This window comes from Tinamus guttatus, unplaced genomic scaffold, assembly GCF_059628265.1.
Source record: "Tinamus guttatus ecotype Peru unplaced genomic scaffold, ASM5962826v1 Tinamus_guttatus_pri_ptg000241l, whole genome shotgun sequence".
NCBI lineage: Eukaryota > Metazoa > Chordata > Aves > Tinamiformes > Tinamidae > Tinamus > Tinamus guttatus.
This window is the reverse complement of record NW_028288775.1, coordinates 331,158-402,447: the sequence shown is the minus strand read 5'-3', so window position 1 is coordinate 402,447 and position 71,290 is coordinate 331,158. Positions and strand designations below refer to the sequence as shown.

The window sequence follows — 71,290 nt, the reverse complement described above, 5'->3', positions numbered from 1 at the left end:
TGCTGCACTGCATCTAAAGCTTTCACTGTGACTGTTTTCACCTAGCACAAACTGCTTTGATATGAGAAAGGAAAAACACTTTCTGTCCTTCTCGCAGAAGCCTTACAGGAACTTCTGTACTGATAGAAAACAAGCAAGCAAACAAACAAACAAAAAAAAAACAAAAGAAAAGCCTCTGAATTTGAGGGGAATCATATGAATTCTGGAGAAATAGAAGTAATAAGGTATCCTGTTACGCTCTGTGAAGTTCCATTTAAAAGCAGGTAGTAGGAACAAAAATCCCCATTTTAATGCATTGGATATAGAATTTATTAAAGACTGAAAAAGATTTCAAGCTTGAAATCTCCTTCAGTGTCTTGATTCAGAAGCCTGGTTCAAATATGTGGTTCTTAAAAGCATATTGAAAATGGGTGACGTGGTTAATGCTTTGACAGGTAAGTCGTAGAGCAGAGCTGCAAACACCATCTCTCAACATGGCAGGCCTCAAAGGAGAAACCTTTCACAACAGAGACACCACACAACTTGATGCTGTCCAGAAGCAACCTATTAATCATAACTAAACTAGACCTGTGTTTCATTAAACTTAGTGTATTATCACAAAATCAATGGTGTGTACAAAAAGATGGTGTGATACCTTTTAAAAATAACAGGTGCTCACAGAGGAGGAAAACTGAAAGCCTGCATTCATGCTGCTTCGTGGAAATGCTTAGGAAAGCTTAAGGAATAAGTTTTGTTGCTATTTTAATCTGGGGTGGTTTTGACATGAAGATAATACTCATTTTGAGTTATGTTCGTAAGGTGAGCGCTTCAACTCAGAACGGTGGCGAGTGATAAAACATACCTGTGTTAATATTGTAAAACCTGTTAGAGTATATTTTCAGAAACGTTAGTTCCTTTTGTATGGTGGTGTAAATTAGATCTTCCGGGATTAAGTGCTGGTCCAGATCAATGACTTAATGGTGAAATTATCCTAACTTTGTCCATCACGAACTTTCAGAAGGACAGAGGAACTATATCTGAAGTAAATATGAAACACCAATGAGCCTTGAAGGAGTTGTTTGCTGTCAATACGAGTCCAGCCTCAGACTCATTAGGTTACAAACATGGTTTCTTAAATAAAAATAAACCATCTCAGCTTCTCCTTTATCTTAATCCAGGAGTTTTCAATGGTAGGCACTTACCTGGCATTGCCCTTGCGCCAACTGCAGACTGAACCAGAGAGACTGAGTGGCAGAGGCGCTCGAGAAATTTAAGAGGTGTGTTGCTTAACTGCCATGTATGTTTCTGAAAATGGCTCATTAGAGTAGAAGGATCTGAAAAGAAAGGGCAGCTTTGGCCAAAGGGATGCATACTTTATTAATACTGAACCTCTCCGAAAGGAAACAGAATGGCTTGGAAATGGGAGGCTGTAACACAGCAGCTCTGTCCTTTATATTAACTTCAAATTATTCTGATATTCACTGTCTATCTTTCCTCTTTATTGCTATTCCATGTAATAATACTAATGTAAGTGGTTTAATGGGTAGTCGTGCTTGGCGTTAGGATTCTTGGACAGGCTTTGTTATCCCTTACAGTAAAAAGCAATTCTCAAAATAAAAATGCTTAAATGTTTGTAATGAAAACTGACTTCTAGCCTTGTCGTGAATAAAAGGATTTAATAAACCTGAGCAGGCACCACAGAACATGTAACACTGGTTCTATTGCTCAGTGTTGTGCAATGTTTAGATTACAAAGATCTTTACTGCGAAGAGAACACCAAAAACAGGAACCGCAGCCAGCTGTAAATTTTGATTTAACAGAATCATTTCATGAGTGACAATGTGATTCTTACTCCCAAGACTCCATTCCAAAGGAGTATAGTGCACACTATCGTTCCTTTGAAATAAGAAATGCCTGCCAGTCTATTAGGGTAGACTCAGAAGCTTTACATTCTGGAACAAATATCTGACATTGTTTCCCTTTCTGTGAGATGAGAAGATTTTATTTATCTTTTCATCTCCCCTGTTTCTAAAGTATGATGGATGGTTACCACACTATGAAATCTTTTATCTGTCTATCAGAGAAATCCTGCAAACACGAGTCTTTGGTGCCCTGCATCTCCCACCTACCTTCAGCCTGTGCTGTCTTTGCCATGGTAAAATACTTGGTAGACCTATTCGCCTCAGAATAATTAGTTGAATTATTATTATCTCATATTTTTATCAACTGTTAGAAAAAAAAAGCAATAATAAATTTGTATTTACAATGATTTGTATGTGGTATATTGTAAACAAGTTTCTAAATACCACTTGACTTTTTAAAGTTCTCCTCACTTGTATGTAGAAACAACTTACTGTTTTATTATTTACTGCATAGGTAAAATGCAGTATCCTGCAAATCCTAAGAACTGGAATTGTTTATTCTAATTTCAGTTTACATAAATGCTCTGTAATGGCTTGCCTTCACTTGGGAACTTGTGAAAATTATTCTGGATCCTTAAACGGATGATGTGATGCCCACACAGCAGCTGGCTCCAGGGAAACTGTTTTGGTACAACTCAAAGCAAAGCACAAACAAATGTTAAGTTGGGAAAACCTCCAGTTAATGTTGCCAGAAAAAAAAGCTTTTGTTCTCCAGGTTCTGAACAGTGGCTCCCAAGATAATTGGGTCTTAACACTTGAACATAAGCCAGAATTGCTGGACTCTTTAAAATCTTATTGCAAAAAACACTGATTTAGCGTTGCTTTGCCTTGTTTGGTTTGAAAGCATTTTATTTCTTGTAGGAATTCCAGTTTCCTTCCAGTTTTTGTAGGAATTCCAGTTTCATTCCTATCTCTGTACATATTAAGGCCGTAAACTTTAAACATAACTGATCTGATATTATAGTAAGTGTTGCTAATTATATTAAAATATTAAAATTACTGCCTAAGCCCAAGCTGTGATAGATATTAAACAGTTCATTTTTATATTTATTCTCTCAGAAAACTTTGGGTTCACAGTGAGACCAAACTCCTCACTGGGTTATTTGTAATTTGAGAACATTCCATCAAAGTTCTAATTTGCTTTTCTAATGTCCATATTCATTCTAGTCCTTTGAAAAGACTTACAAATACTCTGTACAGACAAGGGAGTGAGGATTAAAAAAACAACAGTTTATTTTTAAAAATTTGAAAAATATGCTGTTCTTGAACATGTTTTCTCTACTTTTGTTGTTCTCTTCAATTGTTGACTAGGTTTATGCAGCCAAGGGACAGGCCACATTCCCTGCTGCTTTTACTGCTGCCAAGAAATACCTTGTGGCTTGTTTCAAACTGGTGATATTGCATCTGACCTCAGTACAGAAGTGAAGTGTTCACATCTTTACGCTCTCCCATTGCTCAGAAACAAAACTGTTGAGGAAAGAGCCATTAAAATGCCATAGAAACAGTAGGGAAGAGTTGTGGATGTCTGTGAAACTGTTCTTTTACCAGTGAACAGGAAAGCTAGTGTTATACTTTATTTACATTTATTTTACATTTGATTAACTGATTCAAGTGTTTACTGTTTTCTGGCTCATTTTCAATGGAAGTAGTGTGGGAAGTTTAGACAGAGGTAAGAGCGTTCCATTTGTGTGTTCGAGCTTACTGTCTGTTTGGTGTGGAAGCCAAGCGAAGTTCCCAGCTCAGAGTTTCTCTGCTTTGTGCACTCCCCTTCCCACCATGGTGTCTGATGTCGGCTGAACTGGTTAAAAGCTTCATATGTTTAAAGATTCTGCTGCCTAAGGGTTTAGGGAATTTTCTTAGAAAAATAGCACTGGAGAGGGACTCAGGATATCAGCTTGGCTCCAGTGCCTGTGGACCATAACAGGGCAAGTTTAATCCAAGTGTGCATCAATGACCATGAGGGAGTGCATTTTAAAATGTGGCTGGCAGCAGATGCCAGAAGGGTTCTCTAAGGGCCTGCTTCCTCCCTGGTTTCTCTGGGCAGACACCAAGCAATATTGTTCTGGGCTGGAATAAAAATATATGTATTTTTGTAGCTTATCTCTACATACCACCAGTGACTAGTGGATGTTTGAGTGACATAAAATTATGTGTCCCCTGCCATCCTACAGTTTGACTATTTGAGATTAAAGTCATTCAACTGCTCTCCATATAACTGATTTTGAAGCTGAAAAGACAGTAAAATAGTATTTTTGGAGACTATATTTGAGGTGTAACACCTATTTCTTTATACTTCAGCCACATTATTATTTTCATAGAATACAGCAATAGATAACTCACTAATAACATCTTGCTCACATAGTGCACATTGCTCTAAGAATCTGGAGTACTTCAAACATGCATCAATATCTAATGAACATGCAACACCAGAGCAGTGCTGGCTTGTCTTGCAGTAGGAGTCAGTCAAGCAAACAGCAGGATCCCTGCAGATCACTCCAGCAGCTACTTTAAATTATCTGTTATCCTTGTTTTATAGCTGGAGATCCTGGGAGACAGAGACATGGAGCTCAAACAGACTAAACTTCAGAATAAGTCCCTACACATTTTAATGCCTATTTTAATTCTGCCTTACTGAGTAGATGTTTACTGCCCATTTGTGGACTATGGGGACTTGGGATTCAGGTCATTCGTCCCGTTAAGTGATGACATTTAACATTCTTTGGATTGAGCATCAGGTAATGGAGGCAGTAAGCGAAGTTATCACTTGACCATAAAGTCTTTTTTGATAGTTAATGATTTGAAAGGCATTTGTAGTGGTCAAAGCAATTTTTTTAAAGGAGAAAAAACATTTTAAACCATCCTCTCTGAGAGACTTTAAGAGCAATAGAACATTTTGATAAAATGCGGCTTGTCACATAGTTAACTACTTGCTGTTACAGTAAAGTTATTTTTAATGTAGATTTGTGGTCATAAAGGACATGTTTTTTCTTCCTTTTTTTTTTCATCACTTACTGCCCTGTCATTATTAAGCTCTATGTTGCCATGGAGTTTAATCCACATCTCTCAAATAGTAAGAACACTTGAGGCAACAAATCAATGCTGTGATCAATGCACACAGTGAATACTATTGCAGATGCTGCACTTCATATTCCAGATTGAGTGATGACACTTTCAGGAAGAGGATGGAAAAGAAATCCTTTTAAATGCTGCAAGAACATGACAGCTTTATTATAGTGTAAATCAAATCAAAGGAAGTATGTTCAAAAAAGTTAAGAATTAGGTTTTTTATTATTAATTAGGAAATATTTATTAGGAAATATGCACCACAAAATAAATTTATTTTTGGTTTCTGATCTGTTGACTGCATATTTCAATGCAGCTCTGCTGGTTCTGTAAATGAGATCTGTAGAGAGAGTAACAGTTGTGTGAAAGGGAGACTGGATAGAAACTCCTTGTTCCCGATAGAAACTCCTTGTTCCAAGTGCTTCTGTGGATGGCCCATCTGTACACAAACTAATACCGCTGCAACAGGCTAATGCTTGTTTCTTGACATGCAAAATTACACAGGAAGGACATATGAGTACTGCCTGGCAAGGAGGTACCAGGAGCTGCTGTTCTGGTTGCTAATTGCCACAATCCCTGAGTATATCCCATAAGTATTTGTTTGGTCTTCTTGTCATCTCTCTGAATGGGAAAGAGAGTTGATGATAGAGGTAGAAATTCAGGGCCTGTGCTCTATGATTAGAAGGAAGTAAAAGTGCTGAGAGCAGCATGCTCTTAAAATATCAAAATGGAAGGAATTTCAGTACTGAGGCAAAGTGAGGGAGGACTAATTTCACATTGACCCAGGCCTGTCCTAGCTTTGAGCTACCCGGAGCATTTCCTTTTGGCTCTCCAGGTACGTGGTCTGAATATCACTTGTGGGACCGCCCCATGCGTACAGCGCTGCTGCCTGTAGTGGTCGCGCACACGAGCGAGTTGTTCTGCAGCACAACAGCACTGGCTCCTTGTGCTCCGAACACAGAGAACAGTCAGCCTGGATTCATTTTCAGAGCATTAGGATGACACACAGCATGTCTGTGTATTCCCACCCTGTTTGACGTAGCGCATACGTGAAGGTGAACAGCAGAGAGAGGCGGCGCATGAAGGACAGAGCGACTTGATGTGACAAAGCTTTCCTCTTGCTGGCTGCTAGGAAATGAATGCTGCAAATGTCTCAATGTGCCTGTGCAGGCCTGGCAGGAAAGCAGTGACTTCATTGCATGTGACGAAACAGTCTGTCCTCTGAATTGGCTTGGAAGCGCAGCAGCCTAGGCAGGACGTCCCAGTTGCTTTGCACACAGGTGCTGCCGAGGTACTTCAGCATTAAAGTTGTGCGAGTTGGCAATTCTTATTTAGACCAGCAAATCTGGAATCGTGCTCAGCAGTGCAGGATTCAGTTTATTTTAGAAGTGCCCAGTGTAATTACTAAGATGACCCAGACATGATGTATCAAAAAAAAAAAAAATCAGCAAGGAAAATTAAGTTTAGAAATCTGTTTCTCTGAAATGAGAAATGATGAGAGAAGTGGGACCCTGGTCACGTTGTCACAATCAATTCCAGGGGCTTTCCAGCAAAACTGGTCTGTCATTCATTCCTGGAAGTGGCAAGATGACTTCTTGCTATTTAACATCCCTTTCTTTGTCTGCCATATCGTTTCAAATGATGAAGCCCTTTAAATCTCTAACTAGTAGTGACAATATATGCAACATTTCTACAGCAAAATAACTACATTCCAGTGAAACTTCTATAGGAAGCCTCAACCACAGTTCCTGCATGTTGTCTATACATGCATATACTTCCCACTAGAGATCTTCATCCTGACGAGCTAGGGTGGGAACAGGAGGAAGCCCCTGCTGCTGTCTGTGTGCACAAGCACTTCTGCCTGGGGTAGCTTGTGTGGCGGGCTGTGTGCAGCCAGTGTGTGAGAGACTATTTGCATGAGAGAAGGCCGGTTTTTGGTATCTCCTGGCTGCCTTAAGGTGAGCTCTCCTTTACCTCATGTACACTGACCAGTGGGATGAGGGGAAGCAGTGCTGAGGCAAGTAGATAAATAAAAAAACTAAGCTGGGCTGCAATTAGACCATCTCAAGACTCCCATAAACACAGTTATTTTGGAGGAGTACATGGAGGGCTTTATGATCGACTCGAGTTTATTCCTGGAACTCTAGTTTCATACCAGCTGAATGATAGTGCTTTTACACAGGAACTTCTGCAGAGATGTAGGTTCTTCTGGGCATGAGGGTTGGGTTGGTGTGTTTGAGGAAATGGTGCTTAGCATCTCTATATACTGTTCGGTTCTCTTACAGTACAGTAGGAATCTGCCTTGTATATGGACCAAGCAGTGCACACTGCAGCTTTCTGATTCATGCTTACAAAACAGCCAATATCATCTAAAAAAAAATGAGCAAAGGAAAGCTTAAGTTGATGGTAATGACAGTGCTTTCTATATTGTCCTTTGTGGAGAGTAGTAAGATATGCAGGGAATCCATGTGCAGAGGTAATTACATGATAGCTCATTTTAGGGACAGCTTGGTGACAAAGGGCAAATCACATTTAGGACGTGGAACAGGCTGATATTCATCTGTTCGGTGGCATCCTGGAATGTGATCAGAGCCATTTGCTTAGATGTAAGTGCAGACATACACCATAAAGCAGGAAACCTTGGGAACATCTTATAGGGAAATTAGTTTTTGAAATCATACATGAATGATATCCTTAAATGTGCTGTCAGAGAGGAACCCCCACTGCAGACCATGGCCTGGAGCACGTTAGGGTGGGTGCTCATGGCATGAAGAGACACCTAGGGAAAGGGAGAGGGGTCAGTCTAGGAATTAAACTTGAGACCACCTCTGATTGTTAGATAACAAAATACCATCTTTGTGACTGTTGATTTTTTAGGAAATAAAATCATGAACTCCTTCAGTCTGTCAGATTTCTGATCAAGAATGATTTGTGGAGTTTATTTTGTTGACAGTTTCATCCCTATGAACATAAACTTTAGTAAGACCTTAGGAATATGCCTGGTTCAAACACAAACGTACTTTTAAACATGTGTTCATTCTGCTCAGTTGGAATTTGCTTCTATTTTTGAAAATATGTAGAGTAGGCTGGGCACGGGCAGAGACGCTTGTATTAGCACAATTATTTCATGTACCAAATGGTCAGTGGTTCTCTTCACTGCTTTGCTGACCTCAAGACTCAAGCTGCTTTCTATTCATTTCTGAATAGATGCTAACAACATGCGTGTCTCTGCATTTAAGTTTTCATGTTAAAAGATGCGAGCTGTGCTCAGAAGACAATGGTATCTAATGGTCTTCTAGTGACTGTTGAAGTTTGATGATGCCTTAATCTGACGGAAGTTAACGGAAGTACAACACTGGCCTCGGACTTTTTTTTTCCAAGTACAAAATGCTCTGCTTACCAAGTGTGCATATATGTGATTCTCAGAGGAATTTCATTTTGGTAATTTTGGCTCAGTTTGGATGGGTAGCTTGTAGAAGTTTATGTGACATTTTCAGATAAATCTCTGTAGTGAGATAGTTTCTTTCCTTAGGGAATTCAAATCACTTTATTGGAGTTGCATGTACAGCTATATCAGTTTATTTTCACTGGATGCACAATAGAAAAAAATCTTTCTTTAGGTAATCCATTATGTTACTATAATACAGCATTATCATTGTTCTTGTAAATACCAAACAACCTAGTTTTCCATTAGATTATTCCCTTTTCCTGCAGATGGTCTCCTTCAGCACCAGGAATGTTTTCACAGTGTTGCGAATACACAGTTTACTGAACGAATATAAAAATTATTCATGATGCCACTTTTAGGCTTGAATTTCTAGTCCAGAGGTATAAGAACACTCACGGGCATGAATAATCAGTGCTATATATCTTTGTCAGCCTAATATTTTTTCAGCATTCTTGTAATAGAAATGAGAGAAAACTCTGTGTATGCATTTGTGTTTATGTATTAATAGATGACATTTTTAATTAGTATTTAATACTTCTAAATAAGGCACAAGGCATTTACTCATCTGATTGCCCAAATCCTTTGTCGGTGTTCCATCTAGTTTATTAATAACTTGTAATGACAGATGGTAGAGGGCATTTTCTGACAGTTAATGGCTAACTGGAGGAGTTGAAGGCTATATGCAAACATCTATATGACCACCAATAGGAGCAACATTCAGCAATAATGCTGAATTCTCAAAACAAAATCTTTGGCAAACAATGTATTCAATTTCTCCTTTTTAACAATTATATTCTTCATTGGTTTGTTCTTTCAGTAACTCTTGGAGTTTTATGGAATGAAAGCTGTTTACATTAGTAGTTAGTCAGCCATATTTTCTGCTTTTAAAATTTTTCCCAGAGGGAATAATGTTAACCATTGTAAAATGTGGATTAGCTTAACATATAGTGGAGAAAATGATTTCTCCGAAAAAATTCAGTTGCATGGATCACATGTGTTCCTTAAAATTGAAGAGCAGAAGCTGTACCAGGCACCTAGCTGCCTATTTGTTGTGCATATTGTTTTCCTCCTTCCTGGATTTATCAAAAATTAAAGCATAAGACTTACCAGCTGAGTCTAAAACCATTAGCTTGAGTTAGTAGAATACTGTGAGAGCTGTGCTTTTTGAAAAAGTTAAAATTAATCTTTCTCTTTTTTAATACTGTTTGGAGAGTCGTCTTTATTTTTTTCCAGACTTGTCCTGCAGAACTTTAGATATTCAGCTGAATCTGCAGAGCAGGCACATATTGGTGCTTGTACCTTTGGTGAAGAAGACACAACAAATCCTGCAGAAGGCAAGGTCATCAGGAGCCCTGTCAGTTTATTTTAAAAGAATTAGAGTTTCTGCATTTAAAACTTAGGGCAAAATGTCAGCTCTCATAAGGTGAAAATTTTAATATGAGGATAAGTGACATTTGTTTGAAAATTGTAAGGGCTTTTTTTTTTTTTTTGGAAGAGTTGCTGCAGTAAATGATAATTGTTGCCATACCTCTTTATAATGTTTAGGCTGGGTTCCAGCTCCCGGCAGGAGATGGACGGTCTGCTGAGCTGACCATAAGGTGGACAATTACAGCCAACTCCAATAGCCTTTCCCATGCTGTTCATACTTGCCAGCTGAAAGAAACCATAAATCAGTTTCACACTGAAATCAGTAAAATATGACTACAGCATTAATAAAATAATATTGTTTCATTCATACAGACAAGAGCGCAGAGTAATTTGATAGGGGCAGTAATGATCTTTTATCAGAAGCAGACTGATTTGCAATTGTCATGCAGGCTGTTTATGCTCTTTTAAACTTGTTGTACATTATGATCTACAACACATTATTACTTTTTTTGTATCATATCTTTACTTTGGTTTTACATTTTAAATATATTATCCTTTTTTTTTTTTTTTACCTTTTTTGTTCCTCTTGAAATTCATGTGCTTTCTCAGCATGAAGTCTAAATAAATATTAATTGTGAGATCTGGCTACACAATGATCCCTGAAAAAATATTGCTGTGGTATCAGGGAATGCTAGTGGTGGTATTTACGAAGTCAGAATTCTAGTACAAAAAAAGGTAAGTTCACCTGGATGAAGAGGGTGTTCAGGCTTTGTACAGGTTCTCAGGCTGGTTCCTGGAATGCATCTTAAAGTGAAGGACACTCTCAGATAATTTGGTCGCCAGTGAAGAAAGAGTAGTAGCTGCTGGGAAAAGTAAGGTTATTCCACATGTGGATTCTTCAGTGGTGAATTCACCTTTCCCTCTTACCCCTTTCTCTCTCCTTACTGTTTTTTATGAAGTGCAATATTTGCATCATGGTTTATAAATGTATAGGTCTATACTTCAATTAATTATAATCTGTTGTCCACACAATTATTCTCAGAAGTCAGTCTTTTGAATTATTCAGTGTTTGGAGCACAGTCCTCACTTTTGGAGAGGTTGCATTTTGCATGCAAGAGCTTTTAGAAAAGTCCCAACGTCCCGGTTTGCTGTAACTGCTCTATAGCCTGTGGCCACTGACACCTTTGAAAGGTGTTATTAATTCTTGAGATGCTGAAACAAGATATTGCACAAAAATATATTTTAAAAGCATCTGTAAAACGAGAATGTGATTTGCTGAATCACATGCCTTAGCCTATGTATCCTGAGATGTACGGTGTACTACAGGTTACTCACTCACTCTTGATAATGTCTCACTCACTTTTGATAATGTATGCAAAGTAGCACATGGTTAATATGAATGATTAGATGTGTAAAATAGGTAGTATTCAATGTACACTTCTATTGACACTAAAGTTGACATCAGCTGTTTAAAGGTCTGATAAAACACGCTGAAAATGTTTAACTGAAGTCAATGCCAGGGACAAAGTAAGGAAAGGAATTCATTTGGGAATCCACTGAGCTCATGAATTGAAATGTATTACAGTTTTATGCAACCTCCTATTCTACAAGTATGGATAGGCCCATTTTTAGGCAGCACATTTTGCTTTTGAAGATGAGGCTTGCTTCGAAGATAAATAGAGGGAGTTATGCAGGAAAGGGACACACTCAATTGTGGCCAGCAGGGCCTCAGAGGCTGCAGGGAAACACTCTTTTCCAGCAGCTTTTGCTGAAAATCAATGTACACTCTGCCTTGCCCTGTTCCATATGCTGATGTTGTTACATTGGCTTTTGAGGAGCATGAGCTGGGCCAAGAACCTGAACCCAATTCCTGCTCTCTGCCAACGTGGAACGCAAAGCCAGAGGATTTTTCAAACTCCCCAACAAAGGGTACCCAGCTGCACCAGTGAGCTTTGCAAGAGCAGCTCAAGCAGCTCAATGAATGTTTTGTGGGCGCAAACACTTCTTACTGAAAAGCTGCTATGCTGGCAGGAAGGATAGCTGGCGCTGATCCTGTTGCTGTTTGGGTGTTGTCATTCCTCACATAACTTCCAGGTTACTCTAGACAACTCTAGGGAGCCTGGGGTAGTCCTCAGTCCTTTGCACACAACAGGACATTGACAGTCGCCCTCTAATGGGGATCACTTCAGCAGTGCTTGCAGCATTTTTCTGCCCTTCCTGATGTGTTGACTGGTCTCATGTTTTGGTACTTGCCACTGACTGCTCTGAGAGGCTCTCATGTGCACACGTCCTCCCACAGAAGACAACTTACAACTTCATGTCAGCCGTAAGATATTTATTTCAGATGGAAACAAGGCCTATTGTTAAGGCCATTTGTTATGAAGTGTCTGGAAAGGTCAAAAATCTTATTCGTTTTATTTGCAAGGAAAAACACACATACTAACCTTCCTGGGAATCTCATGCACAAATGATAGAAAAAGATAGTAGTATTAAAATGGATTAATTTGTTATGGACTAGGTAGTAGTATAACTTATTCTGAAGGTTTCTTATAACAACAGATTGTGAGCCTCTGTGCTGGTTAATAATTTAAGTACCTTTTTACTTCTTGGGTAAAATTTTCCGTGCTGTATGTCTTCCTCAGACTTCTGGGAAAATCTATCCTAAAACAGCCTAGCTGCTTTTTAAGAACAAGTCTAGGTATGTTGTCTTTTTCTCTTGATAAAAGTTCTGTGCCTCTGCCCTCTGCATCATTTTGCTATCACCAGCTGTGGGAATAGGGACTTGAAATCCGACATGGGGACCCAGGTTGACCCACACCACTAAGTTTATTTCATAGCTTCTGTCAAACTGGGCATAGAAATAAAAAATGCCAGTGATGTGGAACTCAAAGATATGACTGAGAGATGACTCGTAGCAAGTTTAATGTAGGATTGCATTGATGTAGGAATTGCCAATAATTTAATAGAACTCAGCTCAATAGAAGAATCACAGAATATGTGAGCAACTTGCATCAGCTTACATTTTATATAGTTAAATTGGTGTAATCTGTCTGTGAGAATATTCTTGGTTCAATTTAAATATTTGTTTAGATAAATCAGCTACAACTTTTTTATGCAGCATGACTAAATTACAAATGTTCCTCTTTTAAATAGATCGCCTTTTTAATTTTTGCTGTGAATTATATTACATACTAGCTGGGCCATAATCATTTAGGGAGTTGTGAAAGATTGTTAACAGAGTCATCTTCCAGCTTAGACAATTAAATACTTCTCATAATGTTTCTGCTTAATTGTTTACATAAAAAAGAGAAATACTATTAACTTTTTCATTATGACTTAATATAATATTTTGCTTCCTTTTTATGTGCCCTTGTCTCTGCAGCTCAGGGACTGAGAACTGGAGAGTGATTCCTGGCTTTCCCTGGTATCTTGTCTTTGGTATCTTCTCCAACATTCTAAATTAAATTCTAATTTAACTAAGGCATATCAGTGTTATAGTTTAAATCTCTGACTTGACTAAAATTGCCTAAGTTCAGACAGTACTAACATTGACTGGGCACCTTCATTTTTTTTTTCTCTTCAGAGAAAACTTTTCTAATAAACTTGAGCTTTGTATCCCAGAAAGATCCAGGAAAGTATGATTTCTGTTTTTACAAGCTCTTAATCTGTTATCATGTGTTACTTATTATTTAAACCTTGGTGTGAGTTGTGGATCACTGTGTACTCTCATTTGTTTGCCAGCTCCTGTATGATTAACATCTGGTTCTTCTCTCTCAAGGCCAATTTAAGGTGGGACCTACAAGGAATCCATTACAAGGGTTCCTTTGCATGACTGCAATACAAATAACTCAGTGAAAATCTGTAGTTTTTAGGTAGAATATATTTCTAACTAGCGTGTTCTGGTATTTTCAATTACACCCTGTGATTGCACTATTATTTTTTTTAAGATATTATGTGAATTTATGGATTAGATGGAGTGGCCTGAGTGCCCTTGGATGCGTATTATTATGTTTTATGGTCCAAATTGTTTTAGAAGCACTTGTTCATATCCTTAACATAGTACACTGCTTGCTTTAGCAAACTGAATTATGTCAGTGTGTGTTCATTTTAATTTGTTTTATTTCATTAGGAGCTTATTATCCTCAAACCAGCACTGCAGTAATGCTATTTATCTCAGTACAAAGGAGACCCAAAATTTCCATGCAAACAGAAACTATCCATAAACCTACAAAATACTGTGTAAATAATCAAATGTGACAAAAAACAGGTAAACACTTTAAATAAATTCCAAAGCCACACAGAATATTTCTGGTTTCAAGCATTAAACAGATTCATGTAATTATTTCAGCCAGCAAACATAATCTGAACTGCTTCTCAAATTAACTACTAGATTAACAGTAGCACTTGGAAAAGATTTTTTGCTTGTTTCTGTTGCATTCAAAGGGAACATTTGTGCTTGCAGCCATATAGAATGGGACATAATGACTAAACTTGTCCTAGTGTAATAGGCTAGGACAAGTTCATGGCAATATGGCAAGTCAAGAGTTCTTTGCAGCTGTTCTTTTTAAATCCTTCATAAAAATACGAATATCAATAAACAGAAAAATCTGCAGATATAAATTAAGTCATACATATTAATAGCTGGGGGAAAAAATGCCATCATTCTGATTTTATATACTCTTGTAACTGTTCAAAATTAACTTAAGGTCACTTCAGTGGGGGCTTTGCATGTAAATCTCCTGGCCGTAAGTGGGAAAACAGACAAGTCTCCTGCCAGTGTGTAATTATTTTTGTATCTTATGAAATTCTGTTTCCTCAATATGACACTTGTTATTGAGTCAGACCATATTCATATTAATGTCTTTCAAAATTTCATATTTTATTTGGGTGCAAGTATTTCAGACTAACAAATCAAGGATTAGTCACCCTTTAAATCTTTAGGAAAGCCACACATGGTCAAATCAAGTGTGGATTAATTGCTTCTGGGCATACTTATTTTCCTTTAGGTTTCCAAAAGAATCTGGCAGTTTAGATAAGCTATCCTTAAATTTCTCAAACACTGTTCTTTTAATTATGAAACAATGATTAAAGAAGTGCAAGTTGAGGATATAACCTATATATACCGGGGGCTTGAGAGATTTTAAGCAGAATGATTTCAAGATATTAGGTAAAAAAAAAAATTAAAAAAAAAGTCTTAAGTAGCTCTGTCGTTTAAAAAAATCCACTTTGGTGAGGATGTGGTAGCCTGTTATTATCTTACCGTTTTGCTTTACCTGAGTCTCCTCGAGCTCCCCATAGCCTCTGAGAAGCTCGAGGCTTTACTGGAGTTGCAGGCAGCTCTGGCAGCGTCCATGGCACGCACTCAACAGTGCCACCAAGCAAACTATTGCAAGCTGTAAATATAAATAAGGTATTTGCAAGCTAGGGGCAACGGCTCAAGCAGCAGCGTGAGCAACGGTCGCCGTGGGGCCGTTGCCCGTGTGGGGGCGGGGCAGGGCGTGGCCATTGGCGGTAACGGCCACCTCCGCGGCGCCACACGGTGAGGGGCGCCAGGGACGCGGCGGTTACCGGCGCGGGAAGGACGGGGCACCACGGCGGATCCTGAAGCTCTGCTGCCCCGGCGTGAGAGGCAGGGTTTGCCGAGCCTTCCCCGGAGAGCAAAGCAGCAAAGCTTCCCTGAAAAGTTTAGCTTTTGTGGTGTTGTGAACAATGAGATGATTTACTGGGAGAATAAATACCCCGCGTGGGTTACTGTAGTGCCTGTGTGAATGGGTGTCTCGGATCTAGTTGGGCATTGAAGAATTTGCTGCTCGCGTCTGCTTGCAGCTGCCTCAATACAGATTCTTGTGCACAGTGCTTCTCTGCCAAAACTACTTAGTTTATAAAATAATACTACAGAAAGGGTAGTACCCTTGTTGGATAAAGGTAGTAGAGCTGTGACTTCTAGCCCCTGAATGAATTTGTGTTTTAAAAAAAGTTTTGTTTTCAGATATTCATAGAGTGAACTTCCATGTTTTTGTGATGTAATCAGGATCCGGATTTAGCAAACAACTTGCTTGTGCACTGTTGAAATTTAAGTTACTTTCATGCTTTTTACTATCTTGCACTTGGTCTTTGATCCAGTGAGCACAGTAACCTCATGCCATTGTGGATATGACTAAAGAAGATGGTGTAGTTTCCAGAAGAGATTTCAGCCAGAGGCGTGCGACAAGCCTCCTTCCTTCCATTTCCTAATTTTAAGATGTCCTGCGTGGATGGCTGACTGTGGATCCTACAGTCACAAGAGAAGAAACCTGAGCCCCAAGGGATCTGTGGGTGAGTTGCCTTACCCGCTGCTCGGCCTGGCAAGGCTGCCACATTCTGTCAGAATCCAGACACTGTAGCCAGTGTTTAAGCATCTTACAAGGCACAATCTTTGCTAGTTCATGTTTTATCTGCTTCACACTATGTATAATAGTAACTAAAATGGCAAAGAGTTTTTATTCTTCTGTGTGCTCTGTTTAAATCACTGAAAATGCAGTATGCACACTACTATTGTAGTGCTTCTTGAATTTGTATTTGAATTTGAATTCTTGTATTTGGGCTAAGTAATTCATAAGATCTATAATGGAGTGTAAATAGCATCTTTTCTAGATAGCAGACATTGGGACATGGCTTTCCCCTTTGGTGGCAAGTGAGAGTTTTTAATTCTGTAAGATACATGCTGTAAATTAGTAACATCTGAAAAAAAGGTGATGCAGGATTCGTGTGTCCTGTCAGGCTGCATTTCCCTATTATGTGTTTTTTAAGAAAGCCAATTCAATGGAGGAGGAAACTGCTTTTAATTGGCTCTTCTAAATAGTTTTTGGTGCAGAGTAGTGACATCTACAGGCGGTGAATACAGAACAGACTGACTTTATGCAGCCAGCTAGTATAGGTTGAGTCAGTTCATAGACACTGATCTAGAGTAACCCATTTTGATTTCAATTTGATAGATATTTGCAGTTGGTAATTAATTTTTTGTTGCAAAGTACAACTGTGGGAGGTAGAGACTCCAGCTACAGCCAAGGATACTGAACAGTTCACCAAGTTGAACAGTGTCATTTCTGTGCTTTTATAGTGCTGTCCCCCTCCTATGAGGGAATGGGGAGAGGAACTGGGTTAGTATGTTATTCAAGTTAGACATGCAAGCCAAGAATGAAGACTTGTACTATGTCCTCATTTTAAATGCTTGTTTATTATCTAATAATATCTTTGAGTTAAAAAATCACAATTCTCTTTAAATTGGGTTAATTAGGTGGATTTTTTGAGTGGTTTTAGGATTTTTTTAAAAAAAGTCTTTTCATATATTTTTCAGACTTTGAGTATGTACTATGCATAGTATGTAATTCTTAAAAATGTTTTTAACTTTTAATAGTAAAAATGTACTTTGTTCTATCTAAATTACAATTAATGCGGTAAGTGCATGTTTGTCTTTAGAGTTCTGTTTTACTCACTTGTCAAAGCAAGTATAATTGCAATTTGCTACATTGAGTGTACAGTTAACTGCCTTTAATTTGCAAACTGTGTGAACTTTTGGCTTCAGCACAGCAGAAGCACATATCCCAACACAACCTGATTGCCAAAATGACATGCAGATTTCAGCAAGCGTTAAGCATGGAGAGACAGTTGTCATTGCAAATGTTGTTCTATGATTGTGTTCATGTGATTAGAATGAAAGATCTCTACCCAAGATGGACACGCAAAACAAAATGCTGAGAGAAAAATTATTGTCTCGTCTCTGGCTTGACCCAGAGAGGACAGAAGCTCCACACATGGTGAATACTGTGTGCGAACCGGCTGACGGCAGTGAGAAAGACGGCAGTAAACTGGTGAGAATGTGCATGTAAGGCCAGAATTAGTGCTAAAGTTTTAATTGCTTTTGATATCCTCCTAGCTATGGTTCTCTTGTACTAAAAATCTGACTTCATTATTACAGTTGTATGGTATCTTTAACTAGAGTTAAATGTGAAAGTATGTATGTGCCTAATTCTTTTCTAAATCTACAATAGTGCTCCACTATTGGCTTAACTATCCTGAAAAACACAATTTGTTGTTCTAAATTTAGATTTTTTTTCTGAAGGTTTGTAACTATTTCAGCCCTGGGTTGATGGATACAGGAGAACAGAATTTTGTACTCCATATGCAAATACTAGACATTAATCATTGTGTTTCGAGCACAGTTGTTTTTAAATCATTTGTCAGGATGCTTTTTACAAGCAAAATTTCATACATATAAAATAACCAAGAAAAATGCTACAATGAAAGCTGAGCTAAGCTATCAGTTGGTGTTTTTGAAAACATTTTCCATAGTTCTCAAATTTCTTCATTGATTTCAGAATATAATATATGATCACCCACTCAGTAGTTATTAAAATTAATGTATTTCTGTGCTCTTTGTCCTCAGTCACCCTCGTTAGAGAAGAAATACTCTATTCTCCGCACAGCAGTTTACAGAGGAAGTACAGAGAGGAAACACAAAGCAGCAAAAAAAGAGTAAGGGATGTGTTTTGGATGTCAATATGTAAAGTCTTTCTTTGTAATATCTTTTTGTTTCACTTCTCATTGCAACTTAAAATTGGAAACAGCTTGACTGCTTCTCTGTGAAGGCTGCATTAACACTCCAGGATGAACTTTATAATTTTGGCCCATGGCAATAGAGTCTCATCTTGTTTGTGTCACTGAAAACCCAGAGAAGTGCTAGTGAAGTCATTGTGAAAGGAGTAGAATTTAGTGAAATCATACTTCTGATTCAAACAAGTTTGGGCAAAACCCTTTTAATACCTGGCATGTGAGTTCCACACAATTTCAGCCACTGATTGTTCTTTGATGCCCTTGCCACATTAGTGTAATCTTGAGCAGACTTGAATTAGCCTTTTAAGTTTCAATTAAATGGCCTGAGTATTTTGCAGCATATTCCCAATTAAGTTGGACCAGGAGTATAGGTATGTATGAACTCCATATGTATGGAGTCTAGCATAGGTATCTTACATGGGTATCTTAATTCTTTTTGTCACCATTGTTTTTTGTTATTGTTGGTGTGTGTGGGTGTGTGTGTGTGGGTGTGTGTGTGTTATTTTCACTGTGACTGAAGATACGACTAATTAAATGAAAGCAATTTTTTAATGGAATCATTATTTCCTTTATGTTTTTTTTTTTTCATTTAATCTTGAAAAATGAAAATAGCTGAAGCTTCACAGATGAAAACATACCTGAACTGTGCACGCTTTAGTGCATGCAGAGGCTAAGTCAGCCCCAGGATATGTGAGAATCTGGTCTTGGTGTAGGAGATAGAAGCTGACTATCCTATCTCCTGTTTTTGTATGTTAACTACTCACAGTTATTTTCCTTATGTTTTCATAAAGGCTGATATAAAGCAGACTTGGGGGGTGGGCTGTCCAACTTAACCTTGAATTATTTCACATTCATATTGTACTAATTTAATTTGGAGGTAGTTTTCATATTAGTTTACAAATCTAACAATGGACTTGAAAAACCTAATGTAATACAAAGTAGAAATGAAGTCAATTAAAATCAGTTTTAGTTATTATTTTCGGTAAGTGCATATGATGCATTCAGATTGAAAGGATTTCTAGGATTCTTTATTTTCTAGGAAAAAAGAAATTTCTAAAATGCAATTTACACTTTCATTTCTGCTCTTACAGTAAAAACAATGTTCTTGACATTAATGAGAAAAAAATGATAGTGCAGTTTTTTGCAATTTTTTTCTTCGGTTTCTTTCCCACAGTTAAAATTTATAGTTTAATCTTAAAGCTCTCTTACCTTTGAGAAAAATTAAAGTAATGATTGGGTTTTATGTAATAGTGCTTTTTTAATACTCATAGTGTTCAAGTTGAAGGAGTAGGACTTTAATTTTATTTTGATCTCAATCTCCTTCCTCACCCCACTGTGTATTTTATTCATAGTGAATAATTTTTTCATTCCATGCCAGCTGTATCTTAATCATAAATGCAAACCATGATACAAATCACAGATGATTTTTCTATTTTGCTGGTCTGACTGAATCTTCAATTGTTTTTCCTAAAAGAACACATTGTTAATTACAGACTCTCAAGAAAGCATGAAGAGGGAAAGGAAGAATCTCTTCGTCAGCCTGCTAGAGTGTCAGAGCATGAGACAACAAATCTAAATAGGAACTTAACACAAGTGGTATCTGTAATGTCACAGAATGAGGATTGGAAAACAGCACTTTCTGCAACATCTGCTAGCAAAGGAGCTCAGAATTCTTGTGACACGTCACTACCTTCTACTGTATATGGTAAAGTACATAAAATGACAGAAAGGGGAGTAATAATAAATAAGTATGACTTTATTTGCTCATCATTGTAAGGATTCTTAATAAGAATTATATGTGGGCTTCCTTCCCTCCTTTGCTCCATGTCCTCTAGGACATTCCAAAGAAAGAATACCACGAAGTCACAAACATTCCAGTTTTTAACTTCAAATGTGGTCTAATTGTTTACTTCAGGTTTGTTTGGTTGCTATTGAAAATAACACTGCCTAGGTAGGCTTCTAAAAGTAGGTGAGATGTATAATTTTATAGTGGGCAGAGGTAGCATGAGCATCAATTCTGTCCAGCTCTGTAAAAGAAGAGCTGTTCCTTGTGCATCACAAGGAGCATGAATGCTACTATTTGCAGGTGGTGTGTGTGCAAAAAGAATCCTAAAGGACTTCACATCTGCAGGAAAAAAAAAAAAAAAAAAGGAATAGTGGAGATGTAACCAAAAGTCAACTATCAGGAGTCTGAAAAGAATTTTAAAACACTGCTTTCTTGAGTGGATCCAAAGATTTCCTAGTACCTAAAAAAACTCTAAAACTTCTCCCTAAAGCAAGGACTAAAAATGAAGGTGAATGCTTTCTTCCCTACCTCCCAGGATACACTGGAAACAAGTATAACATTTCTTATTGAGGTTCTGTCAGTATATGATCTGAATATAAGTTTTAACGTATTATCAACAAAAAAAGGAAAAAGAGGATTCTCTTTCCCCACATCATCATCTCTCTCAATCAGAATACATTTTGAGATCCAGAAGTTGCAGAAATGCTGTTAACTTGTATGTTTATATTAGAACATGATTGGGCGTACTGGTCTATTTATATATATGTATATTAATGCATCTATTTCAGATACTATTAGGACTGAAATTCAAACAGCTGTTTTGGAACCAAGTTGCCGTAAAAAGATTCGTGAGCAACCAAAAGTTGAGAGATTATCTAATAAGTCTGTGAGGAAAAGAGCTCCCTCCTACGACAGGACAGGTTTGTGAGTCTTACTATCGGAGAGCCAGACTATGCCCTTAGTTATACCATAAAGCCAATGTATTTACTTCAACTTTACCTTGATACAGTGGGAATACACACAACTGCTGCTCTCTGTCCTCATGCTGTCTCCCCTTAGGGTAACTGTAGAGAGAAAAATAATTGTGATACAGTTCTAAATTAGAGCGTGCTGTCACTTTAAACCTATTTTGAAGACAAACTTGTTCCTCTATGTCTAGCTTTGGCTCTTTTTTTTTTTTTTTTTTAATAACCAATACTAGACCAGAGCTTAATACACTTTCATATAGCACTTGAATTTGTATTTTAAGGCTGTCTATGACTAATTACAGTATTTTTTTTTTAATAAGAGAGATGATTCTTAAAGAACAATTACATTTTCCCACTTTTATTCTGGAGTGAGTGTGGGGAAATGCTCACCATTTCTCCATTAAAAATATCTGTCATTCATTGAATTTGAAAACTTGGAGGGACTGATGCTGCAAGTGTGTTCAAATCTCTTTTTGTAACAAGCCTTTTACCTTATCCATGTTTTAATAGAGATTAGATTGTGGAAACACTTGTGGAAACAATTGGTTTATGCTTTCTAGAAAGTCTCTATTTTTTTTCCATAACTTTGTGGAGACTTTTATTAAACCAAAGTGCTTTTTTTCCTACACAGGACTGTTTAAATTGGTCTGATTTCTTAATGGGCAGTATGTTTCCATATACAAAGGAATTTTGTTTGTATTAGAGAGAAAAAAAAAAAAAAAAAGATTTCTGGTCTCTTTTCAACTTCTCTTTGCTTAGCTGAAATCTCTCCTTCCCTTCAGAGGCTTTTTTTTTTTTTTTTTTTTTTTTTTGGGGGGGCGGGGGGCAAAAGCCTATAGCCAGAAGTTATGTGTGTTTTTTTTGTTTTTTTTTTTTTCCTCCAGTGAGTGTTTTCAACTTTGCTTTGTAAAATACACAAAGGTCTAAATCACTGGCAGTTGAATTCAGTATGATTCAGCTGAACTCCTGTTCCCTATTTGCTCAAAAATATATTTGGAATACTTGAAAGCCTGGCATTTTTTAGAATGAACATTTAAATCATCTTCTCAATTTCTTCCATCGGGATACTAGTCACACCAATTCTCCATACCCATTTGGTGTGTCTTCTGCAATGAATCTAAAGACTGTATGTTTGTGAGAAAAAAAAAGAAAAAAAAATCTCTCTCTTTGGTATGCTAGAACCGATTGATGATGATGTTATAAAGCATATTTTGAGACTTCGAGGCAAACTTGGTTGGGAAACAAAGTTACCGTCATGTGACTATTTAGCTGGAGAGGCTGATGTGACCAGGCATGAGAAGTTTGCATTTATGGTAATTTTCACCTTCCATTTTCTACTTTTGGTACAATTATACTCCAGGAGTAGTGTTGATAATAAATCTAAAATATTTATTTATTGAATATTTTTGCTTCTGCAAATGATAATTATGTCCTTGAACCAACAAGGCATTTACCAAGAATAGACTGTTAACAGAATTTAATTCTAAACCTTAAAAATAGGAAATAGAAGCTGAATTACATTTTGCAATGGGCAGAGTTATGCTATAATGCTGGAAAGAGATGAACATAATAGTGGTGCCAAGAATTATTTATTCTATATCTGGATGCAGAGAAGTCGCTTAAACTGTAGCTAGTATTCTGCATAACTCAGCTATTTGAGTACTACCCAAGGTATAGAAGAGCCTCTAGGATAACTATGATGATGGCTGTCCTGAGCAGACATGCTAAGTATGGCACTGATTTTTGTCATTTTGGTCTGCTCCTGATGCAGCCAAAATAGACTGCTATGGAAGTGTACAGGAGTAGGGAGCCTCCTGTGCTCAATTACTAGTTTGGTGCACTAAGAGACAGGCAGACACATAAATATATTGATTATATTGAATATTATCATCCACAAATGTTGTGCGTACATCATGAACAAGCGAAATAGCTGGTAGAGCAAAGATACTTTGTCTTGTTTTGTCAAATAAGAAATAGTAATGTTTAGCTTCTTGCTGGTAGAGCAGATGAATAATTATTTAGAGTGGAGTTGACAGAAAAACTTTATGATAACTTTCCAATCAATTCAGTATTGTTATTTGCTGAGCTTGTTATTAGAAAATTTTGGTACTTGGTTATTTTTCTTCTCATAGTGAAATATATAGATATATAATTTGCAATAATGAAAAATGAATTACATATCTACATATAAATCACTTCCTCTTTTGATAGAAACCTTTACTGCTAAAAGATAGTGGAGAATATATATACTGTCTTCGAAGAGACAGGAACAACTTGAAAGCTGCCTATAACCCATATGATTTGCAGGCTGTCTCTGTGAATACAGCTAGACAAAGCAAAGAATATTGGACTGTTACAGCATCATTTGTGTCTAAGGTAGTAGTATATTGTTTAAAACACAGATAACATGAACCCAAAGATTTACACAGAAAGAACCTTTTTTATTTTTTCACGTACATGTCACACCTGTTATAATTATGTGACCTTATTTGTTTAAGTGCTTACAGGTCCTGTAAGACAAATGTTTTTTGGTTTTGAGCTTAATATAGCTGATAGTTTGTTCAGGCTTGTATTTAGGTCTTGGATCAGCTTGAATTGGCAGGAACATCAGAAGAGGTCTAGCTTGGTTGCTAACTAGCACCCTGCTAATCCATTATCTACATTTTTGGGCATGTTGATGCACATAATTCTGAGTGTTTGAATTTCACACAAGGGCATCTTTGCTGATGATTGTACATAGAATTTGTAATGTTTGTGCCTTATCTTTCTTTTTTTCTTTTTTTCTTTTTTTCTTTACCTTGTAAGTAGGTAAGTCCTTAGAAGTTGATCGAAATGATTAATCTTTGTTTAGTCTTGAGCAGCATTTCATTTTTTAAAAGTTTATTCTTTACCTCAGAATGAGGTTTCATGATTGCTCTTACGGCTGTGTAAGGCTGCTGAGTGGCCGGCTCCGAGCGGCACTTTCCATTTTGTTGTCACTGGTGATTCTGTTGCTGGTGTGTTAGATCATCTCATTAATTGAGCTGAAAGTGAATAAAAATATTTTGTATGTGTATTTATTTGCTTGCCAAGTTAATTTTCAGTCAGATTGGAGAGCTAATCCAGCTCACTAAGAGCACAGAGTATTGATATGCCTAAAAGGACTAAAAATAATGCCTCTTAAGAATCTAACTCTATATTGCATGATGTTTCAGCAGTTCTTAAATGTCTTTGTGAAAACTGGATTTCTGCTTCATCCTTGAATCCTTTATTCTCTTTGACATCAGTAACATTGATGCAGTAGTATAGCACGAGCCTTGCATGGAAAAAGTGAAAACGGCTTCGTTTGCATAATTTACATAATTGGATTGTTGCTGGATGCTGAAGTTAAACTTTTCATTGCATATATGAAATACACAACAATATCAGAAAATTACGAACATTGCTTAGATACTCATGCTATTACTTGCATTAAGATTGCAAAGATTTATTTGCTACTAGTGGAGGTATTAAGATTTTATAAAACCAGACTCCTTTGCCTTGAAAGTGCTTGCTACAGTGCATAAATTCAAAGTACAGTCTTCAAATACAAAGAGATTTGTTCCAAAATGTCTCATAAGATCTTCCATTTGCTTTGGCTAAAACACAGAGTGATTAATTCAAAACAATTACTTAGTACTTAGCAGCAGATCTGCTATCTCTTATACTCCTGTGAAAGGTAGGGACTGATATGTCAGTAACATCTGTCCATTTCCAATTTGCTGTTTCCTGGCCAGTTAGATCCAGCCTGATGTTTGAAAAGAGATTACATTAATATACAAATCTCATTTTTGTAGTCTTTCACACAGAAATGAGCATTCCCCTGGGAGACTGGAAGTTCACTTTCCTAATATGTTACTGATTTGTTTGTAAGATGCTGTTTTCCTGCCTGAAAGATACAGCAGAAATTTAAGAAAAGTGGTTTTTTTTTTTTTTTTTTTTTTTTTTTGAGATAGCTGCTGAAAGCTTTAAGGTGACTACTTTAGGTGGATATAGCTGCCCAGGCTGTACTGGAAATCTTTCCAAGTACTAATTCTCTTTTCCTCTTGTTCGGTGCTGCATCTTGCAGTAACAAAAATAAATTGATATTCCATAGTTTCTCTTGCTAACAGTAAATATTTACATTCAGATTTATCCTTTTTATATACTTTGTCCAAGGTAAGTATTTTTATGCAGGAAAGATATTGAATGGGCCTAAATGAACGTGATTTTTAAAATGTGCTAAAGGGGTTTCCTGATAAGGACGGAATTGAACATCCGGCTAAATACTTTCCTAAATAGTGTCTGTGTGCATTTCATATATTTTAAATGATAGAAACATCTTCCTATTTGCAATGATAAAACTATTCAGTAACTAAAGACTTATTCAAATTTAAATGCAAGCTGCATGGATAGATAAGATAAAATGTTGTGAATGGTGCAACCACAGATGTCATCTGATTTCGTATGTTTTGTTTCCGTGATGATGAAGATTCCATAACACTTGTCAAATTTATTTAATAAGGAGTAATATAATGTGTTTTTTTTTAATTTAAATTAGTTTTCTGCAGAGCATAAATTGGGAGAAATAGAAATGATACCTGTATCACAGTGGTTGCGTGAAAGACAACTGTATTATAAATTACTCAATTTTAATGTATTCACCAATTTCAGGTAAGAAATTAAGAGAAAATTAAAATTAACCAATTACAGTAATAGCTTTCTAATATCTTTGTATCCTAAAATACCAAATTGTTCCTTAATACTGTGTTATGTCTTGTACCGGTGTTTTTAAGAATTACAGTATTTAAAGATTACTCTTTTTTTTTTCTCCTGATACCTAACACATTAAAGGAACAAGAAATCCTTCTCTCTGCTTTGTTATTGTTTCTTCTAGCTTTTTTAGCTGTAGAAAAAAAAGTAACATTATCTCTAGTAATATCTTCATAGGCACTAGATTCTGAGAACTTAGTTTATTCTTTTGTTCTCTTTCGTGTTGCAGAGAATGTGTGACATAGCTAGTACAGTTGACCTCAGAGAGAATGCACCTGAGCAAGTTTTATAGTGTGAAGTAGAAGAAAGTATTTACTGATGAAATCGCCACACTCTTTTAGTAGATTGTTATGGAAACATCAGTAAAAACATAACCTCTTGCTTAAACATCCATCTCTTGCCCACTGGCTTCCAAATTTTACCATTACTACTTTTTATTATTTATTTCCAATTTCTATTTGGAAGTTCACCTGGGGAATATTTCTGAATGTCACTCAGTTTTGAGATTTGATCTCATGTGTCTCCTGTTCCTTTTGTACATGCATGTTTTTTGTCCATGCATCAAGCATGACACAGGAATCACAAAAATTCCCATGTTTGGAACTGCATTTTTTATAGGCCACATCTCACATTTGAAAATTATTTAAAATAATCATGGCCTTATTTTCTAACATTGTCCACAGAATTCTGCTGATGTTAGTAAGTGAGTAGATTTGTATGTGCCAGGGAGTTAAAGATCGCTGTGATGGGAGTGTTTAAAAGACTGAAAAATCAAGCTGGTTTTAGGCTTTTAAACAAAACATTACTAGTCTAGCATTCTTTCACCACATGCTTCATGCTGATATCTAGTTCTTCCTTATTATCAGATGTTGTCACTACATATTCATGCAGTTGGTTGTTTGCAAGCTTCAGAGGTGAGCACACAGTGTGACAGAGCTGATGCACGTGGTGCCAGAGCACAGACACTGCTGCCCTGAGTCACTGAGGCTGAAGTGACAGGACTCAATACCTCGTTACCAAGCGAACCTGAAACCGTAGTGAACATCTGCTGTCCTCCCTGCACCAAACTGGGGGGTTTACTGTCTGACGGGCTATATGGAGTTTCTAGATAATTGGTCTCTCCCACTGGACCAGGTGCTACAAGAGCTTAGTGGGTGCTTTATTAGGCACCATCAAGTGGTTATTGAGTGCTTGACTGCTTTTCTTAAGACCAAAGCCCAGCTGCTCAGGTGGTGCTTTATTAGTAATTGGCCAGTGCTGAGTTATTTATGCCTCTGGGGTTCTGCTTTCAATCTGTGCCCATTTTTTCAAGTTCCAAGCTTAAATTACATCACAACAAGAGACACCTGCTACCAACCTCTGCTTTACCCAGAAGCCCTGATAAGCAAGCCTAAGGGGGCTAGGTCTTGTTCTGTGGCTGGCTTGCTAGTAACCATGCAGTAGCTGAAGAATGTTTTTACTGGCCTGTTGTGCTCAGAAATATTTAAGCAATTATGGAATATCAGAGTGTTCACATTTTAGAAGATAATTTTAAAGTCTCCTTAATGTACCTTTTCTTTCATAGGTACAGCTGATGCCTCTGCTTTAGCTATACACTTCATTCACCTGTCAAGGTGAATATTTGGCAATATTCGGGGAATCTTTTTAGAAACCAGAGATTGACTAGATAGATCTCAGCATCTGTCTCCAGATTCAATGTGATATCTGTTAACGAGCTGTTGTGACAGCTGGTATGACAGTCTGTAAACTTTATGTGCATAAATAATTATTTCTTTTGTTTCTAGGACGAAGAAATATTTTTTTGTCTGGAAAATCAATGCTAAAAGAAGCAAGGCAAATAAGAGCGAGTCAATCTGAATGTAGGTTTTTCATACGAAAATTTATGCATTTATCTTGTAAAAAAGCCTGAAACCTTAATCTGGACAAACCTGAGCTTTAATTTGGTATTTGTCTAGTGCCTAGTACGGTAGGATTCTGCTCTATGACTAGAGATGTTCAGATATAAATAGGATAAAAATAATAATTAATATAGTGTATTCTATTGTAAAGTCAGAGTGATCATACCAAACCCAGGTAAACAAATCCCGATCTTGTAAACAAAGGTGGTGAAAGAGAGTCCCATCCCTCTGGACTCTACAGATGTGTTTTGCTGAGTTCTTGTTTCTGTTGTTATTCCTCAATATATTGCCACTCACATGAAGGTGGTGGACCTTCCTGATGGTAGCTGAGAGGATGTTTCTTCAAAAAGAAATCACAGAAGGACTTCTATTAGTGTTGACACCTCAGCTTGTTTGTGCAGCTGATTGTTCCTACCCTGGCTTACATCCGTGCGTGTTACAAAATGCCCTTCAAAGAGCATTTCTTATTGTACTGGATTGTGCTCAGAGTCTTTACACTTCTTCATTGTGCAACTCCCACATACCTGGGATGTTGATATAAAACACTTTTATGTTCGCTCCTGTAATATGCATGATTTGCTATGCTGTTTGTTATTTAAAAGCCAGTAAAAAGGATCTGTTGAACATAGACAATGGAACACGAACACACTTGAACTGTACGTTCACCACTTAAATGAGAGTGGGAATTATTTTTTAGTTTTGAGTGTTAATTGCAAATGTGATTGTGTTATGACACACTGATAAAATCCAGTATGTTAAGGCATCAAGTCATTTATATTAATGATCAATATATCTGCTTGTGAGTGGTCAAGTGTTTTTGTTAGGTTTGTTGGGTTTTTGGTTTCGGTTTTTTGTTTTTGTTTTTTTGGGGGGTTTTTTTTGATCGTATATATTCCTTTTTTTATTGAATACAGCTCCTGCTTTTCCCTTCAGCTCCTTAGGTGGTTCTACATATATTTCATTTTTCTTTCATCTCAAATGTCTGTGTCTTTGGATTATTCTCTTTAGCCTTTTTTTTTTTTTTAATGTGGAGACTTGATTCTGCATCAAGTGCGATATAGAAATTACTTTCTGTTGTCAATAATTATGTAGTGGAAAGACAGAACTGGGAGGTTAAAGTTATTTTTTAACTATTCATGGTTATTTTTTCTCATTTATATATTGATTTTAGGTAAAACGGTCCTGTTCATTGGATGAGTTTTGTGAAGAAGGTCTACGAAATAAGCAAGCACATATTCAAATAGAAGCTTTCCAAGACAAATGATTGTAGTCACTGAAAATACTGTCTTAAGAGTAATTATTAAAGTTAATTTGCAACTTTCATTTTTTTCCTATATCCTTTATTTTAATTCTCTTATGGTATAAAATTATTATTGGTGATATGAATAGAAGTCACTAATTCATACCATGTAGATTTTCACATTTACATACTTTAAAACTGTGTTTTATACTTTCCTGTGTTAGCTGATGTTTTTAAAGTAAATTATGAATATATACTAACAAATATTTTTAAAAGTAAGGAGATATCATCTATGCTGAATAGCCTGAATACAGGGATAAAAAAATGCTTGCTGTTAATAACTGTGAGTGTGCCATCCTGAACAATAAGATGTGCAGACATCGGGCTTTTAGCTAGCATTTATAATTCAAAATAAAATATTGTGAAATTAAATTGCTTGTAATCTGCAAAAATACTTTTAGAGTAATGGAATGAAGTTTCTTGTTCTTGTTAACCAGTTCCTTCTGTAGTGTTGCTTATTTCAACCATGCAGATCAGAACAGTATTTGAGGCACTAATTTATCTGTTTTTTACCTAATCTTTACAGCTATATTCAACTGGATATATCAGTATGTATGTTCTCAACTTTGCATATACATCGTTTGATGCTAGTGGGTTGATGTGCATATAGCCAACTTCCATAGCAGTGCTTCTGGATTTCTTGAACCAAAGAGCTTGGGCTTTTTGATGGATTGATGGGTCTGTTCATTCCTGTACTCCATGATTTAGGAGACTTCATCTTCTTTTATGCCACTACCGGCAGTCTTCTGAATAGCTTAACTAGATATAACACTCCTTCCCAAGAGAGGCCTTGAGTTGCCCTAGCATTTTCTGTGTTCTTATAAAGCAAAATAGAACTATTGTCTTTTTTGCTCCATTCCTCAATGAGGACAGCAGTAGAGGATGGCTCTGCCCACAAATTCAAACTGTAGTGATTGATGCCTGCTGCGTATTTTTCAGATTGCTTTTTCTAACTCTTGTTATCTCAGGAGAGTAACTTATTTGTCTTCTGAGATGGGTTACATGCTTCAGGCATACCTTATCTCTTTCTGTATTAATAGGAGAAAGCCCTTTAAAAGTGTGCCACTTTCCCCTTGAAAAGTACTTATAATTGTAGGTATTTATATTTCTCACCACGGGTAATATTGCACTGAATAACTGACTGCATGAAAACATGTTATTAGGTGCCATTTTCAGTAAGAGTCTTTCCTACTACAGCACAAGAAACAGTGGGATTTCTCTGCAGCACATTCCTGTGGACATCCATCCTCAGGCTTACTACGTAAGACTCTATTCACATTAAAAAAAAAAAAACAAAACACAACTAAGTGTTGCACCTTTGCTAAAACTTAACAAAGTAGTTCTGCCTTCAGTTCAGGAAAAATAATCCTTCAGTTTTATTGAGCTAAGGAAAGAGCTTATCTGCACATTCAGAAGTCTTCCTTTCACTGTTCTTGCTGGTTCGGCTGACAGAGAAGCTAAGACCGGGACAAAGAATTCCGTCCTTCATGGAAGGGAAGGCCCCAGGCAAGGTCAGTGTGCTTGTATACAGTGGTTGCTGTGTGGATATGCAGATAGATAGCAGTTTTCTAAAGTACCATTTTAGTGTAATAGCATAGTCAATCATTCTGTCAGCTTTTCTTATATTAGATGCTCTTCTGTCCTCTCACATTCCTCTTACAGTTTCTCTTAAGTTTGACTAATATATCAAATATTACTTTAGTTGATCTAAAATTAAGGACATCAAGGACACTAATTTCCTACAAGCTTTTGTTGGAGTTGGTGACTGAAGGGAGGGAAGACTCCGGAATAAGAAGCTGTTAGAAATTCACTTTTCGTGTATTTTCAGGATGTGGCACTGCCTTTTGATTAGGCGCCCAGGAAGGAAAATTAGGAGGGTACTGAGACTGCTGTATGTCTGTAGCATTGGTGCTGAAGTTGAGGATTTGTGACTTAAATCCCTTAGGAGCCAGGCTTTGGTGTCTAGGAGGCCACAAATTCAGTGCTTCTTTTTTCTCTTTCTGCATTCATCTCTACTTAGAAGGAATATATCCATTTTTGACTTTGTTTTTCATATTGGAAGAAAAAGAAAAGAAGCCAAATAAACTTAATTGTGGATTTTTGTTATGTGCCAGGCACTGAGATTAACCTTGAATCTCATAATGGAGAGCATTTAACAACTGGAGGGTAAGCCTAATTTTAGAATCTCATTCAGGCAGTGATTAGATATTTAATTTTGAGTAAATTGGTATAGAAACTGTCATTTCAGTTGGAAACTGTGCTAGTTTTTTTTTTTTTTTTCAATTAACATGCTGCTGTCTTGCTAGCATTTCATTATTTTCTGCAGATTTCCTTAAATTCTCAATAGAAGAGAGTTTTCTAAACAATTATGAGGGATTGTTGATACAAGAATAAAGGTAAGACTGGGAAAATGTGTTTGAGTGAGATAGTGACAATAACAAGGGAGCAAAGAAGAGGGACATAATATTGGTGGCAGTTTACCATCTTACCATCTTACCAGATTTGATTCTTTACCAGCTTTTGCTTTGAGATTCAAATACATGATGCTTACATCAGAAGGTAATCCTTTTAAAAGTTTGGATTGTCATTGTATGAACAGATTCATTTTGTCTCATGTTATTCAGTAAAACAATCTAGCTTATGATGTTTAAGTTAAGTAATATTTGTGCACATCTGTTTGATGTGATCTGTGTTTAGCTTGAAGAGGCTTGGAGTTCCAGACTTATGTAAGCTTAATATTAAAGTTGGTTCTAGGTTTGTTCAAATGCCCTTAAAAGTATAGGATAATTCTGTGTTAACTATAAAAGTGCAATGTCATAGTAAATGAGAAGTCTACCTTTTTGAATTCAGTACTTTTAATACTGCATCAACAGAAACAAAAGAAAGTTTAAGACTTCTGGGTATTTCTGCTTAGTCTAAAATGAAAATAACACAAACTGTAGCCTTTTACCTCTCAACCAGGAGCCAGATCAAGAAAGGCAATACACGTTTCTTACAAGGAACGCATACATAATTTTATACTCTCTCACTTCTTTTATATGATAAATGAAGCCCAAATTATTTTCTTGTTTTGTAAGATAGCAGTTCACATTCATACTCTTGGAATCTCAGAGTCATAAGTTTACATCCACATTGTACCCACCTAGAGTGCCAAAACTTTATATATGAAATGAAGAAATTTAAAAAATTGACAGATAAGCCTATAGTTTCATTGCTTGCACTGTCATGTTGATTTAGTGATTTATTTGTTGTTATTGGTATTAGAAAAAAATATAGGAGGTTATGTGGAGAATTTTAGGGAAAACAGACATTTGTTTTATTTAATTTGTTCAATTTGTTTAATTATTGTATATTAAATATTGATTTATCTTCAGCTCATAGATAATCTGAGCATTTGCAAAGATTCTCATCTATCAGTTTTCACTTATCCTCTGCATAAAATTATGCCATTTTCTGGAAAAGTCAATGAAGAAGAGTGAAAACAATGTAGGACCATCTAAACCAATAACCAAATTGAGAATTATTTCTAGAAATAGATCTCTGCTGTCAAAACAATGCATGTTAAGAAAAGTACCTTAAGTGGCAATTTTATTTCAGCTGGAGAAGAATAATTCCAAAAAGTCTATATTTAGACCCCAGAAGTGTGCACTTCTATATAAAACAAGGCAAGATCTGCTGTGAAAAGGTAGATTCTACAGTGTTACTAACACTGTAGTACAAAACATTGAGAGGGAATGTGGAGGATGGAAACATTCGTATCATAAAACAAAATTTTAGACAGACCTCAAAAGAATTTAAAATAACTGCAGTATAATAAGCTGAATAAATGTAAGAAAATACAATTCTGTGCACTTTAGAGCAGTTTGTCTTTTTGATAGTGCTATTTTTTCAAAATTGCAGTTATTTGGAGGTTTAAGTAATCTTGAAATGGAGCTACTTATTACTTCTCATCTAAGCTATGACTGTATATGCTTCAGGAATGTTGCAATTGCAAGTTAAATATGTTCAAGTAATCTTTACATTAACAATATCGCAGCAAGTCCCAGCAGACAATTGGTTGCAATTAAAAGTTGAACATTTTTACTGTGCAAAATAAAACTTGTGGTTCTTCCTTTTGCAGAGATATGCAGATTAGAGTTAAATCTGCACGTAGTAGTTCAGTGGCACAAGTAGACTCCTACAACAGACAGTTAGTACAATACAAAAATTGCAGACATTTAGCTCTTGACACTACAGAAGAGACTATCTTCACAAGATTTCAAAAACATTCTAGTTAAGTATACAAAAGAAATTCTGTCTGTAACAACCAAAACACTTCTATATGATCAAAGTCAGAAGTGTTAACTATCAGAAAGCCTGCCTTCCATTATTTTGAAGACTTGATTAATAGAACACATTTGTGCATAATGAAATTGCAGAAAGTAATGCACACCTCTGAAGTAAGTAGATTCCTAACTGGTAAGATGTAAACACTGGAGGAGATACATGAGAGTATATTATGTGATTGTATTTCATATTTAAAGTTTAATGATATTTTTGAAATGAAATGCCTTTTTTGTTGGCAACAGCCTTAGTTGCCTACAATAAAATGTCAGTTTGACACTTTAAACTACATTCTACATAAATCATGGTTCTGCCTTGAAGAGATATGCCAGATTTGTATGTGTGTTCATAAAGAGGGTGTGTATGTGTCCTCTCTCTCGATGCTTTTTATCAGGATGGTCTGTGGTGAGGGCACTGATGCTTCGCTTATTCCTTGGGTATTCATGAGAAAGAAGATAAAGAATGCCTAGAGTAATTTGTATTCCTTTCAGCTGCCAAACAGTGACAGACCATTTCATTTCTGCAGTTACCCAGTGATGCAGTTGCTTGTGATTCTATCCTTGCCTTCTTTAAATATTGCACCATTTCTGAGCTATCTAGCAGAGATACAATACTTGATTGTATTCTACATTTCTTCCTTTGAAGGATTCCACCACCTGGCACCTCGTGCAATTGTGTGGAGTCCTGTGGTTTGGAATAACCCATCATGGGAATGCATGTTGCTCAAAGAAATTATCCAGCAGCTTTAGTGCTTGAGGTCCGTAACCTACAACTCCTGCTCTTTCCCTCCTCATAATCTCAGGACAGCTGTGGTTTTAGGATCCTGTGTGTGCTAAAGGACTAAAACAGTATTGCCTGTGCTGTACCTAGCATACATACCCATTCCACAAGAGAGGATGGGCTGTGGATGCATCTTCAATGCTATTTCAATGCTATTTCAATGCTATTTATTGTGTCAGGAGTCTCAAGTGATCACACCATTGCATGTATGTACTTCTCTTTGCTTATCATGCCAAACTCCCACAATGTTCCATAAATCTGTGTTTTTCAAAATACCTCACACTGTATATCTTTGAGATTTTTCTTTGTTTGCTGTTTTCTGTAATCCCTGTCCATAGTCTTAAGACTTTCACTGACGTGTGTTTTGGATAGCAGTATTTGTGGTAGAATGCTTAGTATATTGTGTTTTTCATACTTCTCACATTCACAACTGCTCAAAATCAGAAAAACTTTAAGCTCTCTTCAAAACATAATAGTAAAAATGGTTCTATTTTTGTTACAAACCTTTAAATATCTATGGAAATATTTTGAAGGCAATCAAGACTATGATTTAATTCGTAAGTTACCAACCTGAGTTTGAGTTGCAAAAGGTCTTGGTGTTGACTGCAGCTGTCCTTATGGTTAGATAGGAATCTTGCCACTGTAATACAAGGCCATATAAATGAGAAATGTAAACACTGTGGCAATAGACTAATTTGCATTGGCAATATTTTGCATTGTCAAGTTTCCCTTTTGTCCTGAGTTTTCTTTTTGTTTCAGTGTAAATTGAACTATTACAGGAAGCTCTTGCATTGTTAAAAATGTAGTGAACAGCGTAGCTGATAATTTGTCCACCTCATCTTCAGGTTTTGGAATTATTTTGTATGTTTGTTATTTTCCTTAAGCCTCTTACTCTATCTGCTGTTGTGAAGCTTATTAGTTTTACTTTATCTCAGAAGGGCAGTAGCCCTGATTCAGATGAAGTGTATGAATCCAGGAGCTTTGTCAATGCTTCTTTATCTGAATATCCTAAAGCCTTTCTTTTAATGACAGTTCTGAGTCTTGTGATCATTGTTATTTCCTAGGAAGAGGGAAACTTTTCCTACAGATGATATAATCTGTTAATTCCTCAGCCATCTGTCAGCCTGACTCAACTTTCCTTGTTTTCTTCTGCCGGGATTCTTTTTTTGTCTATGTAGTTTGAAATAAAACATACTCCAATAAGTTTTCCGGGCCTCTGTCAAAATCTTAAGTCTGTATATTTTTTTTGGTTGCTCACATGCAAGATAGGAAACTGCAGTCCTAGATCTGTCTGTGGTTACCAGCTTGTACTTCTTTACACTTAGGTCTGGGTGCAGACCTATCTAAATAATTCTGTGATTGTAGGGTGTTTATGTATAGTCATGCTGTGAGAATTGCTGACCCCTCCTCAGTGTATGTGCCGTGAGCTAAAGGTTGCAGTGGAGAAGAAAAGAACGCAGGGGTGCAGGGTTTGTAATAAGGAAAGCAATTTGACAATGTGAACTAATATGATGGCTTTTCGTTTTAGACACGTACTACATGTAGTTATATAATATAGGATATACTGCTGTATATTCAGTCTCTGTTTTGATCTGGTGTAGTGCTTTTGGTTTTATGTGGACACAGGGCTATCTTGAGATAAAAGGAATGATTTTCCCAAGACTTGACTTTCTGCAGTTTTGAACCAGCAGTTAGCTGTTCTGAAAGCCAAGATCTAGATGTTGCATAGATCATGGTTTTTTACATCAGTTATGGAACTTTTGTGTTCATAGAGTGGTAGATTTAGCATGTTTTGGGTGTTTTCTTTCATACTACACCACAGCCTCTTCTTGTGGAAAGTCTTGCAGATATAGGAAGGTTATATATTACATAGACACATCGGAGCACTCCAGTGGTGGTAATTAGATCTACTGAAAAGAAGATTCCTCAAATGATCAGGTATGATGTTTGTCCATTATATGAGAGTGAACATGGGAAATCATAACAAGGAAAAATAAGACTTTTCTGCTGTTCTTAAACAACTCTCTGCTATAAGATTTTATAACTTAGAATGTATTTATAAGCACAGAAAGTGCTAGTATAATGGAAGAATGCTTCACTGTCTTCAAACCCTCAGTAGCTGTAGTAGAGAACAATATTATTTATTCAAGAGCAGAATCTAGAAGAAGAAAGTAAGGAGACTTGGGTATCTTGTATTCCTCTTAGCCTGAAGCCCAGAATATAATAGGAAAAAAAAAAAAACCCTCTTGCTAGTAATAAAACAGAACAACAACCCCTCAAATTATTATTTATGTTCATTCATACTATGGATATGTTTTTATACTGTTAATCCAACTGACAATTTTCAGCCATGTTTAGGGATGCATTAGCACATTTACATCTATGTTATGCTATGCACATTTCTTCCTGAAGAAATTTATTTTCTCTCTCTCTCTCTCTCTTTTTTTTTTCTTTCTTTCTCTCTCTTTTTCTCTCTCTCTCTCTCTCTCTCTCTACTTCTTGGAGCTATTAAAAGATATTTGGAAGGAAATTCCTCTCCATGAACTGAAAAATTTAAAAAAAAAGAAATGCTGCTCTCTTAGGGTGAAGGAGAATGACTCTGGCTTTATGGGCTCAGTAAAGTAGTTTTAATCAGGATTTCTTCTAGCCCAAGTAAAGCCAAGGACTCCTGCTGACAAAGATTATTAGTAATCTTTTCCCTGATTTCTGATGGATTAGAGCACAATGCTCAGGCGAATTAGCAGCATCATGGTGAAAAATAGAGGGAGCCTTGCTGGCTGTGTTTCTTTGCTAAATCTAGATTGAATGTCTTTTTCAACCTTTGCTTGTGGAAGTTCAGCCTGTGTTCCCTGCTTGATCTCTTAGTTTGCATTTTCCTGAGAGGGGCTTCGAGGCTGCAGGTGCTCTGCAAACCGCCCTCTCTGTTGCTGCAACCTGAGCCAGTGCCTGGCTGCTAATGCCAGGTACCTGCTGCCCGTGGAAATGCAGCTGCGGAAGAGCTCCCCGAGAAGGAGCAGCACAGACTGACCCCAGGGTTCAACAAGTGTTTGGCTGGGGCAGAGGTGTGCAAAGTGAAGCAGTTAATGAACTTTTAGAGGTTTTTCTCTTGCCCAATTATTTTGCACTGTGCCGTGCTTATAGGTTAATCATGGAAGGAGTTAATTAGTATTTTCATCATTTGTTCAATTTAATTATTTTCTACAACTTGCTAGGTCAGAATATCCAGATAATAAGAACGCTGGCTTGTCTGAGGAGCTGCATCTGATAAATGACAGCTCTTCATACCTTCATGGCAGGTATTTTGTATGTATTACCCAAGCAGATTTCACTGCTGGCAGTACAGTTGGAGACCTCCTTCCCTTGGGGAATACTGAGGAGTGCTAGGAAGTAAAAAAAGAGCAGCAGTAAAACCCCAAATATTTTTGAGCAGTAAATCTAGTGAGTGGCCAGTGATAAATTCATTGAGAAACCTAGGTGAGTTCACCCATAAAGGACTCTGAGTCCATTTAAAAGCGTTAAATGCATACTCCCCTCCTCCTGGCCTCTACTTGTTTCCTGGAAACAACTTACCTGTACCTGTTTTATTCCAGCCTCTCTCCCTTACAGCTTAGTTTTGTTTTAATCAGGAGTAGTGAGCTGCCTAGGTTTGGGGAAAAGGGGATGGGTTTCATGAATCAAAAGCAGTTTCTAGTTTCATGTGGTAAGTATCTGAGAGACTGGATGGGGACACAGCTTCTCCTTATGTGGTAGGGATGAAAGGACTGAGGAACCTTTGCGAAGTTTGGTAAAGTCAGAGGCAGTGATCAGAGCAATAAAACATTAATAATATAGTATTCAGAGACAACCACAGAGCCATCTTTTATGAACTGGTTTAAGGGAGGTTTAAGAGCATTGCAAAGGAAGAGTTAATATCCTAATATCTTGTGTAAGATGCTGCAAAGACTATGGCTCTTGTGAGTCATGTGCTGGAAAATGGATTTCTTCCATGGCCCTCTCCCATGGTAGCTGCTCAGGCAGGGACAGAGCAGTGAGACGCCTGGGCTTCCCGCGCAGGAGGGATGCGCCATGTTTCGTGTTCCATGGAGCTGCCCTCTGCTGCCGCTCATCTCCTCGCTTCTGGAGCCGAGGGCTGTGCTCGAAGCGCTGCTGCTCCTCCCCTGTGCTGCCTCTGTCTGCAGTGTCACAGAAGCTCAGCACAACGCATGCTGCAGTGGGAACCTTTTTTATTGTTCATTTTAGTCACCAAAGCCATATTTGGACTTGCCTACTAAAATATTGAAGAGGTTCCCAGGCTAACACTAGTAATGATTTTGCCACATTTCAAGCAGTAATTCTTAATTATAGTAGGGGAATGTGTTTAAGAAGCTCCTTGCGCCTCATGGGCCTGTTAAATACTTCATTAATGAAATGTATAACAACCTAACCACATTACTGTTGCAAAATAACCCCCCAAAAATTCCTAAATACCTAGTTCTAAAATATTTAACTCTCTGTAATGGCCAAGTCCTTGCAGCTTAAGCTCCTGCATCCAGTATCAGGTAGCAGTTTCAAAAGGATAGAAGAGCCTGGTGTCTTAGTCTTGTCAATGCCCTTAACACACACGGGCCTCTTAGAAAATCCTGTCAGTTGCTTTTCTGATGTGTGCATTACCAGCTAATCTACTACTTCAGGGAAATTTAGAAGTCTAACTGTGATCGCCCAAGTTTGAGCATTCGACCCAATAGTACTTGTGGGCAGCACAGCCAGGAGGAGAACTCTCCTGCTGACTCCTGACTAGTCTTGCTGTTTGTCCCTAGCCTTTGTACAGAGATTTGCTACAGTTCCCAGCAGAAGGAATTATTTTAAAAGTTTAATGTGGGCAGCACAAGGAAATAGTCACAGCCTAGTATGGACTCGCATTGGACATCATGTGAAACTCTGGCTGATAACCGAAGGAATGTGTGTTGTCTGCTCTGAAAGGCCTTGCTATTGCGCACACACACCTGTTCTGCTTAAACAGAAGCATCATCACCGTCTCCTTGGTGTTAAATCACTTGGAGGGAATTCACTGCTGTGTTAGGTGTTTTGTCAGTCTTGTTTATTCACGCAATTCATAGAATGAATCATAGAATCATAGAATGCTTAAGGTTGGAAGGGACCTCTAGAGGTCATCTAGTCCAACCCCCCTGCACACGCAGGGTCACCTAGAGCACGTGGCACAGGACTGCGTCCAAGCGGGTTTTGAAGATCTCCAGAGAAGGAGATTCCACAACCTCTCTGGGCAGCCTGTTCCAGTGCTCTGTCACCCTCACTGTTAAAAAATTTTTCCTTAAGTTCATGTGGAACTTTTGGTGCTTCAGTTTGTGGCCATTACCTCTAGTTCTGTCGGTGGCCACCACTGAAAAGAGACCAGTACCATCCTCCTCACTCCCTCCCTTGAGGTACTTATATACACTGATTAGATCCCCTCTCAGCCTTCTCTTCTCCAGGCTGAACAGGCCCAGCTCCCTCAGCCTCTCCTCATAGGGCAGATGTTCCAGGCCCCTGATCATCCTTGTAGCCCTGCGCTGGACTCTCTCCAGCAGCTCCACATCCCTCTTGTACTGTGGAGCCCAGAACTGGACACAATACTCCAGATGTGGCCTCACCAGGGCTCAGTAGAGGGGCAGGATCACCTCCCTCGACCTGCTGGAGACGCTCTTCTTAAGGCACCCCAGGATTCCATTGGCCTTCTTGACCACGAGGGCACACTGCTGCCTCATGGTCAACTTGTGGTCCACCATGACACCCAGGTCTTTCTCCGCAGAGCTGCTCTCCAGAAGGTCAGTCCCCAGCCTGTACTGGTGTCTGGGGTTATTCCTCCCCAGGTGCAGAACTAGGCAACACTTGGCCTTGTTGAATTGCATGAGGTGTTTTCATGGCCCAGTTGTCCAGTCTGTCCAGGTCCCTCTGGATGGCAGCGCAGCCCTCTGGGGTATCAGCTACTCCTCCCAGTTTGGTATCATCAGCAAACTTGCTGAGGGAGCACTCTGTGCCTTCATCCAGGTCATTGATGAATAAATTGAACAGGACTGGACCAAGGACTGACCCCTGGGGGACACCACTAGCCACAGGCCTCCAACTAGACTCGGCACCGCTGATCACCACCCTCTGAGCTCTGCCATCCAGCCAGTTCCCAATCCACCTCACCGTGCACTCATCTATCACACACTTCCGGAGCTTGTCCAGGAGGATGTTGTGAGGGACGGTGTCAAAAGCCTTGGTGAAGTCGAGATAGATGACATCCACCACTCGCCCCTCATCTATCCAGCCAGTCATTCCATCATAGAAGGCTATCAGGTTAGTCAAGCAAGATTTCCCCTTGGTGAATCCATGCTGACTATTCTTGAGCATCTTCTTGTCTTCCATGTGCCCGGAGACAATGACCAGTATGAGCTGTTCCATCACTTTCCTGGGGACAGAGGTGAGGCTGACTGGCCTGTAGTTGCCTGGATCCTCCTTCTTGCCTTTTTTGAAGACTGGCGTGACATTGGCCTTCTTCCAGTCCTCCGGCACCTCCCCTGTTCTCCAGGATCTTTCAAAGATGATGGAGAGCAGCTTAGCTATGACATCTGCCAGCTCCCACTGGGGTGAAAGTGCTCTCTGATGTTTGGAAATAAAAATAAATAAATAAAGAGTGATCCCAGTTAATTGGTGAGAAAAGAACTTGTATTCATTAGTTTTAGAAAAAGACTAAAATACTTAGTTTTAGAAAAACAGTATTTTGAAAAATAAGTTAACAAGCACCATGGAAAACTTTTTGGTTGTCAACCTACTGCTCCTATCGCTAGCTTGATGCTTACCCAGGGCACTTGCCATTACTGCTGGGGCTAGGGGAGGTTTAAAGAAATGATGCACAAATTTACACCAGTAAATACAGTGAGTATGTGCACAAATATATAACATAAGATAACCAGACAGATGCCCTTGTGTATGTCAGCAGTGCTGCCTCTACCGTATCTTTCAAGTCCTTGGCCATGTGGCCCATGGGCTCCTCTCCCAGGTGCGTGTTTTCCGTGGCTGGGCTCTTGAACGGGGACATGCTGCTCGCCTGCATGGGGCTTCTGGCATGTGCCGAGCTCTCTTGTGCACTGCGTCTGCAGGCAGATTTCGGAATGATCCCTTTGAGTACGGAGGCGTCCAGCACCGGCCAGCACAGCAAACGGCAACTACAGCACTTGTGGTGTGGTGCAGCTGGTGGCGAGCAGATGCAGCAGTAACTTTTATTATTTTTTACTGCAGCACCGTTGAGGATGCTGTGCCTTACAGTGCAGGTGAGCGTGGTGCAGCGTGCCCTGGAAGTGCCTTTGGCAGGACCGCAGCCTCTGTGCTGCTCCTGCCTCTCTATCAGGTGGAGGCCACGTCTTCTTGGCACCCGGCTACACGACTGCCTGGCCCTTCTGTGCAGCAAGCCCCACGTTTGCAGCAGTCAGTGTACATGCACAGGTGTCCAGGTGTGTGTGTGCAGGTGTTGGTGTCAGGGTGTGCAGGTGTCCAGGTGTAGGAGTATGTGCAGGTGTTGATATCAGCGTGCGTAGGTGTTAGTGGTTTCAGGGTGTGCAGGTCTAGGAGTGTGTGCAGGTGTAGGTGTCAGGGTGTGCAGGTGTTGTCAGTGTGCATAGGTGTTGGTTTCACGGTGTGCAGGTGTAGGAGTGTGTGCAGGTGTTGGTGTCAGGGTGTGCAGGGGTGCGCACAGATGTCAGGGCCATGCAGATGCAGAGGCTGGATCTGTGCAGGGCTGGTGAGGGTGAGCCTGGTGTGTGTGGCTGTGTGTGTGGGTGCGTGTGCGGGTACAGGTGGGCCCAGTGTGTGTGCGGCTGTGTGTGTGCAGCTGAGCCCCGTGTGTGGGTGCAGGTAAGCCCAGTGTGTGCAGCTGTGCATGTGCGGGTGAAAGCCCCTGTGTGTGGGTGTGTGGGTGCCCAGTGTGTACCCCTGTGCGTGTGTGTGTGTGTGTGTATGCGGGGGAGCCCGGTGTGCGCTCACCGGCTGCGGGTGGCCAGGCGCGTGGCGGGCGCCGCGCTCGTCCCCGTGCGCGTGCGCGGGCGCCGCCGGGGGTGCGCGCGCGGCGGCCGGGCCCGCTGCTGCCGGCGGCGCCGCTCGCCGCCCGCTCCCGCCTCCCGCGCCGAGCGGAGGCGGCGGGCGCAGGAGGCAGCGCGGGGGACCCGGCCCGGCGGGCGGCGCGGGCGCCATAGCGGCGCGGGCGGCGCCATGTCGGGGGCAGCCGTGAGGCGGCGGCGCGGGGCCGGGGCCGGGCGGGCCACGGGGCGGCCGCGCTGAGGGGCGGCGGAGCATGAACGCGTCGGCTCGGCTGGCGGGGAGGGCCCCGGGCGCGTCGCTGGCGCCGCTGGGCGCGGAGGGCGGCGCGGAGCCGCGGGAGGCCGCGCACACGGCCACGCTCGTGGCGTGCGCCTGCCTGCTGGCGCCCGTCTTCTGCCTGGGCTCCTACGGCAACCTCATCGTCTTCTTGTCCTTCTTCGACCCGGCCCTCCGCAAGTTCAGGACCAACTTCGACTTCATGGTCCTCAACCTCTCCTTCTGTGACCTCTTCCTCTGCGGCGTGGCCGCCCCCATGTTCGCCTTCGTGCTCTTCTTCGGCTCGGCCAGGGGCGTCCCCGGCGCCTTCTGTTTCGCCTTCCACCTTGCCGGCTCCGGCTTCATCATCATGTCACTCAAGACGGTGGCCGTGATTGCCCTGCACCGGTTGCGCATGGTGCTGGGCAAGCAGCCCCACCGCACGGCCTCCTTCCCTTGCACCCTGCTCCTCACGCTGCTCCTTTGGGCCACCAGCTTCACCCTGGCCACCCTGGCCACCCTCAAGACCCGCCGCTCCCACCTCTGCCTCCCCATGTCCAGCTTCGCCAGCGGCGACGGGAGGATCATCCTCTACCTGTATGTGGTCGATTTCATCTGCTGCGTGGCGGTGGTGTCCGTCTCCTATGTCATGATCGCGCAGGCCCTGCGGAGGAACGCCCGCGTAAGGAAGTGTCCCCCCGTGGTGACAGCGGATGCCTCCCGGCCACAGCCCTTCGCCGGGGTCCCCGCATCAGAGGGCCTGCGGGGCGCTGGGCCTGCCCTGTACAGGAACCAGGCGCACAGCAAGGCGCAGCCCCTGCATGCGCACGGCTACGGGCAGCCGCCGGCCCCCGCCGGGCTCCAGCTCGTGCCGGCCCTCAACCTGTCCGCAGCCAAGGACTCAAGGGCGGTGGTGACATGTGTGGTCATTGTGCTTTCCGTCTTGGTTTGCTGCCTCCCCCTGGGCATCTCCTTGGTGCAGGACACGCTCTCCAGTAGCGGGGGCTTCGTGCTCTACCAGTTTGAGCTGTGTGGGTTTACCCTCATATTTTTCAAATCTGGATTAAATCCTTTCATATACTCGCGCAACAGCGCTGGGCTGCGGAGGCGAGTCCTCTGGTGCCTGCAGTATGTAGCCCTTGTCTTTTTCTGCTGCAAGCAGAAGACAAGGCTTCGAGCCATGGGCAAAGGGAGCCTGGAGGTCAACAGGAATAAGTCATCCCACCATGAAACCAATTCAGCTTACATGTTGTCTCCAAAACCTCAGAAAAAGTTTGTGGACCAGGCCTGTGGCCCTAGTCACTCCAAGGAAAGCATGCTGAGTCCGAAGGCTTCTGCCGGGCATCAGCACTACGCGCAGAGCAGCTCGACGCCCATGAACACCCGTATCGAGCCCTACTATAGTATCTATAACAGCAGCCCTTCCCAAGAGGTGAGCACCCCAAATAGCCTCCAGCCAGTGAACTCGACGTTCGGATTTGCCAAATCCTACATTGCCATGCATTATCATGCCACCACCGACCTGCTGCGGGATTGCGACAGCGCTTCCACCAAGCACATACCAGTGCCCTCGGTGTAACCTCAAGTTCAGCAGGGAGAACCATTGCAATTTAGTGGGTCCCCTTCTGTGCATTTATTAATGATTATTCTAAACTCAGAGATGCAGTATTGCTATACAGTTGCCAGTGGAAAAATACCTTTGGTGTTAATATCCAGCTATTTGCATTTGAAGTAAATACTAGGATATTGCTTCCATGATGCTTTCTTGACATAGTGTGGCAAGTCCTAAAGGGCATATTTTAGATTTGCTTTCAGAATTGTTACGTGAGAGCGTAAAACTGCTAGAAGTACATGATTCATTTTGTCATGAGGCAAACTCTCAGAGAAAGAATCCAGGATCTGTTAAACTGTGCACTTGCTACATTTTCAAGAAAGAAAATTGTGGAGGACGCTTGGTATTATGGTACCTAGGTTTAAACCAGTTTTCATTGCAGAAGTTTGAAAGACTTCTTATTTTTTTGAAACAGTAACATTATTTTTGATTTAACAAGTATCAGTAATAACAAAAGTTTTCTTTATCCCAGGATAAAATTCTCAATTTCATTGAGGTAAAGAGCAAAATTTTGGTGAACTTCATCTTCTGGGAAGAATTTCAACCTGAGCTCTCTAAAGCAGAACTAGGCTATTTACCAATAGCAATATATTGCTAATAGGGAAGGACTTTTGAGAGGTATTGTGGCACTGTAATAAACCTTTAAAAATGTCTCTTAATTTCTGCTGTGCATTTATTTTAAGAATTGTGCCATTATATACCCCAGAATATTTATTTTTTTCAGCTGATACAAATAACTGTGCAATACTTATTTGAGAATATAAATTATTGCTGCAATATTCTAGTACTGACATGTATTAGTAATGCAGTTACCTCTGAAATTTTGTAATAAAACAGAGAGTGTTGCAGATTGTTTTCTGTCTATGACTTTATAGTGGATTTAAAGGTGAATTTGCAGGGATTCAGTGGTGGTATTTCTAAGAGGAAGAGCTTACAGCTGTTAGCATGTTTAAAAACAGGATGATCAAGTAACAAAATAGCTACACGTTTTTTGAGATTTTCTATGTAGTAAAATGTTTTAAAATTCTAATGACAACTTGATTTAAATATTAATAATTTGTCTACTTTATATGTTCATCAACACAGTGATAACACTGTTGGGTTTTTTATATATTAATGTGACAATTTGTGTTAATTGTGTCATGTGGTGTTGAAAATTCCTAATGAAACAATGATTTGGAGGCAATTATTTTATATTCCTAACAATCATCATTTTAAGTAGCCAAATTTTTCAACGCATACAATCACCTCTCTGCTTCTGTGGACGTCAGTATCTCTGAAGTGTACTGCTGACTTGGGTGCCTGAATGCGGAGCCAGGTGCCTCACTTTTTAGGAAGATGTCACAGCTTTAGCAGAGTTACCGTTATGGATTCCAATAAGATGATTTATTATTTTAGAAACAAAACCCATTTGAGTCTTTGCAGTATGTGAATTATTTGTGGTTTAGGTAGTTTGTTAACTAAACTGTTTCAAGTTTTTCCTGGAAGAGTATTACACTTTTGACCAGTGTTGTTTAATACACTGAATTTTAATTAATTTTGAATAATTCAAGACAGCTTTCTTGCAATAAAAATGTATGTGAACAACTTTCTGATACAAATGTAAAATTGAAATCATTTCAATAACTCACCCATCCCCCGTCTCTCCACCTAGGTATTTTTCTCTATGAATAACATGGTTCTTTCTAAAGTAGTTATAAAAGATAACTAAAAGTTCTCTCTCTTTTTTTTTAATGTCTTTGCATTTCTTTTTAGTGCTGAATCTCCCAATTTGGAGGAAAAAAATATATGGGATCCTGTGGTTTTGTCTGCAGTGATTACAGCTTCAGTTTGGAAGGAGGCCAGGGCAGGACCTTGATGAATGATTGCGAGCTGAGCTCCTTTTTGGGCTTTGAGGTTGCTTAAGCTGTGCATTAAGACTGGATCTTGCCTCTGCTCTGTGTGTGTGCAAGGCTCCATGCTGCACACAAACCTCATCAAATGGGAAATTAAATCTTTCTCACCTTATCCACAGAAATAATTTGCATTGACTATTCAAGTGGGAGTAAAATGAGAAGGGAATAGAAAGGGTGTTACTGGCCTTGTAAAAGAAAAGGACTGGGGTCCCTTCAAAGAACTTTGTCATGTTTCTGTGCTCTTAACTGTTGGAGCAGATTGCATTCCTGTACCTCTAAAGTGTTAAAGTATATCCTTGTAGTGTCAGATATGAGAACAGTGTCTGAATTAAGTGGTCAATTGTGTTAAATAACTGCATTTTGAGGAATGTAGCAAACAGAACAGAGATTGGCTTTGAAAAATAGGTAGCCACAGTTTCATGGAAGTGAATCATAAACTGAGGTATCAGTTAGCACAAGGTAAAATTGACCTGCTTTGAATCTTTTGCAGTGTATCTCATATTTTATGTAGTGTTTTTTTTTTCCTGTAGCAGCACTGTCTTTTACTGAGTACAAGCCAATAAAAGGTAAAGCAGGATTGCAAGGTTAAAAAAAAAAAAGCAATATAATTAAGACAAGGAGCAACAGAATGATTGAGGAAAGAGAGGGGAAGTTTTTATGAGAAGAGGTGAATGGGAGAGTCAGTGATAAAAGTGTGTGAATAGTGAATGGTTTAGAAGAAGAAGGCTTGAAGTTAATGGAAGTCCAGTTCATAAAACAAGAAAGCGTTGTGTGAGTATGAAAGGTGGCAAATTCAAGACTCATAAAATGTAAGTTTCTTGCATCCCCTCCTTACTGTGTGGAACTCATTGCTGAAGAGCTGTTGAGAGAGAAAACTGGTCAGGTTTAACCGGTAGTTTGCATTTACATGGGTAGTAGGAATACTGGGAGTCTGATAGTTAATGCCAACATATTTTAAAATGGATGTAAAAGCTTTAAATAGGTTTGGAATTAAAGCAATTTTGGTTTTCTGAGATTAAGGTGAACCCATCATGATCGAACAGATTGTCCAGCATGTGTTTACTGTTAACTTCTCTTGAAGGTTGCTGTCCCACATGGAATACTGTCCTAGATAAAGCAAGCACTGCTTTTTACCTCTCATCTTTGTGGGAGTTACACTAATGTGAGGAGAACGTTACCAACATTATATATACACCAGACGTGTGGGCAGCTGGAGATCAACTTGGTGTTGGGGAGGAGCTGGAGTTTAAATCTTGAAAAGATACTGCGTTTAGGTCTTAGCTGTCTCAGCTCTTTAGATAACTTTTCCCTTTCGCCTCCCCGGGTGGAATAACATGCATGCTGCAAACTAAGTAATAACTTCTCATAGGATAGATCTGTGACCATCCCCCAAATTGAACACAGGAGGCTTTGCAGAAAACAAACACTGAAATGCTTTTATTTGTCTGCTGACTTTCCAGGCACAGTCTTAGAAATTCTTGTAATCTCATTCCATCTCATATGTATTGTGAGCAGCTCCATTTTCTGCTCTCACAACAAGTGGTTCATTGGCTGTTTTCAGGACTGCTGTTAGCTGATGCCAGAAAACTTTTTGTTTGGCTTGCTCAGGGCTCCACTTCAAGTAGGTTTTTCTTTTCAGCAGCTTCCTGAGCTTGCTGAACTTCTGGGGCACACTGTTGAAAGGAAGTTCTTCCAACACAATCATAATGAGGGAATCTTGATTTTCATTCAGGACCCGGTGTTCAGCAAAATACAGTTCATACTGACACCAGCAACTGTTTACAAAGCTGGGAGACAGAACAAAGATGACCTTATGGCTGTTTTCTATACAGTAAAAAATGTTGCCAAGCACAGGATGCCCTGGTATAAAGTCTCTCTCATGGTAACATACCTTGAACCCCTTAGCTTCCAGTTTTTCCAGCAGATTCTCTTTTGTCCAATCTGCATCCTCGTTGCTGTATGAAATGAAGGCATCATAGAGCTTGTTTTCTGGTCTCCTCTCATACTCTTTTCTTTTTGCCATACACCAGTACCAGCCCATTCTCACATACCACAGGCCGTCAAAACGCCAGCATAAGCCCGTTAGCACCAAGACGATGAGGACAGCGACACAGGCTGTAATGGCCATTTGAACACCCAGGGAGCAATGCAGAAGCGTTAAGTTACTGTGCTCAACCAGCAGGCCCCTTCTGTCTGGTGGAAAGCTGCACCTGAGATTTTCTCTTCCAATTATCTGCAAGTAGGGATTATGGATGTATACATTCACAAACCAGTACAAATCACAGTTACAAAAAAAGTGTTTACCTGGAACAGTCAAAACACTCAGGCTTGTGAGCTGGCCAAAAGCGTCCTCTACTATTGTAGTAATGGCATTGTTGCTAATGTCTAGTTCAATCAGAGAAACTGGGAGAGATCCGCTTTGTAGAAAGGAAATCTTATTCCCTGATAGATTAAGATATTTTAGTGTTGGAAGAATTTCCCCAAAGTGATCAGGGAGTTCTGCAATTAAATTGTGACTGCCGTCTAGGTTAGTGATTGCAGAAAGTTGCTTCCTTGGCTCCAGGGTAGTTATTTGATTTCCAGAAACATTAAGATATTCAAGTTTCTTTAGGGTTTCAGTTAATGACAACACCTGCAATTTATTTTTACTAATATCACATTTTGTTAAAGTTAATGGGAAATATTCAAGAGGCATATCTGTGATTTTATTATTCTGAACATTAAATATTGTTAAATTAGAAAGGGACTTAAAACTAGGTGGTATTACTTTAATATCACTGTTACTTATGTCCAGATGCTGCATGGAGGTAGGCAAGTGAGGAAATGTGGAAACAGGATTACTGCTGAGATCTAAAAGCATTAATTTCGTCATCCTGCCAGCAAACCATTCTGGAAGTTCTACAATAGAGCAGTTAGACATTTTTAAGTGTTTTACTTTCTCTGGAAGGCTTTCAATGGGTGTACCAGCTTCATTTCTAACTAATGAAATTGCATTAATTCGTACAGTTCCAGGTTTAGGTTTTTGATTTGCATCAGCATTTTCTGGACTTACAGTATATATGAAATGATTTCCTTCTACATACATTTTTTCCAGGTTAAACAATTTTTTAGCAAAATTTTTAGGTATTTGACTTATATTTGTGAAGGACAAATCAATTACCTTAATGGTTGAAGGGAGACATACTGTATCCAACCTATTCATGGGATTGTTACTAATATTTAAAAAGAAGAGATTGTGGAATGGGAAGTGACAAATCGCTTCAACATCAATGTTGTTAATTGTTATTTTGTTATAACTAGCATCAATAGACTGTACATTTTTCATTGGTAAAAACAAGACGAACAGCGATAAAAGATCAATTTCCAGGTTGTTGTGACTAATGTTAAGTTCTAAAACACTATCTAGCTGAGCTTGGCAAAGATCAGCCTGCAGTTTTTCCTGCAATTCTTCCTCAGACAGTTTCCTCTCTGACAGATCAAGTATTCCATTTATTGGTGTTCCACAGACATTGGTCGTTAGTCCAGCTATTGGAGAGACTGTTACATTTTTCTCGGCTCTCTGGGAATCCCCATTACTCCGTCTGACCCTCGCATTAACAGGTAGCTGATCAGCTGGACCTTCAGAACGTTGCAGTTCTTGGGCAGACACAGGAGACTCCTGAGCAGGCTCTGATGATATTTCAAAGTATTTGGAAAGCTGTAAAATCCTGGAGGCTTCATTAGTTGGTAGTAGTTTTAGACGAGATGCAAGACCCAGTACATCAAGTTGCTTATCATTAAATGAAAAATTGACAGAAACAAGGTTGAGTAAATTCTCAAACACACCAGGTTCAACATACTTAATCTGGTTGTAGGCAAGGTCTAAAACTTCCAGTGCATCAAAACCTTCAAAGTCTCTTTTGGTTATATTTTCAATCATGTTATGTGATAAATTGAGAACTCTTGCGGTTTGGGGAGCTTGGGCTTCTGATACAGAAGAGAAGTTGGAATAAGAATAGTCATAAAACTGAAAAAACATTCTAGATGATCTCCAAGTTAGAAGTCCATTTGCTGTACTGAATAAAATACTGAATAAAAGAGAAATGAGGTAGAAATGAAGTCTTCCAACAATAAGGATCCTCATCCTGGAGAGAAGAAATGTTTTTAAAAAAAAAAAAAAGAAAGAAAGAAAAAGAAAAAAAAAGAAAATCCATCAACTATAGTATACTTTGCATGGTATAAATGAGTACCCTCAAAATAATTCAAGAAAATAGTCTATCTTACTTGAACATACAGAAATAATTTCATCATCTGTGTCTACAAAGCCCTGGTTATGTATATGCTACCTTGCTTCATTAGCCTTTTTCAAGAAGCAATACTGAAAGAAGTCATCAGAGAAGGATTTGAATGAGGGCATACTTTTCAGATTATTCTAAATAAAAATCCCCAAACTTTTCTCTTCTGCATTTTCCCTCCTGTCCCTGTAAGTTGGGGCATAAACAGCCCTTTTTTAGGGCATCCTTCCATAGCACAACCCTAAATACACCCTGCTTTACCACACGAGAGGTGACCAGGTCTACCCACCGGAGCCGCTCATGGCCACCTCCGTAAGGCGCCACGCAAAGGTAGCCCAGCAGAGTCTCACCGAGGGCCAGAGGCTGCCGGGGGAAGGCTGGCACTCTGCTGGGCGATCGTTTCTCCAGCCTTACCTGCAGGGCTGAGGAGACGGCAGCGACACCGAGCAGCACCAGCTCTCCCAAGAGGCCCGGCCCCGCCGCGCTTTTCTGAGGCCGCGGCCGCGCCGGGGGCGGGCGGGAGGCGGCACCGCGGTCCCGGCCGCCTCCCCCTCTCCCTCCTCCTGTCTGGCGCGGGGCGTAGGAGGGGGCTCCGGCCGCTTCCTCGCTTGCTAGTCGCGCTTGTCCTCCCTGGGGACGTGGTTCTTCGCCCTGCTGGGACCGTTTAAGACTGTGTCCAAGGGCTTGGTGCAAGCTGAGCTACTTGAGTCGCCGAGGTTCTTCCTCCTCCGCATTGCGTACAGCACCTCTGTCTGTCCTCCCTTTCGCCGCAAGGTGTGAAACTTTTTGTAAGAAAAATTCTGTTTCACAGAGACAGCTGCTTAACTGGGTGTTGAGGCAAAACAAAACAAAATAAAAACAAAAAACAGACAGTGGTTGTTCCTCACTCAAGGTTCCGTGTCCTGAGGTGCCCTCTTGCTGCTCAGCTCCATGTGCAGAGAAGCAGCACAGGTGAAGGGGATAACAAGAAGAGGCAGGGAGGAGGGATCCCCCTGCAATGGATAATCCTCCCTGCTACCACTGTGTTCAGCTTTATTGCTTTGACTACAGGCTCTAAGTCTCTGTATACCTAAATATGAAGCATTTTAATAGTGACAAATACTTACAGGCTAAGTGACTGGCCTATGTCATGTATAGTTCTAAAATAATGTTTGCCTTCTACTTTTATGCTTTGAAGGGGCTGTGCTTTCAAGGTGTACTCTGTAACTGTGCTGGGTAGAAATTTACTGCTTTAAATGGAAAGCTAAGACTTTTATAACACAAAAAATGACTCCCAGAATTTACGCCTTAAGGGTGAAAAACAAGTGTCACTAGACTTGTGGTGGAAAACATGAGCTGGTCATGCTGCTGATGGACACCTGAAACAACTCATCTGCTCCCATGTAAGCACCTGATTAAAGTCAGTAGGGGTATTGTAGGGAAGCTGTACAACGCATCAAGTATGGGGTCATGAAACTGCTTTTCTTCTGTGATGTGTTTTGCTTTGTGGCAAAGGAACTTCAGAAGGTTTTTGTGTTGGACCCTCTTATACAGGTGAATATAAGGTCCTGTGTTCTGAAAGTGCTTCTGCAAACTGAATAACTGTAAACTTAGTGTCTTTTATCTAGGAAAAGGATAATAGGAGATTTTCTTAGTTTTGGAAGGTGCGTTCTTTGTTTGCATCTAGTTCAGGTTATAGACAGACAAGAAATGAACAGATTGCACAAGATGCACATTACTGTCATAGATTCTGTTTTTTTTTTTTCCTTTGTCAATTCTTTCTGCTTTTTCAGCTCCACTGATTGGCGCTTAAAGAAGCCCAGGAGATATTCTGTCCTGGGCTGGAAAACCCCAAGGTTGTTTTTGCTCACCTTCTAGTCATGTTCTTGTCCAGTCAAGTTCTGTGATTTTCCCTGAAGTCCTCCTTGTCTTTACACAAATTGTAATTTGGTTTAGTAGAAGAGATGGGAAATTACCATCATTTTGGACATGCCAGGTTAGATTCTTCTTTCCTCTTTATAGAAGGTCAGGTGGCTGTTTAGAGCTACCCTTTTCTCCCTGATGAGTCCTTCTATAACTAATCCCAGCTGTGCTCTTCTTGAAACTTGTGCCTAATTCCCTCCTTGGGAAAATGGGCCAGCTATACTCTAGCATGTGGGCTATCCAAACCACGTGGTTTTGGTGTTTCAAGATAGCGAATTACATTTTTGAAGTAGCAAAGTTAAAAATAGTATTTTTTTCAGTACAGGGATAGTTTTTCCACCAACAGGTTGTGCTGGCACTAGTCTATCACTCATTTCATCTGCCGTGTATCTTGTATATGCGTTCATTTATTCTTGTTTTGTTGGAGGCTTGTGGAGGAACAGGAGTGTATGAGAGAGGACCCTGGAAGGGTAAATAATGTGTCTGAGACCATAACAAAGGCAGAATTGTGGTTCCCTGCAAAGACTCTGTAAAGCAATCTAATTCCTGAAGCAGTTTTTTTTTTTTTTTTTTTTTCTGTTGGTTTGCTGTCTTTCTGCGAGGAATAGGCTTGGTGCCTGAAATGTAATTTAAAGGAGAAGAGTTTGAAGAAGGCAGAGGATTGCATAGCCATGATGGTCTGAAAAATATAAAATATCTGTTTTGTTCCCTACTATGGGATGAGGTAATGGAAGGCTCTGGCACTTTCTGTTAGACAATTTAGCCTTAGCCCACTCCTGGCTTTGTATGTGACAACAAAGGAAAGTAGGAACCCTCCCTCACCCAAGTCACAGCGGAGCAGAGAGCAAAAAGATTTTATTCCCATCTTGGTAGCAGAATTCTTCAGGCGTGTGTTTTGGAGATATGCTTAATTGAGTTAATCATTTTATGAGGAAAAATAAATGAAACAAGAAGAATGGAAAGAGGGAGAATTTTTTTATCATTTTTTTAAAAATAGGACACAGGAAAATATTTTTGAGTGGGGGCAGGCTCATGGCAGACTAAGCGAAGCTGCACAAGAGCATGTCACATCCAGAGCCCGTGAGTAGCAGCGTTCGTGACTTCAGGCCTCAGGAGAAGTTTCTTTTACTGAAGTGGGCTTGGATGTGAGTGCTGGATGGACGCTGTAAGTCAGATCTGTATAGCTAGGCAAATACGATGTTTGTGATCTGAAAATGCACTTTTTTTTTGCTTCTCTGCTGGGAGGGAGAATAATACCCTGTACTTCAGAACACTTGAGAGAGTTTTTCCAAGATTCATGGTCTTATTTTGCCCCTTCACTGAATGAAATTTTGCAAGGACTGTCTTCCCCTGCATCAAGAACCACTGATTTGTCAGCCTTATGTAAGTTTACTCTCTAGTTTTTGATCCAATTAATGCAACTGATGCCACTAATTAATAATTTGTGGGCTTTAATAGCAAATGAGAATTAGCTCCAGAATTAATCCTCACTGTCTGAAGCTTAACTGCTGCTATATTATTAAAGCAGGGTTTTTGGTTATGTAAATAAAGACTCATATGGTTCTTTTATCATCTGTAGAAAATTCCAACCTCATTTCCTGATAGTCAAATAACAGGTCTTATCAAGAGATGAGCAGTGCTGTTCTTACGTTATTTGATGTTGTGTAAGAGTTCATCAGTTACTGACTCAGAAGTGAGTTTTAAACATGCCCATACTTATAAACTGGAGGAGGCGAGAGTTACTTGCTCATGTGCTGAAGTTCCTTCTTTCTGTGTGGATGAATCCCACGCACTGGCACCTAAACAAGTTCTTCTTTTTAGTTTTGACTAATTGCAGATTATATCAGTACTATTGCTGCAAATTTGCTGTATACCATTCATGTTCTTTTGCATACAGTTAACTTTTTAAATGAGCGTGGAGACACATACCCCTCCAGCTGAGGAACAAGCCTCAAGCATAAGTCTAGGCAGATAGGCATGGAAATCTGCGCAGCTCCAGTTCTGCTTTGTGCTTCCTGCATACCAGTGAAAACCTCATTTCCCCAGCTTTGGTGCTGATATGTCCCCACACACCTGGAGAGGGAGTGTCTGGGAGAGGGTCAAAGAAGCAATATGCTCTAAATAGCATGCTGCTTTCACACTCAAATGTGGTAGGATATAAAGTTATGTTGAGAATTAATTACTCAAGCAAGACCAACTCATGTTCTATACTGCACCATGAGGGCTCTTTGCTTTGCACCTTAAATGCTCATTGGTTCCTCTCCTCTAAAACTGCTCTTAGTAGGGAAGAGATGGAAGAATGCAGAAAAACATGCTCCCTATTAGGTTGTCAAGAGAGGTTGTGGAATCTCCTTCTCTAGAGATCTTCAAAACATGCTTGGATGCAGTCCTGTGCCACGTGCACTAGGTGACCCTGTATGTGCAGGGGGGTTGGACTAGATGACCTCTAGAAGTCCTTTCCAACCTTAACGATTCTATGATCTTTGTAGACCTGTCTCTCTCTGTCTTCACTGGAAAGGGTTTTGTAAGGGAACGTGTTATCATCGTCTGCTGAGATGTCCCAACCACCTTCCCGTAAAGACTGGTGAAAAATTCTCATGACCTGAAAAAAATATCCTTAGGTGTCTTTCAGTTTCTGTGAGTATGGCCTAAGCGGGGCAAGGACGCAATGCTACAGTTATGCTTGGAGTAGTCAGCAAGCAAAGCCATTTCATGAGTTTGGTGCTTGAGAGTAGGTCAGATGGATGATATTGCTCTGGAACATTTGTGAACAAGCTGCTGCTTGTGTAAGAAGTATAGGCTGAAGAATCTGAAGAACTATTGTTAGTTTGGGGACTTTGGCTTACTCCTAAAACAGCAAAAGTTTTTCCTTGGCTGTAGTAGCATGTGGAGGTGCTGTGGCTGCTTAGTCAAAGAGGTTGCACTTCCCTATCGTGCTGAGGACTTCCCTCTTGCGTGGGGCAGGGGAATTATTTTAAATCCTGTAAAGTAGCTATTTTTTAAATCTTTTCCTCTGATCTAATTATATCACAGCTAAGGTTTGTGCAGGAAGGATATTGCATGTCATGGTTCCCTTAATGGGACGAGATCAACAGATGCTGAGGAAGTCTGACCACATCCCCACGAATGCTGTGTTTTGCAACAGGGCACTGTCCCTCTTGCCTTACCCAGAGGAGGTAAGGATAGTAGTGGTTTAAAGTCTGGTTGTAGCTACCTATGCTGCTCTTGTACCTTTGGCATCCATGCAGATGGAGCCAGAGTGAAGCCACTCTGAGCCTTTGGCCACTGCTGAAGCCTTTGGCTCTCTCCCATCTAAGCTTCTGACTTTCTGAAGGACTCTGTTCTTGAGGTAATTTTACTGCTCAATGTAGAGTTTATAAACTGATAGTGCAACAAGTTGTTTGTCTGTGGCCAAAGACAAATTTTGGACTGCATCCCACAACTAGGACCCTATGTGTTGCTAGACAGAACTCAATGAGACTTGATAAGAAGTTGTTCCAGTTGATAATGGAAGCAAATAAAAGAATTTTAGAAAAATGAGGTTAGATATTTAAATTCAGGAGAATGCGCCTTTTCATGTATTTTCTAAAAGCTGCTGGCTAAAACATAGGATTAAAATTCAAGTATCTTTTCGTTTTTCCCCAGAACTTCACAAGAGGATTGGGAAAAAAAAATCTGTGTAGAAGAGGCTCTCATTTCCTAGTCTGTGTTGCCCTATTGCTAGACCATTAAGAGATGGATATGACCAGGAATAATGACTCAGAATTTGAATGTCATACCATTGTATCATCTTGCTGCTGCTCTGTTTTTTCCTACTATACAGGATATAGCAAAATTAGCTCTTATATTTCAGCAGTCTAGCAGTTTCTCTTGGTATTATGGGTAGTATTAAACTAGTCGTATGTCAGATGGTTGGTAAATTCGTGTTTGACATCAGTCATGAAACTCCTACACCTTGCACAAGAGCTCCAGGAAAGAGGAAATGTGCAGATGCCCTGCCAACAAGTAGCACTTATTAAGACACCAAGCATGCACAGTTGCTACAGACTGAAATATTGCCCAGTTTTTGCCCACTGCAAACATAAATCATCCTAGCTAAGGCTTTTCACAGAATTGCCCAGCTCATGATGATGGAACTTAACACAGGATAAGGCCTATGGAAATACTTGCTAAGTTCTCTCGTAGTGGAAGTGTGGCATTTCTTTTTCCAATGTGTAATTAGTATAGGGTTCATCAACTTAAAGGACACACAGGTAATCTTGTCTCGTTTAGGACGGTCAGTGTCTGATTTAGACAGCGCCTTGGAAGGGGAAACATATGTGCCGATATTGAAATGTCACAAGACAAGGGGTCAGTTGGGCACCTGGCACAGACACCAACATGGGCTGTTGCCTCCAGTGATCTCCTGGAGGAAGGAAGTCCTTGAGGGCAGGTTGGCCATAAACCACTAGTTCAAGTATGTACTTTTTAACCTCCTCCTTTTAAAACTGTTGTTTTAAAAGTGTAACAGAAATGCACTTTGGATAACTGTTCTTGCATCACACTTCAAAAATCCAGTCTTTCAGCTTCCATTTAAGAATATGTAAAAAAAATGTATTAGCAGCACACTGCAACTCATCTGCCTATACAAAAAACCCCCAGCCAAACAACAACAAAAAAAACAAAAATCCAGACCCTTATTTGTAAGGTAGACATGTTAAGAAGAGACCTCTATTCTGGCCTTGTGCAGGTGGAAGATACAGCAAGTTTTTTTGTTACTGAAAAAGCAGCAACTCAGACACTTGCCTAACATGCCACTGAACATATAGAAGTCAGGAGGTTGAGCTAAACCTAGTATTGACACATTAATGTTAAAATTATAGATCATAAATATTTTATCTGAGCTTCCTCCCCTGCAAAAAGTGAATGAGCGACTGTTCAGCAAAATAAATACATTCAAATGAACCCTCAAGTGTAGGTACCTATAAATAAAAGCAGGTCTTGGAACACAGTCCAGAATGGAAGAAGGGATAACAGCTGAGTGGGGGAAAGGCGGGGTAACAGGAGGAAGGACAGTGATACAAATCCGTTCCAAATGGTCAAACTGATGCAGTGTTTGTGTTTGAAGCACTAACGTTCTCCTAGTGGCCACTGAAGGCTCTTGAGCAGAATGTGGTTTCCTTCTTCCATTCTGTCGACAGTTGAGCTCCTCATGTGAAGCTGGCCCTTGTTTGCCTTTTCAAAGTGCTAATTTATACCTCGATAATAATCAAGGTTTTGGGACTCCTCATACACAAGCCAAACAGGAAGTGCAAGACAAGATTTTAATTGTTAAAAGTTTATCAATAACCTCTTATATACACATAGTTATACACAAAGTGGTTCATGAGTCCCCGGTGTGATAGAGTTCTGCTGGTGAGGTTGGTTGCCTGAAAATTTGGCTTGTGTTGCCTCGCAGAAATGGTGTTGATGGGAAAACGGCCGCTGGTTGTTGACAGGTATGGCTTTCTTCACAGGTTTTACTGTCCTTTAGCTGGGCACTGAAAGGAGCCCATATTCATCTGCTGTATCCAAAATTTTACAGATGACTGGAGACTCCACCTTGAACATGAAAGATCAAAGTGTTAAAAACTGAAATTATTGTATATTTTTTTTTACAAAAAAAACTGCAACAGAGATTTAAGAGATTAATTTCAATATATTACAACAGGAATTTTTAGCATCACTTTGCAAAAGTGAAATTTACGCTTTTACTTCTATGCACTGACTCTATAGTATATGAACAGTGTAATCAATAATAACCCTCCTTTTACTAACCAAATGCAATTGAACAAAAAGCAGTATTTGTTTAGCAATTATGTATTAGGATTGAAGTAATTGACAAAAATCTTTTGTGAAGAGTCTATAAAAATAATTTAAATTAAAAAAAATAGATGAGAGCTACAGTAGGTTTCAGGAACACAGAGGTGACTATAGGACAGCATCTTAGTAAGATTAAGCAATAACACTGAAATAAAATTAATATTTTTCAGTGCGTTTGAAAAACCCACCATATCTTTACATGTGACCTCTGCATCCCCTTGCCAGAGATAGTTGCTATAAAGGCTTTCACTGCAGTAGAACAATCTCTTCCTCTTGTCAAATTAAAAACAAGAACTTTGTTTTTATTCTTTGGCTGATACAAATACAGGCTAAAGTCAAACCTGATCACACACTTTTCATGTAATGTGCACATTGAGACATGCTCTGCTAGGCAACACCAGCGCTGAGTGAATCCAAGTGTGCTTACATACCCCAAGAATGTATTGGCAAGAATGAGGTTCTAACATGTATATGGTTACAGCATGAGGGGAATCAGATTCCTTACATCTGAAAAGGGAAAAAGAGAAAAGTCTCAATTTGCTATAGAAAAAGCATAAAACCAAAATATGGATTTTGTTAGTATCTATAGCATTTTTTATGAAGCTCGGTGAACGCTTTCTAAGCTATATGAAAAAGACAGTTAAGGCTTTCCCCTCTGACATATGAAGCAGAGATGAAATGTAGGTTTGAGATGAAATGCAGTTTTATACAAAAGGTTAACTTACTTCAACTTCACAGTCACCTGCCTTGGCTTGTCTGTTAAGTCACACACATCTCCATTTCCATAGAAATGAGACACCATCCTGCCACAAAAGTTTGGAATGAGAAAGCTTGGAAATATTAGACATGAGAGTCTTAAAAATTAAAGTCTTAAATACACAGCTAAGCTGCATAATAGAATATCTCTCAATTCTCCAGATGCTTAACTCCAATATGCAGAACGAAAAAAGCAATATGTTGTATTTGAATTACTACAGAAGCAGATTATTGTTCATTAGAAACAATGAAATCACTGGAAGATTTCTTTGTGTCATATCCAAAGTGTTCAATTATCTTTTTGGATGTTCTGCGTTGACTGGGGGGAAATCTATATGCTCTTCTCTTGATAGTTTATTTTATGTATTAGTAAAATGAATATTTACCAAATGCAGAAGAGCCTCCCGTATTTCCCCTTCTCCTCCCCCTCGCAAGGAAGGGGCCAGTTCAGGAACACACAGCCCTGTACAGCAGCAGCCGTGGGACTGCAGCCCTACCTAACTGTCTGTGTGCCATCTTCTCTGAGATAGTAGGTTCTAGCTGCATTCTTCCTGGACCACTCTATGTGCTCCTCCTTGTTCCAGGTACCCACAACCACAGAAGTCTTGCCACTTTCCTTATCCTAAAAAAGGAAAAGCTGGTAATTACCTTGTATCCCAAGTTTAACAGTGAGCATGTTTTAATGACAAGTAGCATATCATTTCAGAGCAAGTCTTCTACTGTCTGCAGTACCCTGTTCTTGCATTTGGGACACAGTTGAATGATCCTGCATGAAGCATCAAGCCTCAATTTGATTATCTTTTCACAACAGCCACCGTGGCTGCATTGGCTGAGACGTGTTTCAGTGAGCAAAAGAGCTCCTGTTTCGGTTGTTTTTACAAACATATTTCTGTTGCCTCTACTTAAAAAAAAAAAAAAAAAAAAAATCCCGTTCCTACAGGCTTTTGGTTTCAGTAAGAGAAGCTGTAGCCATCTAGTGGCAGAATATAAAACATTTAACTTACCTCGTGGTACTGATGAACATACTTGCCATAGCAGAATTCGTACTTCCACCAACCAACTCCCTAAGGAGAGAAATAATTTCAGTTAAAACAAAAAAGAACCAAACAAAAAACCCAACCCCCCAAACACATACAGCCCAGTTTTCTTCCTGACTCTAAATCACTGAGTATTATAGCTGAAAACTGCATACCCAGTAGTCAGATACACAATTCCAGCATTGCACTGGAAGTGAATCTAATTTTTATATGGATTGTTTGATCTTGAAGAGCCACAGCTTTCTTTAAAAGCTATTTGTGTCCCCTCAATTTATGTTTTTTAGAAAGTGTTTTGTTCTTTCAAAGACAGGTAAAACTTCAGCCTTGGCTGTTCTCCAAGTCTCCTTAAGTTAATCCCCTTTTTTAATGCATTGTCCTACCTGCTTCTTCCCTTTATAGTTTGCTAAATTTTCTCAGATTTCTCTTCTTATTAACAGCATTAGTACAGAACAGTTTTCATTACCTTCTACTTTTATTTCACTGTCTATTCAAGGAAGATGTAACAGAAAGATTTAAGATACCTTTCAGTAAATCTAATAGCATAAGCTTACAAGTACCTAAGTCTTCTCTGTATCAGTAAGAGAAAAGGCAACTATTATACATGTATATAATGCTGTTAAAACACGTAAGTTGACGTGGCTTGTACAATGAAAGGCTCCAGTGCTACTCTCAAACAGTAAAAGATTTACTTCAGTTTTGTATTTTACCCAGCATGGCCAGGCAAGAATTACCTATGAGGCACGTGAAAGTCAGAGAGTCATTTACAAATATTAAGCTCCTACTTTCCATGCTTCTGGCCACTGTGAAATTGGTTTACACCCAAAATAAATTTTTCCTCCAACGCACAGCAGAATGACAGTATTTAGTGGAGAAGGGAGACAAAAACACTAATGCAGACCCTGTAGATACCTATGTATAGGGCACAATGAGCACAATGCAACACTGCCAGAGAAATTATTTTGGAAGCAACCAAGTAAACAAAAGGTTGTAACCAGGACAAGAACTGGGTAAGAGTAGGTCTTGAACTTACATTGAAATCATAGGAAGAATACCTATTTTATGAGGAGAAACAAAGCAGGTGAGGCAAAATTTGCTGAGGGCAAAATTTCAACTATCAAAGTTCATGAAGAACTAAGAATTATAAAATAGTATGTATAAGTAAAAAGTAGCTATTTTGTTGCACACAGAATTATTTCTTACCCCATGGAAGCAGTAGGAACCACTAAGAAACTCCTTTATAAGCTGGTCATCAGTCAGTTTGGAGATATGGGTTGTTCCCACGGTCAATAGTTGGTGGTTTCCAACAGCAACTGGTTTATGGATGGAAGAAAATTTCTCTTCTTTTGTTGAATGCATTTCTTCCTGAAATTAAGAGTATACATAAATATGCCCATTTAGACTTTATATGCCCCTTGCTAAATCTAATATTAGATAACTTCTTATAGACCATAAAAGCGATAGGTTGTGGGAAAAACTATAAAAACATTTTGTCAGTGCTTTTTCCACAGGCTTCAGCATAGTTGAAAAAAAGGTGGAAGGTCAAAAACCTAGAGACTTAGTAAACTAGTAGGTAAGGAGGCTATAAGTCTGAGCTACTAGTTTAAAACTTAACTGATTTATCTTTTTTCTAAATATGGTAAGTTACAGATGTTTTCAACAAACTTATAAAGACAATCTGAAAGACTGATATGGTCTTAGATGGTTGGGGAGAAGTTGTGAATAATTCCACTGAAATCAAAATTAAACATATTGAAACATGGAAAATATTACTTCCTAAAAAAAAAAAAAAAAAAAGAAATCCTACCTCCTTAACTCTTCTAAAAGGCATCTTCATCAATTCTTGCTGTTTCTCCAGCTGTTCCAGGTTATGGGGTTTAAGTGGGGATCCTGGTAGTGACTGGCAAAAGATGTCATTCACAGGGGAAGCCCTGAACCTGGCCAAACAAGTTATGGATATATCACTTATATTCTTTAATATTTATTACTATTGTATACACAGGTATGCCAGCACACTCTCAGTACTGCTTAGTAGCTCAGAAGCCTCTGCTAAAAACTTACATTTTGGAGTAAAGACCTGATTTTTTTTTTTTTATTAAAATCACTACAAATACCCATTTGATTGATTTGTGTCTATCTTTTTTTCTTGTGCTTTTTTGCACAGAAAATATCAGAAGTTTTGTACAAGAAACCACAGCTGGACAAAAGACTTGTTTAAACACAGGCATGCATGGCTGATGAAAATTTTGAGTCATAATGTTAGCCAAGATTTGGGTACTGTACCTATATTTAGGATGGCTGCATAAGAGAGGTGTCAGTATAACCACTTCATATTCACAAGTTGTGATTTCGGCTACGGAGAGGATCTCATGCTTAGCTTCTGGATGGCAGATGTACATCACTGTGCTTGATCGGGGTAGGTTTTGTCTCAAGCTACAAGGCGTGCCGTTTCCCATTTCTACAGGGTAGTACGGAGTCATCTGCCCTTCTATATTTTTTGTAGGTATCTAGGTGAAAGAAAACAAAAGTGAAGGATCACAATAAAGTTTCCTTGCCTCTTGCTGCAGCCAAACAGGTTCTGGCTCACTACCTCCAGCACAGCACTGCACAAATGCACCAAGCCACCCGAGGCTGGACTACAAAGCACAGCCAGGTCTGGTTGCAAAAGCAGCTGGAGGCTCTATGGGTTACCCAATGTTTCAGTTCTAAGAAATCTTGCCAGCCAAGTGCTACATTTTTCAGAGATGCAGCCTAGGAGACAGACAGAGGTGAGGAGCTCTGCCAGGCTCAGCTTAGGTCTGACAAAGCACGTTACCTTCACTGCGGTGCCAGATCCCGGAGACCACGGCACCAGGCAAGGCCTTGCAGGTATCTGCACTGCACTGCACCCCTTACCAGATATAGTCCGCGTTTTCCCTTACTCAGAGCATCTCAGCCATCTGTTACCTTGTCTAACAGAAAGTTAACAATACAAACAAAGTAACAACATACAAAGCAAATCCCACTTGATAAAGTTTAAAATCTTCATCTAAAATACTTTTTTTAAAGAAAGCTTTTAAAGTAAAAGTACTTTACAAATCCCAGATAAAAACCTTTCCTTCCCTTTCCTTCATTCTGTATACATTTTAAATAGTATCTCTTCAGAGTTGTTTCTTCATCTTTAAAAACGCTTTTCCAATAGAACCTTAGCAACTCTCATTAATGGCTCGTGAATACAATTATTAGTGGTGCATAATCATGCCATTTTTTTTTTTTTGTCCAGACAGAATATTAAGGGCACTGGAACCTGGAGTCATAATTGGACTTAGGTGTTCAAGTTTTGTCTGATTTTTACTTTGGCAAATTGACTCCTCAAACTCATAATTTCCCCCTCTCCTGGTTTCTATCCTGAATGCTGCTAAAGTTCCTGGGTACCCAAGTTCTGCTTATGCAAAAGCCATGTTGGAATCTACAGGAGAGACCTTTCTCTACCTGTGTTGTTCCAACAGGTGAATATTGTCAGTGCACTAGAAATCAGGCTCTGTTCTAAATGGTGTTGGCTGCCTTCACGCTCATGACACCAACCCAGGAGACTTGTGATCTTTTATATCTCCCCTCCCTCTGTTATCAAACACATGTTAATCTACTCATAGGCCATTGACTCTTTCCTACTGAAACTGTTTATCATGACTGAATGAAGGGATATGATATTTATGAGGTGAAAGAATGGACATGACAATAGCTTGATTGGTTAAGCACCCTTTGCTTCCAGTAAGTCCTCCATTCTATACTTGAATATTCAGTCAAAGCTGGGAACTGAATATATATTCTGACTATACAAACTAGCTGGTAAAAGGGGTACCAATGCCCTCTCTTCCCTTTAGAAGGAAACAACCAATTTCTCCTTAAATATTGAAAGATTGCCCAAGCATCTCCCTGAAGGTCACTATTAAAGACACACAAAGGGAGACAATTATTGTCTGCACCCACCTGAAAGGCTCCTATGTAGGATTTAAGATAAAACCTCAGCCTCAGTGGTTCTTTTTGGTTACTTTAAGTACATCTTTCCTGTGTTGTCTGATTTCTCTCTTTCATGGCTACAGATTCCACTAAAATTACAAATCTAAATTCTTTGGAGACTGCAGACAGTCTATGAACATCGTAAGAACTGCTGAAAAAGTCAGGAAAAGATTTCACTTATTCTGAAACTACCTCCCTAATGCATTCTGAGATCCATCGCAAAACAGGAACCACTCTCTGCTAAGTAAATTGGTACCACAAGGAACATGCAGACATCTGTTTTGAGCAATTAACATGAAGGATAACTGGAAATAAGGTAGATGTTACATTTTTCCTCAGGTCAGCTCTGTTGTTGCTAATTCTGAACTTCAAATATTTAGGTAATCCATTATAAAAGGTAACTCAGAATAGAGTTTTTGGCCCCAATCAAATACAAATGTTCGCTAACAGAAAAAGGTAGAGCGGAGTTTTATGGGATGGGCCAACAAGTCAGCTGAAAGATCCACTAGGGATTCAGCAAGACTAGTGCTGTAAGAGTTTGTTAAGCGTTTCTTCTTAGGCCAAATGCATGGAGCTACCTCTGATTAAAAGAATCTCTAGCTACATCTATGATGTAGCTAGAAAAATGACTGCTGCTATAATGTAACTTTGTGTTTGTGTGTGTATTGTTTTCAACGTGGAAGAGTAATTCTTGTCTCTTTCGAGTTTAAGATTTGAACAAACTTGATGTCCAATAACTGGAAGGACACAAAACTCGATAAAACAGATCAAATAAGCCTTTTGAGACAGGACTGACAGTCAAAAGTGAGAAGAGTGCAGCTCAGGAAAGCAATTTCATTTATTGATACTAATTTAAGTAGGGCACTAATTATATTTTGTCATCATATTTAAATTGCCTCTACTATTGATGGCAAAAATTAAAATAGATGTTTTTCACTTGCCTCTTTTGCACTCTCTTTTGGATTTTCTTTTTCTTCTTGATCTAGGGAATAATTAAGAATGAGGTAAGCATAACGTTTTGAACTTGAAATAAAATGAAAGTATATACAAAGAGAAGTTTATGTTTTGTGTATTTGCTGTATTTTTTTATAAGCTGTCAGAGTAAATTTCACCAAGGTGCAGGTGCAAAAGAGGAAAGAAAGGAAAAAAAAACCAAACCTAGTGATCTGGGATTCATAGCAAACAGAACAAAATATGAGTTAGCATTTTGAAACAATTTTATGAGTTTGTCTGGCCAAATTCAGCCCTAGAACAACAGTAAGGTCATATAGGCCAGAATAATATGTCAGTACTGCTATTGTTTGAGGGCAAGCTGATTGTACCTTTCAAAGTATGTGAATTATAGGCCAGGACAGTAAAAAGCAGTCAAGTACTTCAGCCCACCCACTAGTCTCAGCCGCTATATGAGCTGGAGGAAGAAGTTAGGCGAGGGTGCATGGCACACAGATGATCAGGAGAGTAAACATCCACACTAGGGGAGTGACAGTTTGGCACAGGTTAAAGTTCTCCTTAGCAGTCTCAGCTGTTTCAGGACGTAGTCTGGACCCCACTCAGAGTGAAAGAATGGAGAGAAACGCAATTTGGCTTTGCTGTCTCCCGTTCAGTTGTTCCAAGCTTATTGTGACACACTTGAGGGCTCATCTCACAATCTATTTTAATTTTTAAGAGAAGTAGCATGAATTGCTGTATAGGAAGCATAGAAATAATAAAATCTGCCACCCAAGCAGAAAGGACAGAGGACCAACATCCCGAAAGTCTCGGATTTGATGATCTGAATTATCACTACATGCAACTCTAACATCTCGGCCTGAAGAAAAAGAGTCATAAAAACTAGACATCTGCTTTCTGTACAGGAGCAGCTAGGGAAAATTAGGCACTTCTGCACAGGATTAATAACAGTACAAGCACCCTAACTTGATAATAAATGCCAAAAAATGCAACGTTTCTAAAACCCTGTTTCTGTTCAGAACTAAGACACCTAATTGAAGGCTGCAGGCAGCCATTCGAAGGCATGGAATTTGTAGCTCTCAAATCTTCCTAGGACACAGGCATTTGAGCCACCACTTTTAGGAGGAGAAAAATGGTGGCACCCGCTTTTTACATCCCAGCTCAGAATTTAAAAAACTACTCAATGCTGATATACTTTCTATTGTTTCCACTTAATCTGATGATGAGCACCGAATTTGTGGATTTTTAGAATTCTTTGGACTAATGTAGTGCCAAAATGCTCCGCCCTGTGTAGCAGGGAAACAGGCATTGGCAGGTACAAACAGAACTTTCAGCACCTGCAATAATGCAAATGCTTAGGAAATGAGCTTGGGACTCAGCTGCCCAAATTTCACTGAAGTTCCCCTTCAGGCACTTCAATATTTTTGCAGATCTGTACTTCAAGTCTTTCATGCAATTCCAAGGATCAAATGCATCTGCAAAAGCTATGAAACTCTGGTTTGTATACTCTGCTTTATTAGAGAATAGCAGAGCCCAGTATGTGCTACGCACTCTGTGCCCTGCTTATAGCTTGAAAGACACTTCCCCTACACTCAAAAAGAGAATGGAAGCAGACTACATTATATCAGTCAGTCATGTCAAGTAAATATCAGTTCATTTTTTTCTTATCCTACATATTTTTTCTACCTGACCCTATTGTATGGTATATTGTATGGCAAAACTGACAGGATGGATGTGATGTAGGGCACTGAGAAGGAATTAACTGAAAACAGGTTTGGTAGAAAGAGTAATCCACAGAATTCCACTATCCTTTCACATTAGAAATAATTTTCTGCAGAAGTTTCAGCACATTTCTCAGAATGTAGTAATTAAAGCCAAAAGAATTAATTAGCATCAACAAAATAAACTAAGACAAACCTGGTTCTGATAGTGGGTTCTTTATCATCATATTCCCAAGATAGTATTCTTGGATGTTTATTTTCTACAATCAAAAAAAAAAAAAGTTGAAGTGTTTCAGTTATCATTTTCCATACATTTTCAAGGCCATATGATTTCAAGCCTTTTTGAAAAGTTAAGCAGGTATAAGGTTAAGCAGGTATAGCCTGTTTGGAGGTTAAGCAAAAAGGGGACTGAAATTATTAAATTGCAAGAAACCTACCTGACCAGTTTCTTTTTCTTCATGATATTGACGGATATGTTTTCCATGGCAGACTTCATAAGTCCAGTAAGATTCAATCTTTAAGAAAAAAAAAAAAAGGGGGCGGGAGAAAAAAAAAAAAAAAAAAAAAAAAGCAATTTTCAGTTTATATACACTACCAGAAAAAGACATTCTCCCCCAAACTTTTGGCCTTGGCAGTAAAAATCTAAAATATCTGGCCCAAGCAGGTGGATAAAAGCACCCTCACAAGTAGTAGCACAGCAGGTGTCCTCAATGTTGCCTAAGGTTTTTAACTGGTTCCAAATAAACACAGATGACAAAATTTCCTTCATTTCTGCACAGACATAACACAGCGGGGGGTGGGGGGGAAGATTTGAGCTATTTTTCTCTTTACCACTGGGGTTAAGCTGGTGACTCAGCACAGACTATTTTTGGTCTCTGCACAGATATGAACTATTTAGCAGTTGGGCTTGACCCAGTCTCCCCTCCTCTAAAACTTCTGTGAGATCTGAAGTTTCTGTGATTTGTGGCTCCTCAACAACCGCTTGTTTGTTAATAGGTTTGAGGAAACAAACTTTTAAATAGTGATGATAGTTGGTTATCTAGAAGTATATTTGTTTTGATCTTCTAATGTTTTCTGAGGAATGTTTTTCATTCCAGACTGTGAAATAAGGATGGACTCCTGGAAGTAAACATTTTAAATCCTCATTTATAAATTACTACTATAGTCACACTGTTTATTTGTATCCCAAGATCTTCAACTATTTAGACTGTTACAGTAGTATCAAGATAAAATTATCAAGATGTAGAGAATTTGTTTCAGACTGAATTACTACCTGAAGAACCCTTATTCACACAGTTGACAACTACACTGAACATGGAATGTTAAAATAAGCTGAGCTGTTAACTTGTGATTAACATGCCAAGCTATTAGTGTAGCAATAACATACTCTATACGAACAGCTACTTTGCTTAAAAAGTGGTTCCAACAATTCTCCTGGAGTAGGACCTTTGTAGTCCTTCTCTTCTTCCTAGAAGAAAAGGATATTTCAATTAATCAAAATTAAAGGCAGTCTGGTACTACTCACTTGAAACAAATAAAAATAACTACTGCAAAATTAAAGACATAAGAACTCATTAATTCCTGCCATGAAGGGACTGTATTGACATTAGAAGATAATTTAGTTCAGTAAGGAAGGACAAACAAAAGTTACAAATCACGGAGTCAAACTAGAAGAAAAATCTGTGCTTTTAAGACATACATGTATCGCAAGAGTAGTAGCTCTCAACTTGCTCATGTCAAGACTGGCAGCTTGGGACAAGAGCAGGAAAACTATCAATTTTTTTTTTAATTTGGTAATCAGTATTGATGTGTGGGAAACTGAGAAACAGTGAGAAACTGTGGGAAGCTGCGGGAACAGTGAAAATTAGGAGTGAGAAACCGTGAAAGTTAGGAATAACAGATTAGCAGATAGAGAAACCTAAAACACAGGCTGGCGCACCGATCTCTGGTTGGTTACCTGTTGTCTGTCAGCAGGATTGGACCCAGATAGCAATAGAGTCAAGGCATTGGCTGGAGGCAGGGGGAGGGAGTGTGTGGACAGTGTATGCTCACATACTCGGAGAATATATGTAAGTTTGGTCTGATGCTCAATAAAATGGCTTCTGGCCCTAAACCTAAGCCCTTTGATGATTCCCACATCGATGTATTCACACAGTACGACTGGATGGTAATACAGCTTTTATTGAATTAAAAAAAATGGATCGGAAAGGCATACATAATACTGTAGAAGTTGATTTCTGCATATTTTTTTCTCTACATGTATGCATGCTGTTGAAAAAATACGCACTGCAAAGTTCTTCAGAACTAAAGGTTTCTCACCTATGTTGAGGTACTCTCTACTGTTAGTCACCTAAAGGAGGAAGGCTCTGTCAGAAGGGAGGTTCCTGCCATGGGGGTACAGCCTCTCTGGGCAGCCTCTTGCATGGCGTGAACACGAGAACCATTGTAGAGACTAAAGACCAATGATAATCCTCACCAATTTCCAAAAAAAAAGATGGACTTCCTCGATCTATTTTCTTCTGTATAAACAAACACGTTCATATGCTTTAAAACTCAAGCTCTGGGTTGTGCATTCAGTGTTTCCAATTTGGGAGAAGATGAAGGAGAAGGAAACTTTACTGTCATAGAATTTGATACTGCTATTTAAAATACATTTATTTATTTAGTTATATAAAGTTTCTGATCAGTGTTGATTTTTTGCTGACCTTCCAGAAGTAAAACTCATGATGGGGATGGATAAACCTATCAATTTATAGTATATCTGAGCAACCACATGTTACAAATGAGGACTGCTCAGAGAGGCTATGCTTTGTATAAAGATAGCATCTGGAAGCAAATGAATGCATCTGTTATAAATGGTGAAAATGTTAATTATTCTGTAGATTATTTTTCTTTTTATAGGAAAAAAAGGTAACTTAAAAAATGGTATAGGGACTTATCATATAATTATGAAAAATATCTACTGAACTTACCTCATTGCCACTGGATATAAGTGGAAGTATACATTTATATTTTTCTTTATCCACAGTGGTCATGATGATGTAGTTATCCTCTTTGTACAGAACACCGCTTGTGGGCTACGGAAAACAAACAGCCTCTGCATTAGTCAGGATTCTTTTTTAGACAACATTTGTTAAAAACATTCCCAAATGCATGAAAAGTAAAATTAATTCAGATTGAGGGTGCAGGTGGTCCAGAATATTTCCTTGGTTTTCATTATATCAAAAAGAATAGTTTGGGCATTTAAATGTGAAGCACTTTGCTAATATTCTTTTGTTTGGCTTCTTTCCTTGTTTCGCTCTTCCACCTATATTCCTGATCTCGTGTGCGCTCATCCTCTTACTCCAGTGTATGTATTTCCAATTCAGTCCCCAAAGAAATGAAAAATTTCCAACAGCCTTGCATAGAACTTCTTTTGCATGTTGTCTGTTTTCTACACAGAAAGCAAGACCTTGAGGAAAACAGCAGTATCCTACTTTGTCTGACACTGACAAAGCCATAGGAACTGAGCAGTACAAATGTATTCCTTTGCAAGGCATCAAGAGAGCTAACTGAAAACCCACACTAGCTCACACGCAGTTTGTCACCACCAATAAAAACATACGCCCATCTTTTAGGCACAGCTCCCTACCGCTACGCCACGCACACCCCACCCTGAAATACCCTTTTTGTCCATGGGGGCCTTTAAAAGCAGACACAGGATGCGACTGTGCTGATGACCTCTGGAGAGGGATAACGCAGCGGCGTAGGAAAGTAAATATTAGTGCCCCTTAACAGTTAAAAACTGTCCCTCGTCCCGCCGCGCCCGCTGGCAGCCGTTGGCCGTTGCCCGCGCGGCACCCACCAGGCTGAGCTCGGTGCCGGGCCAGTTCACCCTGAAGGGGATGTCGTCGCTGAGCTGCGGTACGGCCCGCCCGCCGTGCGCCGCGCCCGCCGCCCACACGAGGATCCCGCCGAGCAGCGCAGTCGGCACCGGCACTGGCCCCGGCCCGCGCCGCCGCCAGCCCGTCATGGTGCCCGAGGGTCGCAGCGAGCCGAGGCGGCCGCGGAGCCGCCGCCGCCACCGGCCCCCGCCGCCGGCCACGTCTGCTTCCGCCGGCGCCGCGTCACGGCCGGGCGGCGCCGCCGCGCATCAACATCCGGGGCGGCCACGCGGCGCGCCCCTCGCAGCCGTTGGAACCGTTGGCGGCGGGCGGTGAGTGTGCGGCCGCGGCGCGCGGGCCCCCCCACCGCCCCATTCTCGCCTCTTTCCCGCCTCTTTCCCGCGACGCTGTAGCCTGCTGGAAACGGCCGTGCCGGGCGCCGTGCAGGGACGGGAAGGCCGAGGCCGGTGCTGCTGCCGCGGACGCTCTCCCTGCTCCTGTCGTTGCCGGGCCGCCCGGGCCAGGGTGCACTTAGTGTGCGCGGTGAAATCGCGTTCGCTGGGGAGAGGGACGTGGCCCTTCAATGTGGAGATACTTCATCTGCTTCCCAAGAAATGACTGCTAGAAACAGAGCACCGCGAAGGTCCGTGTGGCTGATGTCCCTCCTGTGATGCTGAGGGCGCTACTCACCCGGGCTCGTTAGCAGCTGCGGTTATAATCTAGGTGTGAGTTTAGAGATATCCTGCCCTTGAAAATTTATCAGTGTATTTGTTAGCCCAGAAAAGAGGGAAAAAAACGTCTCTTCTAAGGTTCTCCCCCCCCCCCACTTATAGAAATCAGTCACTGTTATTCTGCGCTTTTGTAGTGGTCTGGTTGCTGTCTGCTTTGCTCTGCCCTGTGTTGCTCTGCCTGGTTTGCTGTTTGTGGGTTGCGCTCCA

At 39.7% G+C, this 71,290-nt stretch overlaps 4 protein-coding genes across 4 annotated transcripts; 2 read left to right on the top strand and 2 right to left on the bottom strand.

The window, feature by feature from the left end:
* Nucleotides 1-17,477: 17,477 nt before the first annotated feature.
* DNAH14 (dynein axonemal heavy chain 14) lies at nt 17,478-27,776 on the top strand. Its single transcript, XM_088526003.1, has 8 exons — nt 17,478-17,630; nt 18,206-18,294; nt 19,866-20,077; nt 20,947-21,078; nt 22,306-22,439; nt 23,338-23,502; nt 25,685-25,797; nt 27,681-27,776. Exons 1-8 carry the CDS (start codon nt 17,493-17,495, stop codon nt 27,751-27,753), a joined length of 1,056 nt encoding a protein of 351 aa, XP_088382129.1. The 5' UTR covers nt 17,478-17,492; the 3' UTR covers nt 27,754-27,776.
* Nucleotides 27,777-42,505: 14,729 nt separating this feature from the next.
* Nucleotides 42,506-44,167, top strand: GPR75 (G protein-coupled receptor 75). The gene has a single exon (XM_088526000.1). It carries the CDS (start codon nt 42,506-42,508, stop codon nt 44,084-44,086), a length of 1,581 nt encoding a protein of 526 aa, XP_088382126.1. The 3' UTR covers nt 44,087-44,167.
* Nucleotides 44,168-47,423: 3,256 nt separating this feature from the next.
* LOC104571069 (toll-like receptor 2) lies at nt 47,424-50,137 on the bottom strand. The gene has a single exon (XM_010218127.2). It carries the CDS (start codon nt 50,135-50,137, stop codon nt 47,501-47,503), a length of 2,637 nt encoding a protein of 878 aa, XP_010216429.2. The 3' UTR covers nt 47,424-47,500.
* Nucleotides 50,138-57,479: 7,342 nt separating this feature from the next.
* Nucleotides 57,480-70,501, bottom strand: ERLEC1 (endoplasmic reticulum lectin 1). Its single transcript, XM_088525999.1, has 14 exons — nt 70,334-70,501; nt 69,462-69,566; nt 67,877-67,957; nt 66,927-67,004; nt 66,686-66,749; nt 64,762-64,802; nt 62,105-62,328; nt 61,629-61,758; nt 61,025-61,186; nt 59,792-59,851; nt 59,285-59,409; nt 58,757-58,834; nt 58,463-58,538; nt 57,480-57,770 (listed from the first exon to the last, which is right to left on the bottom strand). Exons 1-14 carry the CDS (start codon nt 70,499-70,501, stop codon nt 57,699-57,701), a joined length of 1,464 nt encoding a protein of 487 aa, XP_088382125.1. The 3' UTR covers nt 57,480-57,698.
* Nucleotides 70,502-71,290: the final 789 nt, after the last annotated feature.

What these genes read in the sequence shown, in the direction of transcription:
- DNAH14 (XM_088526003.1), top strand. Translation starts at nt 17,493, where the DNA reads ATGGACACGCAAAACAAAATGCTGAGAGAAAAATTATTGTCTCGTCTC. An exon ending in AGAAAGACGGCAGTAAACTG is followed by an intron (nt 17,631 to 18,205) that starts GTGAGAATGTGC and finishes CTTTGTCCTCAG; the next exon opens with TCACCCTCGTTAGAGAAGAA. An exon ending in TCCCTCCTACGACAGGACAG is followed by an intron (nt 21,079 to 22,305) that starts GTTTGTGAGTCT and finishes TTGGTATGCTAG; the next exon opens with AACCGATTGATGATGATGTT.
- GPR75 (XM_088526000.1), top strand. Translation starts at nt 42,506, where the DNA reads ATGAACGCGTCGGCTCGGCTGGCGGGGAGGGCCCCGGGCGCGTCGCTG.
- ERLEC1 (XM_088525999.1), bottom strand. Translation starts at nt 70,501, where the DNA reads ATGACGGGCTGGCGGCGGCGCGGGCCGGGGCCAGTGCCGGTGCCGACT. An exon ending in GAACCCACTATCAGAACCAG is followed by an intron (nt 64,803 to 66,685) that starts GTTTGTCTTAGT and finishes ATTATTCCCTAG; the next exon opens with ATCAAGAAGAAAAAGAAAAT. An exon ending in CTTTTAGAAGAGTTAAGGAG is followed by an intron (nt 61,187 to 61,628) that starts GTAGGATTTCTT and finishes TCTTAATTTCAG; the next exon opens with GAAGAAATGCATTCAACAAA.
- LOC104571069 (XM_010218127.2), bottom strand. Translation starts at nt 50,137, where the DNA reads ATGAGGATCCTTATTGTTGGAAGACTTCATTTCTACCTCATTTCTCTT.